This window comes from Rutidosis leptorrhynchoides, chromosome 2 (genome assembly GCF_046630445.1).
Source record: "Rutidosis leptorrhynchoides isolate AG116_Rl617_1_P2 chromosome 2, CSIRO_AGI_Rlap_v1, whole genome shotgun sequence".
Taxonomy (NCBI): domain Eukaryota; kingdom Viridiplantae; phylum Streptophyta; class Magnoliopsida; order Asterales; family Asteraceae; genus Rutidosis; species Rutidosis leptorrhynchoides.
Genome location: NC_092334.1, coordinates 534,170,245 through 534,242,333, shown reverse-complemented (window position 1 = coordinate 534,242,333; position 72,089 = coordinate 534,170,245). Strand labels below are relative to the sequence as shown.

General features: G+C 35.4%; 2 protein-coding genes across 2 annotated transcripts; one reads left to right on the top strand and one right to left on the bottom strand.

Annotated features, from left to right (window-relative positions):
• Positions 1-46,520: 46,520 nt before the first annotated feature.
• Positions 46,521-48,207, top strand: LOC139892976 (remorin-like). The gene is made up of 5 exons (XM_071876107.1): positions 46,521-46,772; positions 46,978-47,028; positions 47,311-47,398; positions 47,623-47,704; positions 47,800-48,207. The coding sequence occupies exons 1-5, from the start codon at positions 46,622-46,624 to the stop codon at positions 47,992-47,994; spliced, it is 567 nt and encodes a 188-aa protein (XP_071732208.1). The 5' UTR covers positions 46,521-46,621; the 3' UTR covers positions 47,995-48,207.
• A 1,224-nt stretch (positions 48,208-49,431) lies between these two features.
• LOC139892975 (transcription factor LAF1-like) lies at positions 49,432-50,815 on the bottom strand. Its single transcript, XM_071876106.1, has 3 exons — positions 50,680-50,815; positions 50,090-50,219; positions 49,432-49,984 (listed from the first exon to the last, which is right to left on the bottom strand). Exons 1-3 carry the CDS (start codon positions 50,813-50,815, stop codon positions 49,432-49,434), a joined length of 819 nt encoding a protein of 272 aa, XP_071732207.1.
• Positions 50,816-72,089: the final 21,274 nt, after the last annotated feature.

Below are 72,089 nucleotides of genomic sequence, written 5' to 3'. Positions count from 1 at the left end.
ACTGAAAAATATGTTCTACGTTGAGTTGTACCACTGGCATACTTCCCTGTAGCTTGGTAACTAATATTTACAGCGGTATTGTAAACGCGAATCCTGTTGATAGATCTATCGGGCCTGACAACCCCAACCGGACTGGACGACCAGTATTCAACGGTTGCACAGTACTTCGTTTTGTGACTACACTTGGTACGGTGTAGTAAGATTTCATATTAAAGGGAATATGCGACGTGAAAATGTTAAGTATGGTTACCGAGTGCTCAACCACTTAGAATACTTTTATTAAACTGTTTATATACGAAATCTTGTGGTCTATATATATATTGCTGCCGGCACTAAACCTATATCTCACCAACTTTATGTTGACCTTTTAAAACATGTCTATTCTCAGGAGATTACTAAAGCTTCCGCTGCATTATGTTGGATCTAAGCAGGATCTTGCGTACGCATGTTTGTGTCAAAAATAAAACTGCATATCCGAGATGTTGTACTGTAAAATATGCTAGAAACCGTGTTGTTATTATCATTTGTAAAGTTTGTAAGTCGAAGATTATCGCTAAACGATAATCATCTTTTTATTGTCTAAAGCTTGTAACAAAAATAACGGTTGTGGTTTGTAATGTATAATATATGCAGTTTCTTTTAAAAATGTCGCATATAGAGGTCAATACCTCGCAATGAAATCATACGTTATCTAACACGTTCTTATGGTTAAGGACGGGTTATGACATGTGGTATCAGAGCGGTGGTCTTAGCGAACCAGGTTTGCATTAGTGTGTCTAAACCGATAAGTCGTTAGGATACATTAGTAAGTCTGGACTTTGACCGGGTCTGATTTTAAAAAAAAAAAACCATTGCTTATCACTGTTGGTTAAAATTTATATGTAAATATTATGTAGTACTAATGGGTTAGTTGTTGTGTAATAGATGTCGGGCTCGAAACTTATTATCACATTCAGCGACTCCGAATCAGAACCTTCAGATTGTGTTTCAGTCATTAACATATCCGATGACGAAAGTGGTATTTTTGGGGAAGACTCACAATTTCCGGATGAACCAACTATAGAAATATCGGAAAGTGAACCCGAGGAGGAAAGTGAACCCGAAGAGGAAAGTGAACCCGAAGAAGAAAGTGAACCTGAGGAAGAAATACTAGAAATTACGAAAGAAAAATTCGATCAAGGAAAGAAACGAAAAGCGAATGAATTAGAAAATTCAAATCCCGAACTTAGTGAGAATGACGTAGCACCAATTCCACTCAACACTACCACCCCTATTCCCGCTATTCCTATTAGTGCTATCCCCGCATCTAGTTCTTCGGCTCCTCAGCCAAAACGTAGGGAGACAGCTAGGATTCGCGTTGGGGGATTCCCTGGACATAAATGTTTAGGGAAATAGACCAAACGATGCGCTGCCAAATTAAACCATGGAATCAAATAATGTTTTGTATAATATTATTAGTGTGGTTTGTTTAATGTTCGATGTAAGATAAGCATATGTAAAATAGCGAAGTATGAAATGCAATAATTTTCCATGGTTAAGTATTATTTAGATTGTAGTAATTGGTTCTGTACTAAGCTATTAAGTATGAACATTAACGGGTAGGTACTACCCTAGATATAATTATAAAACGCTAATAAGAAGAAAAGGCTTTTATAATAATACCTGGTTCATATTATTAACAAGCTATAATGTACTATAAATACATACTACATCTATAATAATCCATGTGAATAATTATTTTCTTTCATTAGGAAATGGCGCGATTGAACCGAATGACGGAACAAGAAGTCGAGAACTTCATCAACCAGCGAGTCAACGATAGAATGCTATGGGTCGAAGCTGCAAGAGCTACTGCAGTTAATCCAAATCCTCGTGTAGGATGCTCCTACAAGACGTTTCAAGCTTGCAAACCTTCATCATTCAGTGGAACGGAAGGACCTATCGGTTTAACCCGATGGATAGAAAAGATGGAGACGGTGTTCAAAATCAGCGGGTGTGATGAAAAAGACATGACCAAGTATGCATCGTGCACTTTACAAGATAGTGCACTCACATGGTGGAAGAATTATGTGAAGGCGGTAGGAGGAGATGTAGCTTATGATACTCCATGGGAAGAATTCAAAGCAATGATAATCACCGAGTATTGTCCAAGGAATGAGGTTATTAAGTTAGAAGATGAGTTACGAAGTTTGAAGGTGGTTGGTACTGAAATCACCAACTACAACCAGCGATTCATGGAATTAGTTTTACTATGTCCTGAATTGGTCCCAACCGAAGCACGGAAGATTGAAATGTACAAAGGTGGTTTGCCCAAAAAGGTCAAGGCAAACGTTACGGCGTCGAAACCTAAGACAATTCATGAAGCTATAACCATGGCGAACGAGCTAATGGATCAGGTCATTTTGGACAAGAAAGCATTCAATACTGAGGTGAAGGTATTGGGGAACAAGAAAAAGTGGAATGGAGGTTATGATCGAGGTAACCAACAACAACCTTATAAGAAACAAGAAACCACGAAAGGTGCGGGTAGCGGTTCAGGCTTTGGTTACAAAGGACAAAGTCCTTTATGCAACCGTTGTCACAAACATCATTTTGGTTACTGTAGTGTGTTGTGCACTAAATGCAATAGACAGGGACATCTTGCTGAAGATTGTAAGGCTCTCGTTACAAATGCAAATGGTAACAAGACTCCTGCCACCAACGCAAATAGAACTGCTTTGGCTAACATTACTTGTTTTGGGTGTGGAAAACAAGGTCACTATAAGAGCCAGTGCCCGAATCAGAATGGCGGACCTGCACGTGGAAGAGCGTTTGTTATTAATGCTAGAGAGGCACGAGAAGACCCGGAGCTTGTTACGGGTACGTTTACCATTAATAACTTATCAGCATCTATCTTATTTGATACTGGCGCCGATAGAAGTTACGTGTGTATAAATTTTTACACTAAATTGAATTGTTCATCATTACCTCTAGATGCTAAGTACTTGATTGAGTTAGCTAATGGTAAACTAATTAAAGCCGATAAAATTTGTCGTGATTGTGAAATAAATCTAGCCGGAGAAACGTTTAAAATCGACTTAATACCCGTAGAATTAGGAGGTTTTGATGTAATAGTCGGCATGGACTGGATGTCCAAAATAGGAGCGGAAGTTGTTTGTGCCAAGAAGGCAATTCGTATTCCTGGTAAGGATAAAATACCGGTGATGATTTATGGAGAGAAGGGTAATTCAAAGCTAAAACTCATTAGCTGTTTGAAAGCCAAGAAGTGTTTAGAAAAGGGATGTTACGCTATTTTAGCACATGTTAATAAAGTCGAAAAGAAAGAAAAGTGCATCAACGACGTGCCTGTGGCAAGAGATTTTCCTGAAGTTTTTCCGGAAGAATTGCCGGGATTACCTCCATTTAGATCGGTAGAATTTCAAATAGATTTAGTACCAGGAGCTGCACCAGTGGCTCGTGCTCCATATAGACTTGCACCGTCCGAGTTAAAAGAACTTCAAAGTCAGTTAAAAGAATTACTGGACCGTGGATTCATACGACCGAGTACTTCACCGTGGGGAGCTCCAATTTTGTTTGTTAAGAAGAAAGATGGATCTTTTAGGATGTGTATAGACTATCGTGAATTAAATAAGTTAACTATCAAGAATCGGTATCCACTACCGAGAATTGATGACTTATTTGATCAATTGCAAGGATCATGTATTTATTCAAAAATCGACTTAAGATCGGGCTATCATCAACTACGCGTCAAAGAAGAGGACATTCCGAAAACTGCTTTTCGGACACGTTATGGTCATTACGAATTTTTGGTCATGCCGTTTGGATTGACAAATGCGCCAGCTGTATTCATGGACCTCATGAATCGAGTTTGTAGTCCGTATTTAGATAAGTTTGTTATCGTTTTCATTGATGATATTCTTATCTATTCCAAGAGTGAGCAAGAGCATGAAGAGCATTTAAGGTTGATATTGGAGTTGTTAAGAAAAGAACAGCTATATGCTAAATTTTCTAAGTGTGCTTTTTGGTTGAAAGAAGTGCAATTTCTTAGCCACGTTGTTAATAGCGAAGGAATTCAGGTTGATCCAGCAAAAACTGAAGCTATTGAAAAATGGGAGACTCCTAAGACACCAACACAGATACGCCAATTTTTGGGTTTAGCCGGTTATTATAGAAGGTTTATTCAAGATTTTTCCCGAATAGCTAAGCCGTTGACAGCGTTAACGCAAAAAGGGAAGAAATACGAATGGACCTCGGAGCAGGAGAACGCATTTCAATTATTGAAGAAGAAGCTAACTACGGCGCCTATTTTATCGTTACCTGAAGGGAACGATGATTTTGAAATATATTGTGACGCTTCGCGACAAGGTTTTGGTTGTGTTCTTATGCAACGGAAGAAAGTTATTGCATTCGCATCCCGACAATTGAAGATTCACGAGCGAAATTATACGACGCATGATCTAGAATTGGGAGCAGTCGTGTTTGCATTGAAGATGTGGAGACACTACTTGTATGGGGTTAAATTCACTGTGTTTACTGATCATAAAAGCCTTCAACATATTTTTGATCAGAAACAATTAAACATGAGGCAACGTAGGTGGGTCGAGTTAATAAACGACTATGATTGTGAAATTCGTTATCATCCCGGGAAGGCGAACGTGGTGGCCGATGCACTAAGCAGAAAGGAACGAGAACCAATTCGAGTACGAGCGATGAACATAAAAATTCGCATGAATCTCAACTCACAAATCAAAGAAGTTCAACGAGAAGCACTTACTAAAGAAAATATAGGAAATGAAATAATGAATAAGTATGCGAAGCAACTCGTTATGCGGGAAGATGGAATTCGATATTTTGCAAATCGTATTTGGGTACCGAAGTTGGGTGGATTAAGGAAGTTGATATTGAACGAGGCACATAAGACAAGATACTCGATACATCCTGGAGTTGGAAAAATGTATCAAGATCTTAAGACACGTTATTGGTGGCCTAATTTAAAAACAGACGTTGCAACATATGTTGGGGAGTGTTTAACTTGTTCCAAGGTTAAAGCAGAACACCAAAAGCCGTCAGGGTTACTTCAACAACCAGAAATCCCAGAATGGAAATGGGACGGTATTACCATGGATTTCATCACGAAGTTACCAAAGACTGCCTGGGGATACGACACCATTTGGGTGATTGTTGATCGTCTCACCAAGTCTGCACATTTCTTGCCTATAAAGGAAACAGATAGAATGGAGAAACTATTACGATTGTATATAAAGGAAGTTGTTTCAAGGCATGGAATACCTATTTCCATTATATCCGATCGTGATAGTAGATTTACCTCAAAGTTTTGGCAATCACTACAGGAGGCACTAGGAACTCGGTTGGATATGAGTACCGCATATCATCCACAAACCGATGGGCAGAGTGAAAGAACAATTCAGACTCTTGAAGATATGCTCAGGGCATGTGTGATCGATTTTGGAAACGGATGGGATAAGTATCTACCGTTAGCAGAATTCTCGTATAATAATAGTTATCATGCGAGCATTGGAGCTGCACCATTCGAAGCATTGTATGGAAGGAAGTGTAGATCTCCTATCTGTTGGACTGAAGTAGGAGATCGGCATTTAACTGGTCCCGAGATCATACACGAAACGACCGAGAAGATAGTACAAATCAAGGAGAGATTGAAAACAGCCCGTAGTCGCCAAAAGAGCTACGCCGATGTCCGAAGGAAACCATTAGAGTTTCAGGTCGGGGACATGGTTATGCTAAAGGTGTCACCTTGGAAAGGTGTAATACGTTTCGGCAAAAGGGGTAAACTGAACCCAAGGTACGTAGGCCCGTTTAAGATCATCGAACGCATTGGACCGGTAGCTTATCGACTCGAGTTACCGCAACAACTCGCTGGAGTACATAATACCTTTCACGTCTCAAACCTTAAGAAGTGTCTTGCAAAGGAAGACCTTACCATTCCTCTCGAAGAAATCCATGTCGACGAGAAACTACAATTCGTCGAAGAACCAATCGAAATCATGGACCGTGAAGTTAAACAGCTCAAACAGAGCAATATACCGATTGTTAAGGTTCGTTGGAATGCTAGAAGAGGTCCCGAGTTTACTTGGGAACGAGAGGATCAGATGAAGCAAAAGTATCCACACTTGTTTCTTGATGACGCAAAATAGGTACAATTTTAAAATTTCGGGACGAAATTTATTTAACGGGGAGGTAATGTAACGACCCGCATTTTTTCGATCATACTATACTTATAAGATTAATATTTACATAAATTAAACCTTGCCAACATGATAAGCAATCCAAATTGTCGAGATTTATATTTCCGAAAAGAGTTTTACGCAACGTTTGACCGTCTAGTTTGACCAATGATATCACGAACTATACAATATATGATAATTATACGTTTGTGTATATAAATGTATATATACATATTTAACATGATTAATAAATGTTTTAATATCTCATTTTGTATTAATAACAACAAGTTATATGTGTATTTTGAAACTACTAACTTAAGTTTTCAAAACAATAACTATACGTAACGTTATTTGACATAAATACTTAAGACATATAATGTTTATACATATATCGTATAAGTAATGTATTTAATCACTTTTAAAGACTTAAATACATAAAACCATATAAGTGTATTCACAAAAGATAGCTATATTTGAATCCTCATTCCATTTTTCACAAAATTTCTATACGTATACCTAGAGTATTTATACTCGTATCATACCTAGCTTTTATACGTATTTACTAATAGTAAATACACATCAAAATCACCACCTAACCAGCCAATGTTCATGCCATTAGGGCTAGGTAATTGAATTTGGAAGCAATTAGGACTAGATACATAAAATGATCACTTGAAATTTTTGTCCATATACATCATGGAACACCTTTTTTTGTAGTATATATACAAGAGCATTTTGATTCATTTTTACTACCATTTTCTTATCAAAAACACACACTCTTTCTTACTCTCTAAACTCCATAACAATCCAGCAAATAACCAAGAAGATCTAGCCATAAAAACCATACTAAAACACCATAAGAAAACTCTTACAACAACACTTCAAGAAAACCTTCCAAGAACACCAACTTACTTTCAATCTTTCATCCACTTCTATCACCCTTTTGATTCTAGCTTCTTACTTCTCTTTTACAGCAACTTCATCCAAGGAACTTGAGGTAGAATCTATGTTCATAACCTTATTCGATTCATATATATATAGCTATCATATTTTGTGGTATACAAGTTTAACAACAAGAACATAGTTTGAATGTTTTCAAACTTGTTTGCAAACTAAATAGATCCTTCTAACTTAACTTTTAAAATACTTCAAGACCTGTAATATAACTTATGTATATGCTAATTTAACAAGGTAAAACTTGGTTTTTCAAAGTATAAGTATTTTTAGAAAAATGGTCATTAAATGATTTTGTTGTAACGAAAATGATTAACTTCATAAGTTTCACTAAAGTTTGACCTATGCCGTGTGATTTTGAATACAAACTAAGGTATTTACAGTTCATAGTCTTAAAGAGGGACTCGATCCAAGGAGATGGCAAGTTGAATCAACGAAAACGGACTTGTAACGAAGAAACTATGACCGAAACAAAATTGGTTATCCAAGGCTTAAATGACTTCGGGATTCATTGGAAAAATTTACATAAAATCACATACTTCTAAGATAACATGATATTTTATATATATGTACTTACAATTCAATTTTATATGGTTCAGGATCACCCGTAAACAACACGAGAAGATTAATCATAAGATCCCATGATTGTACGCAACACGTCATTTGACAACACCGGTACTTTATGTACGCAACACGTCATTTGACAACACCGGTACCATGGGTCAAGATTAATCTCGACCAACACATATACGATGGGGTTTTATTGATTTCGTTGGGGGTTTTATTTATTTCGTTGCGGGTATATTAAACATCTAAAAATGAACCATTAAAATTGAATTACTAACATCGGACTGCTAACTTCGGACTAAGGAAATATTCAAAGTATTAAAAGTATAACAAGTATATATTTATAACGTTTGTTTAAAAATGAAAACATATTGATATATTATATATGGATAGGTTCATGATATCAACCGGAAGACCGAGTCAAATTATTTATATCATCAAGACAAGAGTGAGTATATAGTCCCACTTTTAACTCTAAATATTTCGGGATGAGAATACATGTATTTTATGTTTTACGATATGGACACAAGTAACTGAAAAATATGTTCTACGTTGAGTTGTACCACTGGCATACTTCCCTGTAGCTTGGTAACTAATATTTACAGCGGTATTGTAAACGCGAATCCTGTTGATAGATCTATCGGGCCTGACAACCCCAACCGGACTGGACGACCAGTATTCAACGGTTGCACAGTACTTCGTTTTGTGACTACACTTGGTACGGTGTAGTAAGATTTCATATTAAAGGGAATATGCGACGTGAAAATGTTAAGTATGGTTACCGAGTGCTCAACCACTTAGAATACTTTTATTAAACTGTTTATATACGAAATCTTGTGGTCTATATATATATTGCTGCCGGCACTAAACCTATATCTCACCAACTTTATGTTGACCTTTTAAAACATGTCTATTCTCAGGAGATTACTAAAGCTTCCGCTGCATTATGTTGGATCTAAGCAGGATCTTGCGTACGCATGTTTGTGTCAAAAATAAAACTGCATATCCGAGATGTTGTACTGTAAAATATGCTAGAAACCGTGTTGTTATTATCATTTGTAAAGTTTGTAAGTCGAAGATTATCGCTAAACGATAATCATCTTTTTATTGTCTAAAGCTTGTAACAAAAATAACGGTTGTGGTTTGTAATGTATAATATATGCAGTTTCTTTTAAAAATGTCGCATATAGAGGTCAATACCTCGCAATGAAATCATACGTTATCTAACACGTTCTTATGGTTAAGGACGGGTTATGACAATTCAATTTTAAATGGTTGTTCGTGAATCGTCGAGACTGGTCAAAGGGTAATTGATTACATGAATATAGATTTCAAAACTTTCGAGACTCAACATTAAGATTTTTCTTATCGTGTCGGAATCATATAAAGATTAAAGTTTAAATTTGATCGGAAATTTCCGGGTCACTACATCTAAATTGATTTCGAAGATTTTAGATTTGTTAAAATATTTTTACATTCTTAAGTTTAAATATTAGTACTCCGTACATATAAATTGGAATAGAAAATAGATAAGTATTGAACCTTTTTGATCTGGTTTCAAACAGTTAATGAGTGAAATAATTAAATATATTTAATCTAAAAGTTTGGGATTTTTAGGAGCACTTTTATACGTTAACTGTTTAGCATTAGACACGATATAGTTATCCGTGATAAACTGTCGGTAGGAAGAAACAAATATTAGGCTGTTATACTGTTTTAATATTGAATTCACAACTCATGAAAGATTACTGTTTAATCACACGTTATTTATTTTATATTATAATTATCAACTTGCACATGATAGATATACAAGAGTACATGATGATTAACCTTTATGATAATTATTTTTTTTTATTTCTCTGCACCTACACTCCATCTAACATCACCAAAACCTCACTTGTTTGATATCTATATCTATAATCTGTTTCTACTTCTAAACGAAGAACAAACCCACAACATTGTCTTGTCCAATATCCATTTAACCATCATTATCTACCCTTGCTCCCTTCTGTTTCTCCTATTCGAACAACATCAACAACAACCATGAACTGCATCTAATACTACGCATAGTTTCTATTTTCTGTACCTATTCGTCCCACCACCACCAACAAAACCGGCAACCATCAAACATCTTAGAACCACCACCGTGAGCTTTCACCCCACTTTTCTTCTTCGTGACAACTACCTCACCACCATTGTAAACTGAACCAACACCCTCTAGCCACCCGTCAACCACCTTCCACAATCGAAACCCACCTCCGGTACTTTTTGTTTTTATGTTCCATTCGAAAACCACTCACAACACCAAAGAACCACCATTTTTGCTGCCATATTTGTGTGTTCTGTGTAGCTGTAGCAACTTTCTTTCCTATTTAACTTTAATCCGAACACCATACACAATCGCCATGTAACCATTACAAACCACCATTTGAAACCGCTATTTTTTTTTGTTTCCTTTTCATCATTTTATCGCCGAAACTGCTTCCATACATCCTATTTCTGTGTTATCAAAATTATAAACAACGATGATGATGCATCATGAATATGAAGTGAAGAAGAAGATGGTGAAACAATCAAATTTTTCTTTGTTTGTTCACTGTTACGACGAAGACGATGATTGAGAAGATGAGGAATAGTGTTGATGGTGTCATGATGATGATGATCGTGATGTTACGTAATTGTTTCTGTTTTCCTGTTATAATCGAAGGATACCTAAAACAAAAAAAAATAGAAACCCAGTTGTTGTTGTCATAATTTGTTGGATCCAAATTGAAGAAACCATTAATTAGTTACGGTTTTATAATATGGGGTGTGAAATAATCCAGAAAAGCTAAATTGGATCAATGGTTTGGATGGTGGTTGTTATACAGGAGGTCGCGGGTTCAACCCCCGGCCGTGGCAAATTGTTTTTAATTAACAACATATCTGTTTGGGCTGTGAGTCTATTTCTCTTGGGCTTATGAATGTTAGACTAAGTTATAACTGTTGGGCCGAGTTCTATAATTGCTGTTGGGCCGTAATTTTTCCATTGGGCCGTGCCCTTGGTTGGGCCGAATTAATTGAAGAAGAGGAAGAAGAATACAAACGATAAAGTGGGTTAAGTAGTTTTAGTCTTGATATCAAAACAGAAAAATGGGCAACAGCGTACTGGTTTGAATGTGTTCCGGGTGAGCGAGTGGTCTTGGGTTCGAGTCTTGTATGGATCATTCTTTTTAGAAAAGGCTTTTCAAAGTGTATAACCTTTTATCTTTGTGCTATTATTATTATTATTATTATTATTATTATTATTATTATTATTATTATTATTATTATTATTATTAATTATTGTTATTATGAATATAATTATAAATAAGATTTTTAGTATTATTAATGTTATTACCAATATTAATATTATCATTCAAAGTATAAATTTTTATCATTTTACTACTAGTATAAGTATTATTATGATTATTATGATTATTACTATTATTATGAAAATGATATAATTTATTATCATTATTAGTAAGGGTAACAATCTATTATAAGTAGTATTATCCCTATGTATTATTACTAATATTATTATTATTAAAAATGTTATCAAACCATTATCATAAGTATCATTAACAGTAAACTTAAAATTTTACAGTTATTTTTATAAATATCATTATTATTATCATTAATATAATTATTAACATTAATACCTTTACTAGTAATATTAGGTATTCTAATTATTATCATTCTTATTATTATTAGTATTAAGATTAACATCTGTATTGAAAAATTCATATATAACAAGATTGCCTTTTTAGTTAAAAACTAGCATTATTATTACTATCAAGTATTAGCTATATCATTATTATAAAAATAATATCGATTATGAAAATAAAAGTTTTAATAATGTTGTTAAGATTATATATATATAAAAATATATTTAAATTACAAAACTTAACTATATTAATATTTCTATATCTAAAATGAAAATATATAAATAAATAAAGAAACTTATACATTATTAAAATAACAAATACATCATCAATAATAATATATAGATTTATTCGACTACGAGTATATGTTTTAATATATATACAAATGATATAGGTTCGTGAATCCGAGGCTAACCCTGCATTGTTCAATATAGTCATATGTATTTTTACTACAAAATACAGTATGGTGAGTTTCATTTGCCTTTTTACCCTTTATATTTTTGGGCTGAGAATACATGCGCAATTTTTATAACTGTTTTACGAAATAGACACAAGTAATCGAAACTACATTCTATGGTTGAATTATTAAACCGAATATGCCCCTTTTTAGTCTGGTAATCTAAGAATTAGGGAACAGACACCCTAATTGACGCGAATCCTAAAGATAGATCTATCGGGCCCAACAAGCCCCATCCAAAGTACCGGATGCTTTAGTACTTCAAAATTTATATCATGTCCGAAGGAGGATCCCGGAATGATGGAGGATATTCTTATATGCATATTGTGAATGTCGGTTACAAGGTGTTCAATCCATATGAATGATTATTTTTGTCTCTATGCATGGGACGTATATTTATGAGAAATGAAAATCTTGTGGTCTATTAAAATGATGAAAATGTTTATTTATGTTAAACTAATGAACTCACCAACCTTTTGGTTGACACTTGAAAGTATGTTTATTCTCAGGTACGAAAGAAATCTTCCGCTGTGCATTTGCTCATTTTAGAAACATTACTTGGAGTCATTCATGGCATATTTCAAAAGACGTTGCATTCGAGTCGTCCAGTTCATCAAGATTTTTATTAAGTCAATTATAGTTAGATATATTCTGAAATGGTATGCATGCCGTCAATTTTCGTTGTAAAGAAAGATTGCCTTTTAAAATTGAATGCAATGTTTGTAAAATGTATCATATAGAGGTCAAATACCTCGCGATGTAATCAACTGTTGTGAATCGTTTATAATCGATATGGACTTCGTCCAGATGGATTAGGACGAGTCTTTACAAGGGCTTCCGTTGGTGGCTGTTGGAGGATGTGGTCAGGCTTGACAATTTGTTGATGGTTGTTGGCTGCTTTTATGGTTCTACGATTGCTACAGGCTGCTACTGGCGGGCTTGGCCTGCTGGTGGCGGTAGGTGGTGGTTGGAAGCTATTATTATAGCTAATGACTATTGACGATTGTTGGTGCATGATCGGTGTGATGACCCGGAAATTTCTGACCAAATTTAAACTTAATCTTTGTATGATTAACATTTTCGACACGATAAGCAAAGTCTGTAAAACTAAATCTCAAAATTTTTAAACTACTTTCATATATTCAAATACCTTTCGGTTGTTCTTGACGATTCGCGAACAATTATATGTATATAGATACATATATATATACTATAACTTGAAAACGTAACAATGTATTAATTGTTTGATACCGTACATTAAACTTATTGGTTTAAATATTTATTTGAATATATATGATAAGTTGGAATATTAATTATATGAATAACTTGTGACGTATATTTAAAACGTGTTTATGAATGTTGAATATATATTAACTTGGTCATAAAACGATTTGTTATTATATATATATTAACCAATAGCGAGACAATGATTTATAGAAGTAAATGACTAAAACACTCGAAAGTTTAAGATACACTTTGAATGATATAGTTTATTGATAATTTAAGACTATATTTTGACAAAGGTACGAGTCACAAAACGTAAATTGCGAGTTTTCTAAACGTACGAAAATGCGTTCGAGAAACCAGAACCGGGACATAAGTCGGGTGACAACGTACGAGTCATCGGAACGAAAATTACAAGTCAACTATGCACGAGAATATAATATAATATATAATTAATTAATATAAATTATATATATTATATATTAATAAATAAATATGTCGACAAACATGAAAACAAAAGTTTGTGAGCTGGATCAGAGGGCCATGCGATCGCATGGCCTTGAAGCATAAATCCCATGCGATCGCATGGGGTGCTTTTTCAGAAAAGGTTCTATAAATTGCACTATTTCAGTTCAATTACACACATATATTTATCTATACTTCGTTTCTAATTATTATTTATATTATTATTATTATTATTATTATTATTATTATTATTATTATTATTATTATTATTATTATTATTATTATTATTATTATTATTAAGATTAATATTATTATTATTAATCTCATTATTTTTATTAGTAGTATTATACATAAAATACTACGATGAGGTTATGAGTGTGTCACTTTCAAAATGGTTTTCAAGCGGGATAGAGCTAAGGAAATTATGGGTTATTGCCAAGGAGGTTATGGGTAATGTTCGGGGGTATATTTGTAAATCAAACCTAGTGTTTATCATCTCTGTTGCGTCTACGTACTTTCCTACAATATTGAATCTCAATATTGATACGTAAGCACTCATATTTTATCTTTTATATATTAATTGTGTATCCATCTCTAGTGCTCGAGTATATATATTTATACATGCTTGTATGCTAAATTTCGTCGTTAAACAGTTTATGATGAATCACAAATTAAATACATATATTACTGGTAAAAGGTATATGATATGCACGTTTTTGGAAAGCTGTCGAAAAATCAATGACTTTTCATTTAGATATCGAATAGTTTCGATGAATGGATTAAAAGATATGATCAACTGAATTATGATTAACGTTAATTGAAATTGCTTTTGAATCTACAATTAAGATTTAAACAACTTGTTTATGAGATTGATAAAATGGATTTTTGAATATTACCAACCAAGTAAATAACTCCTTATATAAGGTATGTCTCGTTTTGTTGAACTATTGTCAAAATTGACTTTTTGAAACGACTTTGGATAACTTTTGTATGTCAATCTCGAGCATTAGGATTGTGATACACTATGACCAGACCTAGCTTGATAGACATTTATTGACCAACATATGTTCACTAGGTTGAGATCTACGGTTATTTGGTAATCCGAGTTTCAGTCACATTTTGGTGAACGACTTTATATGCTGCTAAGGTGAGTTTCATTTGATCTCTTTTTAATTGCTTTTGCAATACATTTTTGGGCTGAGAATATATACACTTTAATTTAAACGCAATGGATACAAGTACATACTTAATACTACACTGAGTTTAAACCGAAAATCCCTTAGCTTTGGTAACTAGTAGCTGCCAGTACATAGGATATGGACTGGTGGGCGCGAATAACAGTATAACGTTAAAGCTTAGTTACCAGGGTGCTCTGTTATGTAGAATCTATTGATAAACGTTTCTGGATGAAACAACTGAAATCTTGTGATCCACTTTTATATACAGACTATACGAAACATTAAAACTATGAACTCACCAACCTTTGTGTTGACACTTTTTAGCATGTTTTATTCTCAGGTTCCTTAGAAGCCTTCCGCTGTTTGCTTATATATTAGAAAAGCTATGTGCATGGAGTCTTACATGACATATTTTCAAAGAAACGTTGCATTCACCAAATCATCACCATGTATCTTATTTTGACTGCATTGTCAACGGAAGTACTATTGTAAACTATTATTTACGGTGATTGTCTATATGTAGAAATCATCAGATGTCGAAAACCACTGATTTAAATATTCATTTATGGTGTGCCTTTTCAAAAGAATGCAATGTTTATAAAACGTATCATATAGAGGTCAAATACCTCGCAATGAAATCGATGAATGACGTGTTCGTCCATATGGATTTGGAGCGATCGTCACAGTTGGTATCAGAGCGTTGGACCTAGCGAACCAGGTCTTGCATGAGTGTGTCTAACTGATAGTTGTTAGGATGCATTAGTAAGTCTGGACTTCGACCGTGTCTGCATGTCAAAAGTTTTGCTTATCATTTTTTATCGGAAATTACCTGCTTATCATTCCTAGTCTAGACACGTTTTACTACATTGATTGCATGAATAGTGTATAGACAAAATTCATATCTTAGCGTATCTGTGTAACAACCCAACCCGATAACCGACCATAAACAGTCCCAAAAAAAAAATTAAAAGCTGCTGGACAAGGGAGTGCGCGGCGCGCATCCCCTGTAGTGCGCGGCGCGTACAGAGCACTCCAGCTTCTGTCCGAACTGTTTTTAACACACAAAAAGATGGACCACTTCCCGACATTTTTAGACCGAACGCTTTTCACAACAAACTTATATATGTAAAACTAACACGAATCAAACATAAAAATGACGTTTTACAAGCGGGGCCTACAGACCCAAAATACAAGTTTAATACAAGTTTAGAGTTTCGACCACCAAAAAGTTTAAGTTCCAAACTACACAATGAGCATGGCGTTTGGGATTAAACTACCCAACTACCGGTCAAACTCTAAGAGCTACTAAAGCCAAAAGCGTCCCCTAGCATCAAGCGGGATCTCTAGTCCAATACGATGCCCTTACCCTTGTCCAAAACCGAACCTATAAAATGGTAAACAACGAGAGGGTAAGCAAAGCTTAGTGAATACAATAATTATACGAATACATATATAATTATACCTACTTGCATACACTTACACAAACCGTAAACATGCTAGCAACACAATTAGCTTATCGTCACATTAACAAGCTATAATCTCCTATACCACAAGCTAGCAACAACCGCATAATAATATAACTCGAAATGATATAATATGCTTACAACACAAGTAACCATGGTTAACCAATAGTACAAGGGAACGGCGCTCGTGAAAATGCCATCGGTGTTCACAACATCCGTTAGGGCACTTAACACCTCGCACCACTAACCCCTAGGGTGGCACCTTAACACCTCGGTACATCACCCCGAGTGGCATCTTAACACCTTGATGCAACACTCATTATTTTACGGAGTGGTGTCTTAACACCTCGACACTACACTCCTAGGTGGCATCTTAACACCTCGATGCTACACCCGAGTGGCATCTTAACACCTCAATGCTACACCCTTCACGTGAAACGTGGTGTCTTAACACCTTGACACTACACCTTTCACGCTACAACAAATAGATACATTATATACATACGCATATAATTATTCCACTCACCTTAACAATTAGATGACGATTTCAACCTCCACAAGCTTCAAAGCAAAGTACCTAATTTAATAAGTACTTGATCAACACACAAGCTAAGTGGACTCAATACTAACACTTACATATGAGCATTTAATGACTTAATGTATTAAATCGCCCATTTATACCAAAACCGCCCAATTAAAGTCAAGACCACCACTAATCACTTAAAAGCTAGTGATTAAGGTCCAACAACACGAACTAATACATAATTAGGGTAATTCATACCCATCTTTCCAAACTAGGTCAATTTATTACCCAAATAACCATTTTAAGACAACACACCCATTTCGGGTCATCCACTAACTAACCAACACCCATTTACTAAATAACTAGGTGTGTTAGCAATTAACTCACCAATTAGGGTTCATAAACATCATTTAATACTTTGAAACCCTAGACTAGTCACCAATTAGTATTCAAGACTCAATTTTACCCAAGAACACCCAAAATCACCAATAATGGGTTTTGTGTTCATCATTTACTCAAACCCTAACCCTTACACTAAATCAAAGTAAGGAAAATAAAATTAGAACATACCACAACTACCACAACGAAGCTAGAGATAAGATGAACAACTTTAATGCTTGAACTTTAACCCAAAACAAGCTCCTTCCTCTTGGATTTAAGCTTTCTCTCTCAAAAATCACAATCTCTCTCTAGAATTAAAGTTAAAGTGATAAGGTTGTTGATAATGGAGTAATGGTGCTCCACAAACTGACCTATCTGTCTTTAACCCGTCCATAAGTGAATTTACCAAAATGCCCATCAAAATATCTGATTTAAAAAGCTGGAACCCGGCTACAGTAAGGGTGCGCGGCGCGCTCCCTTTAGTGTGCGCGGCGCGCACTAGGCTCAGCTCCCTCAGTGACTTCTGTTTAACTGCACAACATCACCCACACTCTATGTAACATATTTACACTGCTCTACAAACTGATTAGGGTCTTACAACTCTCCCCCACTTATTCGGAGCGCGTCCTCGCGATCCAAGCCGCATGACAAGAGGGAAGATAAACCAACACGAATTCTTCGGGCTCCCAAGTAAACTCGGAACCCTTACTACGACGCCATTGAACTTTAAAAGTCCTAACCTCTTTATGCCTCAACCTTTTGACCTTCTCATCGAGTATGGCAATCGGCTCCTCAATATACTCTAACTTATTGTTTAGCTCAATTTCGTCTAACGGCACCCATGATGAATCATCCGCAAGACACTTACGGAGATGGGAAACATGAAATGTATTATGAATCCCCGTAAGCTCTTCGGGTAATTCCAAACGATACGCGACTTCACCAACACGAGCTAAAACTTTAAAGGGACCAATAAACCGAGGAGCTAACTTTCCCCGTTTTCGAAATCGAATAATACCCTTCCATGGCAAAACCTTAAGCATCACCATATCGCCTTCTTGAAATTCGATCGTTCTTCTACGTTTGTTGGCATACGACTTTTGTCTATCTTGAGCCTTTCTCAAATGTTCCCGAATAATATCAATCTTGTTATTCGTCTCTAAAACCAAATCGGTACTCCCGATTTCTCTTTGACCCACTTCTCCCCAACAAATGGGAGTTCGACACCTCCGCCCGTAAAGCATCTCATAAGGTGGCATCCCGATACTAGTATGATAACTATTATTGTACGAGAATTCCACCAAAGGCAAATGCTCATCCCAACTACCACCGAAATCAATAATGCACGCTCGTAACATATCTTCCAAAGATTGATTCGTACGTTCGGTTTGACCGTCCGTTTGAGGATGATACGCCGTGCTCAACTTCAATTGTGTACCCATATCCTCATGAAACTTTTCCCAAAATCGAGATGTAAAACGGGTATCTCGATCCGAAATAATAGATATAGGAACCCCATGTCGAGCGACCACTTCCTTGATAAACAACTTAGCCAAGGTCTCCGACGATATCGCTTCTTTAATGGGAAGAAACAAAGCACTTTTCTTCAACCGGTCAACTATCACCCAAATCGTATCAAATTGGGTTCTCGCCGTTTTAGGTAACTTTGTAATGAAATCCATGGTAATGTGCTCCCATTTCTATTTCGGGATTTCTAACGGTTGCAACTTACCATACGGCTTTTGGTGTTCGGATTTTACTTGTAAACACGTGACACATTGCTCAACATACTTCACAATATCATGTTTCATGCCCGGCCACCAATAATCTTTCTTCAAGCCATGATACATTTTTGTCGCGCCCGGATGAATGGAATATTTTGACTTATGTGCTTTATCAAGTAGCACCCGTCGGTAATCACCCATCTTAGACACCCACACCCTTCCTTGAAAAGACAACAAACCACGCGGGCCCATAGTAATGAACTCCGATTAGCCCACGATTCGTTCCACATGCTTATTGTGAACGTAAGCCTCTATTTGAATCTCGCCAAGCTTCTCAAGAAAATCGTTGGAAATAATCAAACGTAACGACCCCACTTTTATCGCCGGATGTTGACTCTTTCGACTCAACGCATCCGCGACCACATTCGCCTTACCCGGATGATAAAGTATTTCTCAATCGTAGTCTTTCACCACATCCATCCACCTACGTTGGCGATAATTCAAATCTCGTTGATTAAAGAGATGTTTCAAACTCTTATGATCCGAATAAATCGTACACTTGACACCATACAAGTAATGGCGCCAAATTTTCAACGCATGCACTACCACCGCCAACTCAAGATCATGAGTCAGATACCTCGTTTCATGTTCCTTTAATTGTCGAGAGGCATAAGCGATGACTTTACCTCTTTGCATTAGAACACACCCGAGACCATTTAAGGAAGCATCACAATAAACCACCATGTCTTCAACACCTTCCGGTAACACTAACACCGGAGCTTGACACAACTTCTCTTTTAACAATTGAAAAGCAATTTCTTGCTCGTTCTCCCAAACAAACCTCGCATTCTTCCTTGTCAATTTCGTCAACAAAGAAGCGATCTTAGAAAAATCTTGGATAAACTGACGATAATAACTGGCCAATCCGAGAAAACTTCGGATTTCCGTAGGCGTAGTCGGTCGTCCCCAACTCTTCACCGTCTCGATCTTCCCCGGATCTACTTGAATACCGTTTTCGTTCACAATATGACCATGGAATTGAACTTCCCTTAGCCAAAATTCACATTTGGAGAACTTTGCATACAACTTCTCCTTTCGTAGCGTCTTCAATACTTCACGCAAATGATGTTCATGTTCGTTCATACTTTTCGAGTAGACTAGTATGTCATCAATGAACACTATTACCGACTTGTCCAACATAGGTTGGCACACTCGATTCATAAGATCCATGAATGCTGCCGGTGCATTCGTAAGACCGAAAGGCATCACAACAAACTCAAAATGCCCATAACGCGTTCGAAAGGCCGTTTTCTCAATGTCTTCCTCACGGACCCGCATTTGGTGATAGCCGGACCGTAGGTCGATCTTAGAGGAATACGTTGCACCTTGAAGTTGATCAAATAAATCGTCAATCCTAGGTAATGGATAACGATTCTTGATCGTCACTTTATTCAACTCACGGTAATCAATGCACATACGCATACTACCATCTTTCTTCTTCACAAATAACACCGGAGCGCCCCATGGCGAAGCACTCGGTCGAATAAAACCCTTCTCGAGCAACTCTTGGGTTTGATTTAACAAATCTTGCATTTCCGTTGGTGCTAAACGATAAGGAGTTTTAGCAATGGGAGTAGCTCCCGGAACCAACTCAATACGAAACTCAACTTGTCTTTCCGCCAGAACACCCGGTAATTCGTCCGGAAAAACGTCTTCGAATTCACTAACAACCTGAATTTCACGAATAGGTGGTGTCTCATTGCGAGTATCAACAACATGAGCAAGGAAAGCCATGCCACCGGTAACAACAAAACGACGTGCCCGTGCAAAAGTGCATATCGGCACCGGTCTCCTTCGCTTATCACCATGAATAATTAACTCTCCCCCACTTAGGGTCTTCACACGAATAAACTTATCATGGCATGCAATATCGGCTCTATAACGATCGAGCCAATCCATACCAACGACAATATCAAAGTCGCCCAAGGTCATTGGAATAAGATCAATTTTAAAGGTTTCGGCACCGAAAACAACATCACAATTTTCACACACATCAACCACTAGCACCGTCTTGCCGTCCGCTATTTCGACTTCTACCGGACGACTTAACTTAGCTAACGGTCTATCAAGGTTAGGCACAAATTTAAGAGACACAAATGACAAATTTGCGCCGCTATCAAATAGAATTCTTGCCGGATTAGAATTAACCACGAAAGTACCTGAGACGACTTCATTTGATTGCTTGGCTTCATCATTGGTCATCAAATAATTTCGACCCCTTGCCGTACCCGCCGCCTTCTCTAACCGCTTAACATTATCATTGCGCAAGTCGGGACACTCTGGCTTCTTATGCCCTTCTTTTCCGCAATTAAAACAAGTGATTTTGTTTCCGGAAAATGGTTTCGGACATTCACGAGCCATATGACCCGGTTGCCCACAATTGTAGTACGCATAAGAAAAACCACCGGTAGCACCCTTCTTCACGCTATTGAAACTTTCGGAACCCTTCTTATTCTTGTTCTTCTTATTTGAAGAGTTAGAGTAACTAAAACCTTCAAACTTTCTCTTTGAAAAAGTGAAATCACTCTTCCTTGGAACCTCCGGTTCAAAACCCCGAGCCAACTCGAATAGTTCTTCAAAAGTCTTAGCCATTCCCCGACTAATCTTACCCTTGTACTCATCATTCAAAGTACGGTAGAAATCTTTCATTAGCTTGTGATCGTCACCCACATATTCTGGACAAAAACGAGTTTTTGCCAAAAAGGTAGACTTGAGTGTGACCAAGTCCATTGAACCTTGTTGCAAATGGTGCAACTCGTCCCGGATTCTATCAAGATCGGAAGAAGTTCGGTATTCTTTGAAGAATTCCTTCTTAAACTCCTCCCATGTCAAGTTCATACATTGTTCTTCACCATATAAGTTGATCTTATCGTCCCACCACAACTTAGCTTCCTCCCGCAACATGCTTGAACCAAACCTTGTTTTCTTCTCAGGAGGGCATTCCGCGGTACGGAAAGCTCCCTCGATATCGGAGATCCAACATGTACTCTTCAAAGGATCTCGCACCCCATTAAACATCGGGGGTTGAGTGTCCTTGAAATTCTTATAATGGAAGTCCCGCCTTCCCTCACCTCCTTCACCGCGAGGATAAATGTTTCTAGCATCAAGGGCCTCTTCGATAGTGGCCTTCATTCGTTCATTTATCAAATCGGTCACTTGCCCATTGACCGAATCTTGAAAGACCTTTCGGACGTCCGTAAGAAAATCCGCTTTTAACTTTTTAAAGACGGCCTCAACCTTGGCCGAAAACTCGGCGTCCTCGCTTGTACTTTCGTTATCATGATCGGGACCGTTTCTCGTCTTCATTCTATAAAACGAAATATGTTAAACCACAAAAACGAAAGGACAATTACATGTGTATATACATATATGCCACACTACTCCATCTCGCTCAACAATCGTCGTACATTGCTTGTTTAACACGACTTGCGCCCGTAATAATGGTAGCTATTCATTACTACGCGAGCACATCGCATTAACTCGCTAGTACAACGCCTATCTCGCTTGATGCTTGCTAAACACAACACAAACAATTAGCACAAGGTTAATTCTCATAAACCAATGCACTAACAATTCCCGATTAGACCCAAAGTCCTACAAGTCCCGCATAAAGCGCTCACACAATAAGGTCTAAGTCTAGGCACCTATCTCAAGTCGCCTAAATCCCTTAGACCATGCTCTGATACCACTTGTAACAACCCAACCCGATAACCGACAATAAACAGTCCCAAAAAATAATAATTAAAAGCTGCTGGACAGGGGAGTGCGCGACGCGCATCCCTTGTAGTGCGCGGCGCGCACAGAGCACTCCAGCTTCTGTCCGAACTGTTTTTAACACACAAAAAGATGGACCACTTCCCGACATTTTTAGACCGAACGCTTTTCACAACAAACTTATATATGTAAAACTAACACGAATCAAACATAAAAATGAGGTTTTACAAGCGGGGCCCACACGACCCAAAATACAAGTTTAATACAAGTTTAGAGTTTCGACCACCAAAAAGTTTAAGTTCCAAACTACACAATGAGCATGGCGTTTGGGATTAAACTACCCAACTACTGGTCAAACTCCAAGAGCTACTAAAGCCAAAAGCGTCCCCTAGCATCAAGCGGGATCTCTAGTCCAATACGATGCCCTTACCCTTGTCCAAAACCGAACCTATAAAATGGTAAACAACGAGAGGGTAAGCAAAGCTTAGTGAATGCAATAATTATACGAATACATATATAATTATACCTACTTGCATACACTTACACAAACCGCAAACATGCTAGCAACACAATTAGCTTATCGTCACATTAACAAGCTATAATCTCCTATACCACAAGCTAGCAACAACCGCATAATAATATAACTCGAAATGATATAATATGCTTACAACACAAGTAACCATGGTTAACCAATAGTACAAGGGAACGACGCTCGCGAAAACGCCATCGGTGTTCACAACATCCGTTAGGGCACTTAACACCTCGCACCACTAACCCCTAGGGTGGCACCTTAACACCTCGGCACATCACACCGAGTGGCATCTTAACACCTCGATGCAACACTCATTATTTTACGGAGTGGTGTCTTAACACCTCGACACTACACTCCTAGGTGGCATCTTAACACCTCGATGCTACACCCGAGTGGCATCTTAACACCTCGATGCTACACCCTTCACGTGAAACGTGGTGTCTTAACACCTCGACACTACACCTTTCACGCTACAACAAATAGATACATTATATACATACGCATATAATTATTCCACTCACCTTAACAATTAGATGACGATTTCAACCTCCACAAGCTTCAAAGCAAAGTACCTAATATAATAAGTACTTGATCAACACACAAGCTAAGTGGACTCAATACTAACACTTACACATGAGCATTTAATGACTTAATGTATTAAATCGCCCATTTATACCAAAACCGCCCAATTAAAGTCAAGACCACCACTAATCACTTAAAAGCTAGTGATTAAGGTCCAACAACACGAACTAATACATAATTAGGGTAATTCATACCCATCTTTCCAAACTAGGTCAATTTATTACCCAAATAACCATTTTAAGACAACACACCCATTTCGGGTCATCCACTAACTAACCAACACCCATTTACTAAATAACTAGGTGTGTTAGCAATTAACTCACCAATTAGGGTTCATAAACATCATTTAATACTTTGAAACCCTACACTAGTCACCAATTAGTATTCAAGACTCAATTTTACCCAAGAACACCCAAAATCACCAATAATGGGTTTTGTGTTCATCATTTACTCAAACCCTAACCCTTACACTAAATCAAAGTAAGGAAAATAAAATTAGAACATACCACAACTACCACAACGAAGCTAGAGATAAGATGAACGACTTTAATGCTTGAACTTTAACCCAAAACAAGCTCCTTCCTCTTGGATTTAAGCTTTCTCTCTCAAAAATCACAATCTCTCTCTAGAATTAAAGTTAAAGTGATAAGGTTGTTGATAATGGAGTAATTGAAAGGACTCGTTCATATACATTATAAACGATTCACAATAGTTGATTACATCGCGAGGTATTTTGACCTCTATATGATACATTTTACAAACATTGCATTCGTTTTTAAAAGACAAACTTTCTTTACAACGAAAGTTGACGGCATGCACACCATTTCATAATACATCCAACTATAATTGACATAATAATAATCTTGATAAACTCAATGACTCGAATGCAACGTCTTTCAAAATACACCATGAATGACTCCAAGTAATATCCTTAAAATGAGCTAATGCACAGCGGAAGATTTCTTTAATACCTGAGAATAAACATGCTTTAAAGTGTCAACCAAAAGGTTGGTGAGTTCATAGGTTTATCATAACAATCATTTCAATATATTAATAGACCACAAGATTTCTGTTTATAAATATATGTACACTCGCAAGTGTATAAAACCGTTCTGCTTATGTTGAGGCCTCAGTAACCAACCTTAACAATAATATAATATAAGTCATCTTCGCAAAGATGGATATGTACACTCGCAAGTGTATAAATAATCCTCGAAGTACTAAACATCCGCCCACTAGCTCTTATGTCTAGTGCAGCCTACAGGATGGGGGTGTTAAGCCCGATAGATCTATCTTTAGGATTCGCGCTCACATGCTCTTATAACATGTAACTAAATTACCTAGCACATCAATCCGCAGAATTATCATTTTTGATCACTTGTCTCTATTTCGTAAAACATTTATAAAAGCAGCGCATGTATTCTCAGCCCAAAAATATATATTTCAAAAACAATTAAAAAGGGAGCAAATGAAACTCACCATACTGTATTTCGTAGTAAAAATACATATAACGTCATTTAACAAGTGCAAGGTTGGCCTCGGATTCACGAACGTATCAATATTGAGATTTAATATTGCAGGAAAATACGTAGACGCAACGGAGATGATAAACACTAGATTGACCTCACGAGCATACCCATGAACCATACCCATCACCTCCATAGCTATAACCCATAATTTCCTTAGCTTCGACTCATTCAAAAAACTATTTTGAAATCACTCGGACATCACTCCGTCGTAATATTTTATGTATACTAATAATATCTTGAAATAATACAGAGCAAATATATATATATATATATATATATATATATATATATATATATATATATATATATATATATATATATATATATATATATATATATATATATATATATATATATATGTAAATCGATTGAGAGAGTTTAGAGAAATATATTTTCAAGTTTCTATGAAATAATGAAACCTATTGAATTCTATTTATAATAGATTTTTGAATTATTAAAATGAATTATTAAAGTATGAATTATTAAAGTGAATTATTAAAGTATGAATTATTAAAGTGAATTATTAAAGTATGAATTATTAAAGTGAATTATTAAAGTATGAATTATTAAAGTGAATTATTAAAGTAAGAATTATTAAAGTGAATTATTAAAGTTAAAGTAAAGTAAAAGTAAAGTAAAGGTAAAGTTAAAGTATAGTAAAAGTATAAAAACTATGTATGTATAATACGCGTATAAATATATATAATATTAATTTAAATTATTATATATATTTATTGAAATAAAATATAAATATCATTATATTTATTATACTGGTTAAGTAATGAGTTGTCAAAAGTGATTCTAGATATTTATAAAAGTTATATATATTTTAATAATAAAGTTCTTTTTAAACTGAAAACGTTTTTGTACGTTTGAAAATAGATTAATAGAATATTATGGAAACCAATTCTCCACTAACTTTTGTCTAACTTTCGTAAATGACACTTTTTGTTTTTATTTATAAATAGCTTTACAAATTATTCCGAATATCGTTAAAAGGAATAGATTTTCTCAATCATAGTGGACCTCTCAACAGAGACTTGTAATCATAATTCAATGTTTCTGATAATTCAAGCATTTAATATATTTTTTTTTTAATTTCGTCGATAATCATATTGAAACAAATACGTTCATGTAAAGCATTATACGTTTAAATACTTTTTTGACATTTTCAATTTATAATATATACACATATACATACATATTCATATATGTTCATTTAATGGTTCGTGAATCATTGGAATTTGGTCGAGGTTTAAATGAATGTATAAACATAGTTTAAAATCCTTGAGATTTAACTTAGCAAACATTGCTTATCGTGTCAGAATAATATAAAGATAAAGTTTAAATTTAGTCGGAAATTTCTGGGTCGTCACAGTACCTACCCGTTAAAGAAATTTCGTCCCCGAAATTTAATAGAGGTCGTCATGACTAACAATGAGAATGTTATTATGACGATTATAAAGTTTTATCATGTCTAAGAAGTATGGATAAAATAATTCGATTACTCGAAGCGTATGAGGGAAGTTATCGTAAATAAAGGAAATAAGATTATAGTGATTCGTCATATCTTTTGACGTCATCACAATTGATCTCCGAATTTAAAGAAAATCTTTGTAATCCATGTTGGATTTGATGCTTCGGTGATTAAGGAGATTATGATTCTCTTCGAATTAATACGATAATCCATCTTGATTTCTCTGTCGGGTATTTCACTATAAATCCACCTCCTTCGTTTCCTTACAACTCACACCTTCTATTCTTTCTCCCTCAACTCATATTTTAAAGTATTTGTCAATATGCTTCATCCAGTACTGATTCTCGATATACTCCTCACTTTCATATCTGTCATTCTTCTTTTTCATCTGCCTCCGGAAGAATGTATTTACTTCTACTATACTCTTGGTTTTATAGTGTTTTTAGTTATCCCGTGTCTTTATATTGCTATATGCATTGATATATACGGTTTGTGATTTCTGGATTGTTGTTGGGTTTTATATCTTCCCTTATATTTCAAAGTCCTTGCTTCTTCTATAATCATTGTCATCCACAGTTAATGCTCTCTTCTATTTGCTATGATTTATACTCCCATTTCTAGTTCGGAGCTTTGTCCTTTCGTTTCTTCTTCTTGCGATTAAGCACCGCTTGTAATGGTCCAGAATTCGCAGATATAAATTTCAGAATGAACATTGTTAATGTTCTAGGAAGGAAATTGTAATGACACGATCTTGATTTGTTAATTTACCAAAATACCCTGAAAAGACCGAATCATTAAGAAAATATATTCTTGATATTTTTAGAGATTAAATAGAATACAAGAGTCGTGTAACATAGCACATGATGACGTTATGATCTGTGAATCATCATGTTCCATTTAGAAACTCAGCATGAATTACTGTAATATAATCACGTTGATCAAGTGTCATTATATTATACTAACTCATGCTTCAGCTCCCAACATTTCTTCAAGAATATTCCTATTTTAAACTCGAATGTTTCAGAATTTAGAAACTAAAATAGTTTTTTATATGATATAATACAGATAGCGCGAAGAGGTAAATGATTTCAGATAAGAATAATTATAAAAATATCTTCAGAAGTATGGATGATATTTATAATGAAAGATACGATGATATCTTAGAATGTCTAATATCAGAGGATGATGAAGGATATTGTCCGCACGGGTTTAGAGTTAGGAGCAAGGTATTCGTTAATGACTTCAGCAAGTAATGAATCATTTGGATCCTTTGAAGGCAGGTTCAGCCTTTATGATTTGTCCACAGCCTCCTTCATACTTTGCTCAATCCGTTTTCCAGTTCTAAAGCTTCTCTTTTTCTGAGCTTTGCCAATATACTATCCTTTATAATCCAACTTTTTACTGTTAAGGTCGTTTACAGTTTTTGTTGCTTCATCAGCATTTTTCAAAATTTCGAGAACTGGTTCGCAGTTTAGGGTGTTTTTCAGAAATTTCTCATTCAAAGAATGTAAGTCTTGGAGGTAGACGTTGTGTGTATATGTAATTGTTGATGTAGACATGCTGCGAGGTTTCAAAATACTGATTGCTGATTCTCAATAATTGGTATGGCAATTCTTGTTATAAGGTACGAATAAATATATGATAGGGTTTCGATAATTATAATGATTTTTTTTTTTTGGAAAGTCAAAGATCAGTGAAGTTGTTGGTAAGTTTATTGCTAATGTGGTGAATATAAACGATTCCCCGGTAACGTTGGCGAAAGGGCAACGTATCTATCGAGGTTATAATAAGACTAGTCCGACTGAAAAGTCGAAGTTGACTTGCTGGAGCTGTGACAAAACTGTCTACTTTGAAAAAGAATTGAAAAGTCATTTTAGCTAATAAATGCCAAAGGGTCTGACACGGATACGCGTTGAACTATAACTTTGGCTTCGAGAGCTTTTTTTGGTACATAAATGTGGGTAATATGTGGTTGGATCATCATCTCGATTGTTCATTGTTTGAAGTGTCTTCAAAAACTTCGGAGAGTTTGAACACAGTTTGTAATCGTTAATATACATACGATGTTCTAACACAGTTTTGAAGTCAAAGTATAGCTTTGAAAGATGTAGGAATCTAAGAGTGATGATACTAGTTATATTTCAAATTGAATTATGCGATTTCAAAATCAGAATATGTAATTGAATTTGAATGAGTATGATTGTTTTGATTTATATGAAAGAATGGATATTGTTGTGAAAGTGGGGAGTATAGTTGATGATTGCTGAATCAGTTTCGAAAAATGAAATATATTAATTGTGAATTTATATATCTCTCGGGTATTACCTACCCGTTAAAAAAAATTTCACAATTAATATTTTGTACAAAAGAAGTTTATTACAGTCTTTATGAAAATATATATGTGCATATTTTCTTCATATGTAACATGGATTTAATGAGTTAATATTAAATTAAACTCATTTGATTTACGGTTGAAACTAGAACTGAATAATCCCTAAAGACTTTAGAAATTACATAACTTTTACGGAGTATTTATTCAATAAAATTGAAATTATGAATTAATACTTCGTTATTTGTTGGTGTTTGTAACCCTTGCACCATATTCTCTAAAGCCACTACTCGAGCGCGAAGCGCGTTGACTTCTTCTATTACACCGGGGTGATTGTCGGTTCGGACGAGCGGATAAATAAAATCTAGAATTTGATGTAGTATATAATCGTGACGAGATACTCTGGAAATGAGAGAGAAAATGGTGTTTCGGACCGGTTCGCCAGTAAGTGCTTCAGGTTCATCACCAAGAGGGCAATGTGGTGGATGGAAGGGATCACCTTCTTCTTGTCTCCAATTATTGAGGAGGCTACGAACCTATCCCCAATTCATCCAGAATAGATGATGGCTAATTGGTTGATCCATTCCGGTCACACTGCTTTCGGAGCTTGAGTGGGATTCCATATCGGAATTCGAGGGACTTGAACTAATGACGAATTCCATTTCGTTCGATTGAATAAAGGATTTTTCGATATGAAATGATTTTTCGGCTATCGGGTGGTATTCTAATTACATAGAATATCTATATATATAGCGCAAAAGATTTCGTAGATTACGGAGGAATTTACGGAATATGTCAGGCAAAATTTACAGTAACAGATACGTTAAGATATGAATTAGCAGATACGCTAAGATATGAATTTTGTCTATACACTATTCATGCAATCAATGCAATAAGATGTGTCTAGACTAAGAATGATAAGCAAGTAATTTCTGACAAGAATGATGAGCAAAACTTTTGACATGCAGACACGGTCGAAGTCCAGACTCACTAATGCATCCTAACGACTATCAGTTAGACACACTAATGCAGACCTGGTTCGCTAAGACCACCGCTCTGATACCAACTGAAAGGACTCATTCATATACATTATAAACGATTCACAATAGTTGATTACATCGCGAGGTATTTTGACCTCTATATGATACATTTTACAAACATTGCATTCGTTTTTAAAAGACAAACTTTCTTTACAACGAAAGTTGACGGCATGCACACCATTTCATAATACATCCAACTATAATTGACATAATAATAATCTTGATGAACTCAATGACTCGAATGCAACGTCTTTCAAAATACACCATGAATGACTCCAAGTAATATCCTTAAAATGAGCTAATGCACAGCGGAAGATTTCTTTAATACCTGAGAATAAACATGCTTTAAAGTGTCAACCAAAAGGTTGGTGAGTTCATAGGTTTATCATAACAATCATTTCAATATATTAATAGACCACAAGATTTCCGTTTATAAATATATGTACACTCGCAAGTGTATAAAACCGTTCTGCTTATGTTGAGGCCTCAGTAACCAACCTTAACAATAATATAATATAAGTCATCTTCGCAAAGATGGATATGTACACTCGCAAGTGTATAAATAATCCTCGAAGTACTAAACATCTGCCCACTAGCTCTTATGTCTAGTGCAGCCTACAGGATGGGGGTGTTAAGCCCGATAGATCTATCTTTAGGATTCGCGCTCACATGCTCTTATAACATGTAACTAAATTACCTAGCACATCAATCCGCAGAATTATCATTTTTGATCACTTGTCTCTATTTCGTAAAACATTTATAAAAGCAGCGCATGTATTCTCAGCCCAAAAATATATATTTCAAAAACAATTAAAAAGGGAGCAAATGAAACTCACCATACTGTATTTCGTAGTAAAAATACATATAACGTCATTTAACAAGTGCAAGGTTGGCCTCGGATTCACGAACGTATCAATATTGAGATTTAATATTGCAGGAAAGTACGTAGACGCAACGGAGATGATAAACACTAGATTGACCTCACGAGCATACCCATGAACCATACCCATCACCTCCATAGCTATAACCCATAATTTCCTTAGCTTCGACTCATTCAAAAAACTATTTTGAAATCACTCGGACATCACTCCGTCGTAATATTTTATGTATACTAATAATATCTTGAAATAATACAGAGCAAATATAAATATATATATATATATATATATATATATATATATATATATATATATATATATATATATATATATATATATATATATATATATATATATATATATATATATATATATATATATATATATGTAAATCGATTGAGAGAGTTTAGAGAAATATATTTTCAAGTTTCTATGAAATAATGAAACCTATTGAATTCTATTTATAATAGATTTTTGAATTATTAAAGTGAATTATTAAATTATGAATTATTAAAGTGAATTATTAAAGTATGAATTATTAAAGTGAATTATTAAAGTATGAATTATTAAAGTGAATTATTAAAGTATGAATTATTAAAGTGAATTATTAAAGTAAGAATTATTAAAGTGAATTATTAAAGTTAAAGTAAAGTAAAAGTAAAGTAAAGGTAAAGTTAAAGTATAGTAAAAGTATAAAAACTATGTATGTATAATACGCGTATAAATATATATAATATTAATTTAAATTTTTATATATATTTAATGAAATAAAATATAAATATCATTATATTTATTATACTGGTTAAGTAATGAGTTGTCAAAAGTGATTCTAGATATTTATAAAAGTTATATATATTTTAATAATAAAGTTCTTTTTAAACTGAAAACGTTTTTGTACGTTTGAAAATAGATTAATAGAATATTATGGAAACCAATTCTCCACTAACTTTTGTCTAACTTTCGTAAATGACACTTTTTGTTTTTATTTATAAATAGCTTTACAAATTATTCCGAATATCGTTAAAAGGAATAGATTTTCTCAATCATAGTGGACCTCTCAACAGAGACTTGTAATCATAATTCAATTTTTCTGATAATTCAAGCATTTAATATATATTTTTTTAATTTCGTCGATAATCATATTGAAACAAATACGTTCATGTAAAGCATTATACGTTTAAATACTTTTTTGACATTTTCAATTTATAATATATACACATATACATACATATTCATATATGTTCATTTAATGGTTCGTGAATCATTGGAATTTGGTCGAGGTTTAAATGAATGTATAAACATAGTTTAAAATCCTTGAGATTTAACTAAACAAACATTGCTTATCGTGTCAGAATAATATAAAGATAAAGTTTAAATTTAGTCGGAAATTTCTGGGTCGTCACAGTAATGGTGCTCCACAAAATAACCTATCTGTCTTTAACCCGTCCATAAGTGAATTTACCAAAATGCCCATCAAAATATCTTATTTAAAAAGCTGGATCCCGGCTACAGTAAGGGTGCGCGGCGCGCTCCCTTTAGTGTGCGCAGCGCGCACTAGGCTCAGCTCACTCAGTGACTTCTGTTTAACTGCACAACATCACCCACACTCTATGTAACATATTTACACTGCTGTACAAACTGATTAGGGTCTTACAATCTGTTACTGTAAACTTTTCCTGACATCTTTCGAAAATTTCTCCGTGATTTATGGAATTTGGTATTATATATACATATGTAAATTATGTATTGAAGAATACCAAACTAAATTCTATAATCTAATTCATATCAAAAATCATCTCCCTAATTATACAAGATGGATCCCGTATCTAGTTCAAATTCCATAAACTCTGACAGCTATTCCGATATGGATATTCACCTGAATTCCGAAGATAGTGTAACCGGAATGGATCAACCAATTAGCCATCATCTATTCTGGATGAATTGGGTATGGGTTCGTAGCCTACTTAATTATTGGAGACAAGAAGAAGGCGATCCCTTCCATCCACCACATTGCCCTCTTGGCGAAGAACCTGAAGCACTTACCGGCGAACCTGTTCGTAATACCATTTTCTCTCTCATCTCCAGAATATCTCGTCATGATCATATACTCTCTCAAATTCTGGATCTTATTCATCCGCTCGTCCGAACCGCCAATCATCCCAGTGTAGTAGAAGAAGTCAACGAGCTTCGCGCTCGGGTAGTGGCTTTGGAGAATATGGTGCAAAGGTTACAAGCACCAGCAGAATCACTGGCATCAACAGTACCACCGACAACAACACCAACAGTACCATTACCACCACCAACAACATCTGCACCGCAAGCCTCAACATCACAACATGTACCTCGAACATCAATGTCATACGCACCATAGATACCAAGGAGTACCAACAACAATAACCGATGAAGTATTGATTCATAACTTCATTGGAGAAATATTCTGTGGCGATTATGTAATCTCTAAAGTCTTAGAGATAATCTATTCCAGCCGTAATCGTAAATCAGATGAGTGGACCGAAATGATAGAAGGAAGAGTAGAAACCCTGACCGGAATGGTGCACGATTTACAAGCTAGACTTGTTTTACCAGCAGCATCAACAGTATCGTCAGTATCACCAACACCGGCAAAACCTGTAGCACTACAAGTTCCGCCAATTTCATAATCACCAACATCATCACAAATCAACAACGCGTATATTATATCAACGAGTTATGAAGTATTAACTCATTTTCCCTGAAGAAATTATATGTATATTTTATATATATATATATATATATGTGAAATTTGAAAACAAAATAAATCTTTTCGTACTAAGCTATTACATGTGAATCATAACTGGTAGGTACTACTCGGTTAGTTCATGTTACTAATATGCTATACATCCTTCGTTAATGACTTAACAATCGTTAACTACAATCTCTGTTTCAACTCAATGAATTCCATTTCCTAATAAACCAAGTGTATTATTCAATTACATAATTGATTTTACATTTTTCATTTTCGATGTACTCGAAACTTTCTAGAAAACATCATCTGTGCCTTGTAAGGTTCACAAAAATTCCACGAGCATCAACATCCTTCACTGAGGAATATCAATAAGAATAAATAATGAAGAATTGATTTCATTAGTGAAATACTCCGCGAAGATTAGGTAATCTCTAATGTTTTGGAGATTATTCATTTCTAATTCAAGCCAAAAATCAAATGAGCTTAATATGATATTAACTCATTAAATCTGTATTACATCTGAAGAAAATATACATATAGATATTTTCATAAAGACTGTAACAAAAATTCTTTGTACAAAGTATTAATTGTGAATTTTTTTTTAACCGGTAGGTAATACCCGGTAAATATTTAAGTTTGCAACTAATATGTTACACTGTACATTCTTCAACTTTGATTCAAAAATTATTAACAATACTCACAATGATATACAATCATTTTCATACAAATTCAATTACATATTCTGATATTGACAGATCAGAATCCAAGTCATAACTCTGAACCGGTGACATCATTCTTAGATCTCTACATCTTTCAAAGCTATACTTTGACTTCAAATCTGTGCAAGATCCATTAGCATTGTTTTTACCGAAAATAACCTTGCAATTTCTTTTCAAAGTATACATTATTATCAACCGTTCAACCAGTCAACGACGACCTTTCAGACTTGTAATTTGGCATATACGTTTTTTTTGTTACTGGAGAACCTTTCATGTTCCACCACATTAACAGTAAATGTACCAGCAAATTCATTAATCTGTGACTTAAAGTCTCTCCGAAAAACCATTATAATTGTTCATTGAAACCCTATCATGTACTCATCCACATCTTGTAACGGTAATTGCCATACCAACTACTGGGAATTAGCAATCAGTATTTCGAATTTCGCAGCAATTCTACGCCAACAGTTATATATATACATATAATGTCTATCTCCTAGACTTATTTACTTCGAAGGTGAAGTTTCTGAAAAACACCCAAACTGCGAAACTAGTTCTTCGAATTTTAGAAAAATGCCGATGAAGCAGCAAAAACTGTAAACGACCTTAACAGTCAAAAGTTTGATGATAAAGAATAGTATGGTGGTAAAGCTGAGAAAAAGAGAAGGTTTGGAACTGGAAAACGGATTGAGCAGACCATGAAGGAGGCTGTGGACAAATCACAAAGACTAAACCTGCCTTCAAAGAATACAAATGATTCAGTATCTGCTGAAGCCATTAACGAATACCTTGCTCCTGACTCAAAATCTGTTACGAACAAATCTTCTTCATCATCCTTCGATATTAGAAATTCTAAGATATTATCATATCTTTCATAATAAATATCTTCGATATTTCTGAAGATATCTTCATAACTATTATCATCCGAAATTATTTATCTCTTCACGCTATCTGTGTTACATCATAAAAGAAACTATTTTTGTTTCTAATTTCTGAAAATTTGGAAAAATGGATGTTTTTGAAGTAGTGTTGGGAATTGAAGCATGAGTTAGTATAATATAATGACACTTGATCAACGTGATTATATTACAGTAAGTCATGCTGAGTTTCTAATGGAACGTGATAAAAGTTCACAGATCCCACCCTCATCATGAACCATGTTACATAACTCTTTCATTCTATTTAACCTCTAAACATATCAAGAAAATATTTTTCTTGATGATTCGGTCTTTTTCGAGGTATTCTGGTAATTTGACAAGTCAGATTGTGCCATTATCATTTCTTTCTTAGAATATTAATTATGTTCATTCCGAAATTCATACCTACGAATTCTGGACCATTTTTCGCTTGACTTAAAGTCGGGAAGAGAAAACGAAAGCATGAAGCTCCGAAATATAATGGAAAATATAAAGCCCGAAAACAACCCCGAAATTTCAAACCGTGTATATCAATGCGTATAGCAATATAAAGACACGGGAGAATGAAAAACAATATAACCCCAAGGTAATAGTAGAAGAAAATAACTTCCTCTGGTGGTAGATGAAAAAGAAGAATGACAGATATAAAAGTTAGGAGTATATCAAGAATCAGAACTGGATGAAGCATTTCACAATCTTTTGGAAGTATGAAATGAGGAAGAAGATTATAGGAGTGGTGAAAATAATGAAACGGAAGTGGTTAATTTATAGCAAAATATCAGGCATAGCAATCGAGGCAGATTACGCATTTAAAGGAAATCTTAATTTCCTTAAATTTCGAAGAATCAAATCTTATTTAGATTATGAAGATTTTCTATTCCTTAAATTCCGAAAATCAATCGTAACTACGTTAAAATTTAAGACGAATCTCTATTCTTTCATTTCACTCTTTTACGATAACTTCTCTCATACGCTTCGAATAATCGGATTGTTTTATCCATATTATTCAACGGTGATAAAAATCTATTTATCAACACATATACGTCATGAAAATATTTTTATTGTTAGTCATGACGACCTCACTCAAATTTGGGGCGAAATTTCTTTAACGGGTAGGTACTGTGATGACCCGGAAATTTCTGACCAAATTTAAACTTAATCTTTGTATGATTAACATTTCCGACATGATAAGCAAAGTCTGTAAAACTAAATCTCAAAATTTTTAAACTACTTTCATATATTCAAATACCTTTCGGTTGTTCTTGACGATTCGCGAACAATTATATGTATATAGATACATATATATATACTATAACTTGAAAACGTAACAATGTATTAATTGTTTGATACCGTACATTAAACTTATTGGTTTAAATATTTATTTGAATATATATGATAAGTTGGAATATTAATTATATGAATAACTTGCGACGTATATTTAAAACGTGTTTATGAATGTTGAATATATATTAACTTGGTATAAAACGATTTGTTATTATATATATATTAACAAATAGCGAGACAATGATTTATAGAAGTAAATGACTAAAACACTCGAAAGTTTAAGATACACTTTGAATGATATAGTTTATTGATAATTTAAGACTATATTTTGACAAAGGTACGAGTCACAAAACGTAAATTGCGAGTTTTCTAAACGTACGAAAATGCGTTCGAGAATCTGGAACCGGGACATAAGTCGGGTGACAACGTACGAGTCATCGGAACAAAAATTACAAGTCAACTATGCACGAGAATATAATATAATATATAATTAATTAATATAAATTATATATATTATATATTAATAAATAAATATGTCGACAAACAAGAAAACAAAAGTTTGCGAGCTGGATCAGAGGGCCATGCGATCGCATGGCCTTGAAGCATAAATCCGATGCGATCGCATGGGGTGCTTTTTCAGAAAAGGTTCTATAAATTGCACTATTTCAGTTCAATTACACACATATATTTATCTATACTTCGTTTATAATTATTATTTATATTATTATTATTATTATTATTATTATTACTATTATTATTATTATTATTATTATAATTATAATTATTAAGATTAATATTATTATTATTAATCTTATTATTTTTATTAGTAGTATTATACATAAAATACTACGATGAGGTTATGAGTGTCACTTTCAAAATGGTTTTCAAGCGGGATAGAGCTAAGGAAATTATGGGTTATTGCCAAGGAGGTTATGGGTAATGTTCGGGGGGTATATTTGTAAATCAAACCTAGTATTTATCATCTTCGTTGCGTCTACGTACTTTCCTACAATATTGAATCTCAATATTGATACGTAAGCACTCATATTTTATCTTTTATATATTAATTGTGTATCCATGTCTAGTGCTCGAGTATATATATTTATACATGCTTGTATGCTAAATTTCGTCGTTAAACAGTTTATGATGAATCACGAATTAAATACATATATTACTGGTAAAAGGTATATGATATGCATGTTTTTGGAAAGCTGGCGAAAAATCAATGACTTTTCATTTAGATATCGAATAGTTTCGATGAACGGATTAAAAGATATGATCAACTGAATTATGATTAACGTTAATTGAAATTTCTTTTGAATCTACAATTAAGATTTAAACAACTTGTTTACGAGATTGATAAAATGGATTTTTGAATATTACCAACCAAGTAAATAACTCCTTATATAAGGTATGTCTCGTTTTGTTGAACTATTGTCAAAATTGACTTTTTGAAACGAATTTGGATAACTTTTGTATGTCAATCTTGAGCATTAGGATTGTGATACACTATGACCAGACCTAGCTTGATATACATTTATTGACCAACATATGTTCTCTAGGTTGAGATCTACGGTTATTTGGTAATCTGAGTTTCAGTCACATTTTGGTGAACAACTTTATATGCTGCTAAGGTGAGTTTCATATGATCCCTTTTTAATTGCTTTTGCAATACATTTTTGGGCTGAGAATACATGCACTTTAATTTAAACGCAATGGATACAAGTACATACTTAACTCTACACTGAGTTTAAACCGAAAATCCCTTAGCTTTGGTAACTAGTAGCTGCCAGTACATAGGATATGGACTGGTGGGCGCGAATAACAGTATATGGATCCTTAGAGCTTGACATCCCCGTCCGATCTAGAACGCTAGCCTTTTAACGGACGTGTGTTATTTGAGTTTAGGACACGTTGGTTTGCGTGTATTAAAACGAATGGGGTATTTATCATTATAACGTTAAAGCTTAGTTACCAGGGTGCTCTGTTATGTAGAATCTATTGATAAACGTTTCTGGATGAAACAACTGAAATCTTGTGATCCACTTTTATATACAGACTATACGAAACATTAAAACTATGAACTCACCAACCTTTGTGTTGACACTTTTTAGCATGTTTTATTCTCAGGTTCCCTAGAAGCCTTCCGCTGTTTGCTTATATATTAGACAAGCTATGTGCATGGAGTCTTACATGACATATTTTCAAGGAAACGTTGCATTCACCAAATCATCACCATGTATCTTATTTTGACTGCATTGTCAATGGAAGTACTATTGTAAACTATTATTTACGGTGATTGTCTATATGTAGAAATTATCAGATGTCGAAAACCTCTGATTTAAATATTCATTTATGGTGTACCTTTTCAAAAGAATGCAATGTTTATAAAACGTATCATATAGAGGTCAAATACCTCGCAATGAAATCGATGAATGACGTGTTCGTCCATATGGATTTGGAGCGATCGTCACAGTCGGTGCCGGAGATGTGTTTGTTTCAGAAAATTCAGAAAATTTGGCAATTATGGACGTGATCTCTTTATGGCTAGGCTCTGCGGATGATTCTGGTTGGTTGTTGCACTGTTGCTCGCGTTCATTCCATTTTTCCGGTCATTGTGTCTGTTTAGGTGGGCGCGATGTTGTTGCCGACGTTGCTGACTTGTTTGGCTTTGAAAAATAGGTCTTGGGATTAGTGTTCTTGGGTTGCCCAGTGGGCGTGGTTGAAGTGCGATTCTCGATGTGTGTTAGAAGCGGAGTTTTGGGTTTGGGGTCCTGTGTATGTATTTGTATGTTTAGATCAGATAGTGTTTGTGTTAGAAGTGGTGTTTGTTTTTCGCTCTCTAACGTGGTTGGTCTCGTTTCAATTGTACGAGTTTGTATGCAGTTCATCAGAACTGTTATAAGGGTGTAATTATGGATCATTTGATCTTTATATATATATATATATATATATATATATATATATATATATATATATATATATATATATATATATATATATATATATACACTACTATTTTGCCACACACAAAAAATGAGCCTTGACCAATAAATATATATATTGTTATAATTCAGTAGGCTTATAACTACCTTTAGTGGTTTGATTCTTGATGTTATAATTCAGTAGGCTTATAACTACCTTTAGTGGTTTGATTCTTGATTAAGAATGCTAATAATGAAGTGTAAGAACAAAGATGATAATGGAGAGAAAGAAAGAAACACTTTGTAAGTGTGAGAAAATGGTGCAAGTTTAATGCTTGCATTCATGGCTATTTATAGCAAAAATATCACAAGTTTAGGTAATACAATAATATTACTTTTGTGTATCAATAATTGACTATCCATTTATATATATATATATATATATTTATATATTATAACACTCCCCCTTGGATAGCAATTTTATTTGTTGAAGATCAACTGTAAGTTACTGCCTCGTTAAAAACCTTGCTAAAGAAAACCCAGTGGGAAAAAAACTTTAGCTAAGGGAAAAAGAGTGCAGCATGGAGTTGACTCCCCCTCAAGTAGACATCGCTTCAGTTGTTACATCTTTTGAACATGTCTCATGCCAATGTTATGAACGTGTGTTCTGAAAACAGCAGTTGGAAGTGCTTTCGTGAAAAGATCAGCAGAGTTTTTGCTGGATTGAACATATCTCATTTCAATCTCGTTGTCCTTAATGAGATTTTGAGTGTATGAGAAGAATCTAGGAGGTATGTGTTTGGTTCGGTCACTTTTGATATACCCTTCTTTTATCTGTGCTATGCAAGCTGCATTATCTTCATAGATAATTGTTGGACTTTTATCGCGTTCTAGTCCACAAGAATCAGTAATGATTTGTGTCATTGATCTCAACCAAAAACATTCCCGAGGAGCTTCATGTAATGCAATCACTTCGGCATGATTTGATGATGTAGCAACAAGTGTTTGTTTTTGAGAACGCCATGATATTGCGGTACCTCCATTTAGGAATACATATCCAGTTTGAGATTTAGCTTTATGTGGATCAGATAAATAACCTGCATCAGCATAACCAACCAAATCTTGTTTTGATTCGTTAGAATAAAATAATCCTAAATCAGTAGTTCCTCGAAGGTATCGAAATATGTGTTTGATCCCATTCCAGTGTCTTTTGGTAGGAGCAGAGCTAAACCTTGCCAACAAATTAACTGCAAAAGAAATGTCAGATCTTGTACAATTTGTAAGATACATAAGAGCTCCAATTGCACTAAGATATGGTACTTCTGGTCCAAGAATATTTTCATGATCTTCACATGGACGAAATGGATCAGTTTCAACATTGAGTGATCTAACAACCATATGAGTACTTAATGGTTTTGCCTTGTCCATATTGAAATGTTTCAGATATGTTGTTTGATGTACAAGTAAACCATTATGCATATGCTCAATTTGTAAACCAAGGCAATACTTGGTTTTTCCGAGATCTTTCATTTCAAATTCTTTCTTTAGAAGTTGAATGGCTTCATGGATCTCTTTATTTGTACCTATGATGTTTAGATCATCAACATAAACAGCTATGATCACATATCCGGATGTTGTTTTCTTAATGAAAACACGAGGACAAGTAAGGTTATTTGTATACCCTTTGCTTATCAAGTAATCACTTAATCGGTTATACCACATACGTCCCGATTGTTTTAACCCATATAAAGATCTTTGTAATTTAATCGAATACATTTCTTTGGGTTTTGCATTTGATGCTTCTGGTACCTTAAATCCTTCAGGTATCTTCATATATATATCACTATCAAGTGATCCATATAGATAAGCAGTCACAACATCCATGAGATGCATTTCTAAATTTTTAGAAACTGCCAGGCTGATTAAGTATCTAAAAGTAATTGCATCCATAACAGGGGAATAAGTTTCTTCATAATCAATTCCCGGTCTTTGAGAAAAACCTTGAGCTACAAGTCTAGCTTTATACCTTGTAACTTCATTTTTCTCATTTCTTTTTCGGACAAAAATCCATCTGTATCCTACAGGTTTCACATCTTTAGGAGTGAGAATGATGGATTCGAAAACTTTTCTTTTATTGAGTGATTCTAATTCAGCTCGTATTGCTTCTTTCCATTGAGCCCAATCATGTCTATTTTTACATTCAACCATAGATGTTGGTTCTGGATCATCATCATTATTCATGATGTCATATGCAACATTAAATGAAAATTTCTCATCAAGATTTTTCATTTCATTTCGGTTCCATAATATTTTTGAATGTGCATAATTGATTGCAATTTCTGTATTGACATCATCAATCTCCTCTGCAGTAGGAGTACTGATTTGTGGTTCTTCTTGAACACTTTCTTTTACCTTATTATCAGCTGATTTTCTTTTTCGAGGATTTTTATATTTGGAACCAACTGGTCTCCCACGTTTCAGACGTGGCATAGATTCTTGAGTGACTACATTATCAGTTTTCCGATTTGGAATCTCAACTCGAGCTGGAGTATTAACTGCTGGTATATATGATTTAGTCACCCTTTTTGTATATGTGAATGCATCAGGCAATTGATTTGCAAGTTCATGTATATGCATTATCTTTTGAACTTCTATCTCGCATTCTTTTGTGCGAGGATCAAGATACTCTAATTGAGGTTCACACCATGAAACATCATTTTCTTTATTTTTTATTTCTCCCCCTAATCTAGGAAACAATGTTTCATTAAAATGACAATCAGCAAAACGTGTTGTAAAAACATCACCTGTCATAGGTTCAATATACCTTATGATTGAAGATGTTTCATATCCAACATATATTCCCAACCTCCTTTGAAGACCCATTTTTGTACGTTGTGGTGGCGCAATTGGAACATATACTGCACAACCAAATGTTCTAAGGTGAGAAATATTTGGCTCTTGACCAAAAGCAAGTTGTAGGGGGGAATATTTATGACTTGCACTTGGTCTGATGCGAATCAATGCAGCAGCATGTAAAATTGCATGACCCCATATAGATACAGGGAGTTTTGTTCTCATTATCAATGGTCTAGCGATTAACTGTAAACATTTAATCAGTGACTCTGCTAAACCATTTTGTGTATGCACATGAGCAACAGAATGTTCAACAACAATTCCTATAGACATGCAATAGTCATTAAATGCTTGAGATGTAAACTCACCAGCATTATCAAGTCTCACCTTTTTAATGATGTAATCAGGAAAATGTGCTCTCAATTTAATAATTTCGGAAAGAAATTTTGCAAATGCCACATTACGGCTTGATAATAGACAAACATGAGACCATCTACTAGATGCGTCTATTAGGACCATGAAATATCTAAATGGTCCACATGGTGGATGAATTGGTCCACAAATATCACCTTGAATTCTTTCAAGAAACATTGGTGATTCTTTCTCAACCTTAAGTGGTGAGGGTCTAGTTATCAATTTTCCAAGAGAGCAAGATATACATGGAACCACTGTATTATGAAGGATTTTTCTATCCTTCAGTGGATGTCCATGTGTACATTCAATAATTCTTTTCATCATTGTTGATCCTGAATGGCCCAATCTGTTATGCCATAAATTAAATACACCAGGATCAATATACTTTTCTTTAATCACCATATGTGCTTCTGGTACATTTATATGTGTATAATGTAATCCAGAATTAAGTCTTGGCAGTTTTTCAATCACGTGATTCTTGTTAGTGATACTTAAATATTTCTCATTTTCTTCCGTTACTGACTGATAATCATATCCATTAAGGTATATGTCAGAAAAACTCAATAAATTTCTGCTTGACTTAGGAGAGAATAAGGCATTATTAATTAAAAATGTTGTACCGTTTGGTAATATGAATTTTGCCTTTCCTATCCCTTCTATCAAGTTAGCAGCACCTGATATTGTATGTATAGTTCCTTCCGTTGGTTTCAAATCAATGAAATATTTTTCAGATTTAAGTATAGTGTGTGTAGTACCACTATCTGCTATACAGAGATCTCCACTACTTGATTGATGTTGTGTTCCAGCAGAATTCATATTAAACTTCATGTATAAGAAACAAACAGTAAGTATATAAATGTTACACAAAATGTTTATTACACACAAATAGATAAAACTGAAACATTTGACATACATAGAATTGAAACATCAAACATAGAACTGGAACATTTGATAAAACATATAGAACTGAAACATTTGAGAAAACATGATGACAAAGGTTAAATCGTTTTATTTATAAAAGAAACATATTAATTTAATTCAAGAAATCTTCATATAAATCAGATGGTTGCTCAGTGACTGTTGGATCAATATTATCCACAAAATTTACTCCATTTTCTTTACCTTTCAGCGAATCCTGATACATCTTAACAAGATGTTTAGATGTTCGGCAAGTATTAGCCCAGTAGCCCATTCTACCACATCTGTAACAAGATTCTTCAGAATTTTTAGAAGAATTTTCTTCAACATCTTGTTTAGTGGGCTTGTTTTGTGGTTGATATTTATATTTTCGTGGATTATTATTTCTTTGACCACCACGGCCACGACCACGGCCACGTCCACGCCCATTCCCATTACCATAAGGATGATTTCTACCATAGTTATGGCTTTTGGCATGATGATGGCGATGGTTATTATAACCACGACCTTGCCCGCGTCCTTGTCCCTGTTTATAATTATTTGCAGTATTAGCTTCAGGGATTGCAAGTGTACCAGTAGGACGGGATTGCTGATTTTTCATTAATAGCTCATCATTTTGCTCTGCAACCAAGAGATATGAATTAAGTTCAGGATATGTATTGAACTTTAGCATTCTCAAATTTCTTTGCACTGTGATGTTGGCAGCATTCATTGTGGAGAAAGTTTTCTCCAACATGTCTGCATCACTTATTTCATGTCCACAGAATTTAGGTTGTGAGACTGTATTATACAGAGCTGAGCTGTATTCATTTACTTTCTTAAAGTCTTGGAACCTTAATGTTCTCCATTGATCCATAGCAGCTGGAAGTAAAATTTCTCTTTGATTATTGAATCTGCTTTTGAGACCTTCCCATAAAATATGGGGATCTTCTACAGTCACATAATTATTTTGTAAGCATTCATCAATATGTTGATGAATAAAGCAACATGCCGTTACTTGTTCTTTTTCAGAACAAATGTTGTTTTCATTTATGGTTTCAAGAATGCCCATTGATTTTAGATGCATTTTTACTTTTATAACCCATGGCATGTAGTTGTTTCTCGTTGATTATAAAGGAGTAAATTTAAGCTTTTCCAGATTCGACATTTTCTATTATCAAAAATTAAAACAAACAACATGATAAATTAGAGTCAATTTATATTCATAAGTATATAAACATTAAACATAAATTTAATATAACATAAATGATAAGTAGGCGACATTGTCGACCATATGTAAGCAATCATAAATAAATGTTATATAACATAAATGATAATTAGGTGACAGTGTCGACCATATAAATGTTAGATAATAGAAATATAAATGTTAGTAACATAAATGATAATTAGGCGACAGTGTCGACCATATATTATTCAGGTGGTATAACCGACCAAATATCATTTAGGGGGAGAGCCAACCATAATTAGTATTAAGATTATCGTGCTGATAACGTGTTATAATTCAGTAGGCTTATAACTACCTTTAGTGGTTTGATTCTTGATGTTATAATTCAGTAGGCTTATAACTACCTTTAGTGGTTTGATTCTTGATTAAGAATGCTAATAATGAAGTGTAAGAACAAAGATGATAATGGAGAGAAAGAAAGAAACACTTTGTAAGTGTGAGAAAATGGTGCAAGTTTAATGCTTGCATTCATGACTATTTATAGCAAAAATATCACAAGTTTAGGTAATACAATAATATTACTTTTGTGTATCAATAATTGACTATCCATTTATATATATATTTATATATTATAACATATATATATATATTTTTTTTCCACTCGTTTTCTCCATGCTTTCATGCTTGACTTACCGATTCGACCACATATTTTTCATTGGAACTTAGAATATTTACCGTCCAAAATTTATGCCAAATTTTTTATATTATAGTTTGTCACCGAAGTTACCAAAAATAAAAATATACTCGTTATGTTGACAAAAAAACCATACAGAACCTATACATATATATATGTAAAATCTATACGTATATATTAAATTAAAATAATAATTAATTATAATTTATAATTTAATATATACGTGGTCGGGAATATAGAAATTTTTGGTGGGACGAGAATATAAAGAAGATGGCCTTATAACGGGTTTTGTTTCGAAGTTTTAATTTGAAGGGAAATGAAATAAGTGGAGGGAATATAAAGAGGACGGGTGTTCATGAATTTTATGTTGGATAAAAGGAAAAATAATTAAATGTATTATTTACTACTCCATCCGTACCACATTAATAGTTCAGTATTTTATTTTGGAATGTCGCAAATTAATAATCTACTTCCATAAATTAGAAAAGAATAAGAAACATAAGTACTATTATGCCTTTAATGTATTTGGATAGGATGAAAGGACAAAGAAAAAATAAGGGTAAAACTGGAAAGTAAACCGAAAGTACATTATTTTTATGAAATTTCTTTAAACTGTGTGTTTTTTGTCTGTGCACTATTAATATGAGACGAAGGAAGTATAACTTTCCTTGAATCCTTTCAATGCTTCCTCTCAAATAGGAAGAATCCTTTTGAGTCCTTTCATTTAATTTCTTTCTTTCTTTCTTTCTTTCTTTCTTTCACAATTGATTATTTATTTTTGTTTTTTCTTAAAAAAACATCTGTTAAAATGAAAGAGATGGGGCGTAGGTGGGAGGATGCCAAGTCATAAAATTGATCAAATTGGGCAATCGACAAGGGTAGTAAAAGTAGTTTACTACTGTAAGTTTTGATATATCTATATCTATCAAAATCATTTTCTAAAAATATCAACTCCCAATCGATAACTATCATATACACACAGCACACTTTCTTTCAAAAAATAATAATATCTTCATTCTCAAACATCAATCTTCCCACTTTTGATATGGCTGCTGAAGAACCCAAGAACATACAAGTCGAACCACCACCACCTGCTACCGTCGCCGAGGTGGAGGAAAAGGCAATCGTCCCGGTTGAACCTTCGCCCACCGAAGAACCACACGCTGATGATTCCAAAGCACTCGCAATCGTTGAAAGTACTCAACTCTTTTCATGATCCTAACTTAATTTAAATCAATTTAGCTTCTTTCTTTTTTTGTTACGAGATTTCTCTAATGTGTTTAATTATATCAGTTTCTGGAAAAAAATAAATAAATTGAAATAAAAAGGATTCAATTTCTAGTGTTACTTTTGTGTTCGCCCAGACCATTATTGCCTTCTAAGTGTTTGCTAATATGGCAGAACCAACTGAACCTTGTGAAGATAAACCTGCAGAGGGTTCTGTTAACAGAGGTACCGAGTTATTAATTATGGGGTGATGATATGTACACACCCTTTTTTGTTATATATATACGATCAATGCTTTACAGTGTTATACAGTACAACGCTGTAAAGCATGTTGGTTGTGTATATAACAAAAAAAAAGTTGCGTACATATCACTTCCCATTAATATTAGTACTACTATTTATACATTTTTTTTTTTCTATTTTTATGATTTTAGTTTTATATTCTGAAAAATAAAAATGTTATCTACTAAAGATTTATTATTCTTTATTTTATTTTTTTGCTTTCAGATGCTGTTCTTGCCAGAGTTTCAACAGAAAAGAAAGATGCACTAATTAGAGCTTGGGAAGAAAATGAGAAGTCTAAAGCAGAGAACAAGTAAGAACACTATTTCCTAGTGTTTGGTTTTCTACTACCTACTAAATATATAAATATAAAAATATATGGTAATATGGGTATTATTTATTCATATGTGTGTTCAAATTTCTTAACATTATAAAGCTTGGCAGTTTGGTAAATGCTGTTACTGGTTTTATGGTTAGGAAGTTGTGATCGTCTTCGCAAAGTTAATAATTTTGAATAGAATTTGTTATCTTGAATAGAACTGAGCAGAAGCTAGCTGCAATTGGAGCTTGGGAGAACTGCAAAAAAGCAGACATTGAGGCTGAACTTAAGAACATTGAGGTCAACTTTCTTAATTTGCATATTTCTCTCTAGTTAGATGCTTGAAATCTTATTAACTACAGTATTAAATTTAATTAAAAAATGGCCACTTGCAGGAGGATTTGGAGAAGAAAAAGGCGAAATATATCGAGAAATTGAAGAACAAAATTACTCTTCTTCACAAAACAGCAGAAGAGAAAAGGGCAATGACTGAAGCCAAACTCGGTGAAGATCTTTTGAAAGCAGAAGAAGTGGCGGCCAAGTGTCGAGCTACTGGATCTATCCCAAAGAAGGGATGGTTTTCGAGCTAGACGTTGATTGTTGAACGGAATAAGTGTATCATTTTTCAATTGTAAATGTAAATGTGATTTCTTGGGGGGGTTTGTAGATGTGTGATGTGTTTTTTTTATGTTTTAAAATATTTGTTTAAAGCTTCATTATTAGGTGTCCGCAGTAATGCAATTATGTGTCTAGAAACCATTTGTAAGAAACAAATTTAAATATAATATTTATGTTTCTGCTCATTTGTTAACGAACATATGATATGTGTAATGAAATCTATAGAGTTTTCAAGTCCTATTTGGTGAATGTTTATGTGCTAAAAAAACCTACATATACATGAAAGTAGTCAATAGCACCAAACCCTCAGGTCACAAATTACAAACACATAGCACGAATAACATTTAAAAGGCCGATTAGGGATGTGCATGGTTCGGCCCAAACAGAGTAAATCAACCACACTAGCGCGTTGTCAAGTGATCAGATTAAGCTCAAAAACTTGACCCACAAATCTTATATCCTTTCTAAACCACTCAAAGTGAACCAAGAGGAAGTAGGGCCCGAAAGGACAACAAATTCTCAAAATGTCCCCTTCAAAACCCAAACAACACATGTAAATTTGTCACATATAGCCATAGGAACTGGTGGTCATAAACATTAGATCGACGCCTTTGGGCATTTATTGCCTGATACGCTTGGTTATTTGCTTTATCTCTTTGACTATTTGGGGGTGTTTTTAACGTATATGTTCTCGATATTTAAAAAAAAGGGCTTAACAACGGATCGTATCAACAAGCCATAATCTCTAATGATTTTATATGTTATTTTCATGGATTCCACACGGTTCAAAATGCAGATGCATGTAAGGAACTTACAAAATTTAAGAAAATGAAACTGAAATACAATTCTGAAAACTGAAATGCAAAACTGAAAAACTGAAATGTATAACTGAAACAAGAAAATGAAGAATGCACCACGAAACCAAAAATGAATTGAATATCGCGAAACTGAAAATGAGTCTCGATCCAACCCGACCCAATATCTAAGATTTAAAATGGGTTTAGACCCAACCAGACCCAATCCAACCCGGGTCTTGACCCTACCCGTGCGACCCATTTTATAGCCGACCCGTTTCGAACCAAACCTATTTGATCATTGACCTTACCTGACCAGACCCGTTTGCCAGGTATAAGCAAGATTCATTCAACTAGCAGCACAAATCATTCTCCCAGTCCACCTCTTAGCTTTACCATAAGCATCATCAAGTCAAAAGCATAATAAATATGGAAAGACAAATACTTTAAATTATCAATTGATAAAACTCCATGGATGTTATATATACATAACAGTTTTATGCATAAACTGGTAAACATGTACAACATTCACAATCTTTTAATCTACAATGTAACATTGGTGGCATTCACATTACTGAATTAGTTCATTTTTACTCTCCCATGTTCAAACAATCCTTAAATATACAATAAATCCTCTATATTGAAGTCTCCAACACTAAAGTTGAAAATTTGATCAAATTTCATTGGGGTATAAAACAAATCTTCATTAGAATAATTGCTTAAACAATCAACATTCTCACTGCTGGCTGTAGATACTTCATTTGATATCATCCCACTTACAGGGGCATCTTGGTAATTTGACACATTACTTATACCATCCTTGCACACAAAACTCTCATGCCCATGAAATTCTTCTAGGCTAAGCCAATCTGCAAACAAAATCTTGGGTAATTTGTTGGTTTGAGCGTGTGGGCCCGGTTGATTCGTGACACTAGATAAATTGTTTGTGAAGTCTGATAAATCGAAACTTGTGTTTCGTGTAATCGAGTTCATGTATGATAATGATGATGATGATTCTGTACATCCTGTGTTGGAGTTGGTATATTCTGGTTTAATTTTCGCTTCAACGTTTTCTGATTTCGATACTTGTTTTTTAAGGTAAGAATGCCAGTGATTCTTTATCTCGTTATCTGTCCGACCGGGCAAATGTTGCGATATTAAAGACCACCTGATCAAAATAATTACCAAAATAAATATTTTATAGCGAAAGTGATTGAATTGCAAATGAAATAAATAAATAAATAAATAAATAAATAAAAAGATTGGTGCTTACTTGTTGCCTAAAAGGCCATGAAGGGCAAGAATGGTTTCTTCTTCTTGCATTGAAAATGCACCTTTTTTTAATCCAGGCCTGAGATAATTAATCCACCTTAATCTGCAACTTTTTCCATTTCTTTGCAGACCTAGTTTTGGAATTAAGAATACGTGAACGGAAACTGAAATCGAACAGTAAGCAAATTGTCTATATATTTGTTCTATGTTCACTAATTTTCATTTTAAGTATCCTTATTAGGTGGTACCATCATATTTAGATGGGTGATGATCCATAAATATATACGAATATTTTAATGTTGTAGTGTACAACGCTCTAAAACAGTGGTGTACCAGAAAATTTGGGTGATCACTCCCCTATTTAGATAACACACAAAGTTGTTGAAGTTGTGATGTCTCCTTTAGGGGAGGTCAGAAGTTCGACCCCCGTTGGCTACATATTAAAAAAAAAAAAACACACACAAAGTTGTCATTTCGACAGTCTAACTGTCATAACTGTTTTCTGAATTTCTACACTAAGATGGATTCTTTATATTGTCGTCTGTAGACCAGTTGAAGAATGATTACACAGAGCGACGAAAAAAAAAATACCTGCATTGATTGGGACGACACTCCAGGAACCATGACCATAGTTGACCACATAATCTCTTAGTTTTTGGTCTTCATCGGGTGACCATAAACCTCTCTTTTGTTTTGTCTTCGGTTTTTCTGATTGTTTGCACTTCATGTTTCACAAAATATATTTGTCGTTAATCGTTATGTTTAGAAAATGAAAGGAGAATTCGATTTTGGATATATGAAATTATGAGCAACTGACTGTAGATGATTTATCATTTAAATAGAACTTTATTTAAGCCAGTCTATGTACGATATGCAAATATTTTAAGTTCTTGTACCCAACACCACCAAAATTAAAAAAACGAATCATACGAAAAATCAAACTGATTATATAAATTAATCTCCACCTAAGTTATACTTTTCGGAGACATACATATACTGCAAATGGGTCCTTTATTGAAATTATTAATTCTGATGGTTTTAAAAAGATCGAATTTATGACGATAACATTGCAATTTTTGAAATCTGATATGAACATCACCAAACAGTTGACCATAAATTGGTTAATGACCATATGTAGTGATGAATTTTGTACATTAATTTCCGTTGAAGGTTGAGATTCTTACTTAATTAAGTTCGTTTAAAAGATTTACGAATATAAATATATCATAGACGAAAATTAGATCTATTGAAGGTTGCCATCCATATCCATATAAATAGAATTACAAGACGTGTATGAAAAATATACTTGGTTTATGACCAAATATTTTCATGAACTTTCGATACCTATTTAGTTTGAAATGTAATTTTATGCCCGAGAGAGGAAGAAAGAAGTGTGATATTACATATTTTGCGAGCTGTTATCATTTTAGTCAAATCTATTTAATATGATGTTTAATTTAGTTGATTTAAAAGTCCAAAAACTTGTAGCTTCTACAAATTTCAAATTTGTTGAGCGACCACAAACCCTCCCTGCCCTCATAAAGTTCAGTTCTTGACCATATGCATCTTCTAAGTTAATTACTTAAAAAAATCTTATACTGATTTGCATTTGGTGTGTTCAGATTACGAGAAGTTGCCAACACGAAACTTAACAGAATATAAATATTATCAATGAAGCTTTGCTTACGAGTATTTTATTATAACAACAAATGAGATCTACTTGACTATTACGGAGTAGTATATAAAACCATACATTGATATGCATTTGGTGAATCTGGATTAGGAGAATATGCCAGTACAAACTTTAATTCTGCAAGAAACAAAATTAGAGAAGCTAGATATATAGTTTAATATATCAACAAACATCTGACTATCGTTAACAATTATTTCATTTGTTCCGCTTGACATTATGATAATCTGTCAACATGATATTCGTGGTCGAAAGTCCAAGAAAATTCTTGAGAATCAAACGTGATTTGTATACTTTAACGATAATGATTAAAAACTTTATTTGAATATTAAGTTTTATAACTTAAGTAAATAAATAAATGGAATCAAGTTTGTTGATAAAGACTGCGAGATTGACAGCATACAATTCTAATCAATCACTTTCGCGTCTGAAACGGTTGTTTTCAAAAAATCAAAAGAAAGAGAAATCTTGGTATTATTCGAAAGTTATGTCCTTTATTGCAATTTAATTAATTGCAATAGATTATAATCATAAGCATATCCGCATCCATGGATTTCACGCATGCATATGCGGTATTACGTATTTGATCCTGTAAAGTCAATGCGCAGTCAATGTGGTATCATTGACTGAGCGCTTGAACTCGCGTATCATTTGGTCCGCGGTGTGTGGATGGTGTGCGCGTCTAATCACATGTCGGTTATTAATTCCTTGTTGGCCAAGGATATATTATCTTTTCCACAATTGTATCCGAGATCCGGATAAGTTAGTTATGGAAATGATTATGATAATCTTAGATAATTCTAGAATGTAGGTAAATACGAAACCCTAAAACCTCATTAAGGAACAACACATTACGTAGATCACACTTTGTCGTTGTCAACAGTCGAGTTACGTAACATTGTTCGTTCATTACATCTTCAAGGTTAACAGGTTAGTCTAACTCGACGATAACGTACAACCTTCTTGGGGCCATCGATCGACGAACGTCATTGATATCGGCCAAAAAGTCACGTTTTTACCCCCGATATTGAGCCCTAAAACCCATAAAGTTCTAAACTTGTAAGACCCGAATATTTATTGTACGAAAGTGTAATTATGCTACATAGAGTGCAGGAAGCATTGTGTAATTAAATGAAGGTCAGAATCTGCCCAGACATGGGTGCGCGCCGCGCACCATAAGGTGTGCGCGCCGCGCACTTGGCCTGCGACAGAATTCTGTCTTTTTCTATTTTAAGTTTAATGAAGGGCTTTTTGGTCTTTTCATTTGAGGCCGGATCTCAGGCCTTATCAGCTGGTTTGGATCCACTCTTGGATCATTTTCACATCCATTCATCACTCTCAAGTATCTTAGAGAGAGAGGGAGAATTCTAGTGAGAGAATTGGGGTTTTGGAGAGGAAGGAGCTTGAATTGATCAAAGTCTCGGGTTTTAAAGTTGTTCACCTCGTTCCTAGCTTCGTTTTGGTTGTTGTGGTAAGTTCTAACTCCGAATTTCATTGTTTGATTTTGATATTCAAGTTAGGGTTTGAACTTAAATTGTTGATAAACCCATTTAAACTCATGAAGTGAGTTTAGTGTTGCTTGTAATCGGGTTTATTGTTATTATTGGTGGATTTTGGGTTGGTGAACAAATTAGTTATGATTAGGACTTGTAATTGGGTTTAATCACTAGGTTTAGTGATTATGGAAGTATTGGAACCCTTTTTGTGTGTTTGAAAGACTAATTTTGGAATTGAGTCAAAATTAGGGTTTTTGGGTGATTTTGAGATTGATAAGTGTTTAACACTTAAGATTGGGTTCATTGGCATATTAGAACCATGTTCACTTGTGATTAGTGATTATTGGTTAGTTTGGACGCGTTTTGTGTTTATGAGTGCAATTGGTCGAATTTGCACTAAGTGTCGAAATTGAGTTGGTTGTAAATCCACTCTAAGTGTGTTGTTGTAATTGTGATAAAGAAATAGGTACTTTCCATTGACGAGTTGCGGATTACTTGGAAGCATTCATCAAGACGACAAGGTGAGTGCTAATATCCTATGTGCATATGTATGTGTAGGATGGGTGCGGGTCGGGCGAAGAGGTTCTCGGTTATAGAGCTCACTTCACATATAGGTGGATCTTTATGGACTTGTGTAATAGGTCCAATTGGCACGGTTGTGCGTTTTGGTTGACCACCATTGGCGAGTTGCACACTTGTGTTTACGATATCACATGGATTGTGATTTGGAGTTATAACCCCGACGGCATGGGTTATGGAGTGGGAAATGAATATCGGTTTGCTCCTATTCATAATATTTTGGGTAGTAAATCTCGGGTAGTGCGGATTCATGATGACTTGGGGTTGTTCGGTCATCTTGTGATGAGGTAGTGAATCTCGGGTTGTGCGAATTCACTAAGGCTCGGGTAGTTCGGCCAACATCGGTTGTTGAATTGGTGAAGAAGTGAATATCGGGTTATGCGAATTCACTAAGGCTCAGGTTGTTCGGCCAATCTTCATTATGGTGTTTGGTATTCGGTAATGGGTTAAAGGGTTAACCTTATTCGTTTATATATTATTATATATATATTGATGTATTGTTGTGATGTAGCTAACCCTCCGGGTGTAGCTATTTGGCGTTGTTCACATCGTCGTTGGTGAACTTATGTTTGTTGTTGTATCTTTAGCTCGTTGCTTAGTGATCGTACGGTATGCTTACACTAGCTTGCCTTTATGCTTGGATGCTCCGGTATGCGGTATTTGATTATTTGTGTGGCGTGTCCATTTTATGCATATATATGTATGTAGTATATTTTCACTCACTAAGCGTTAGCTTACCCTCTCGTTATTTACATTTTTATAGATTGCATGGATGCGGTGGCTCGGGTAAGCGGGAACTAGTGGACTCGCATAGTTGCTTTAGAAGATCTTGCTTTTGGATTGATTAGGATTGGGTAGCGTATCCCCAATCGCCATGCTCGGTCTTTATTTTGTGTTAAAAATCATGTGGTCGAAAACTTGTAGTTTGTACGAAAGTCGTAAAATGGCCGATGTGGGCCCGGTCTCGTAAAACTCATTTTATTATTGGAACGTGTTAGTTTTAACTAATATAAATTGTTGTGAAGAGCGTTTGGTCTAAAAGTGTCGGGAAGCAAGAGATCTTTTTGCGAAAATTGGAAAAAGTGGACAGCGGGCTGTAAGGCCCTGTGCGCGCCGCGCACCCCATCTGGACAGCTCAGTTTTAATTTTTTTATGCTGCGTTTTTGGTCGGTTAACGGGTTGGGTTGTTACAAGTGGTATCAGAACATGGTCTAAGGGATTTAGGTGACTTGAGATAGGTGCCTAGACTTCGACTTTTGTGTGTGCTTATTTGTTACGGGACTTGTAGGATTACGGGTCGGAATAGGTTATAGTTAGTGCCTTGTTGTAGGTGGACTAACGTCGATATTGGTAATGCGGATATTATTAATATATTAATTGTGTTGTGATAATAATTCTCGCGTATGTGTATATCGCGTAGAATTTTGTTTGTGTTTGTTTATATCATCGAGCGAGGCGGTCATTGTACTAACAAGTTGATACGGCGTGTGTGCGTAATAAGGACTTGCAAACCTTATTACGGGTGCAAATCGTGTCAAACAAGTGATGTACGATGGGTGTTGAGCAAGATGAGGCGGTGTTGTGCCTATGGTTTTATATGTTCGTGGACTAATCGTTTTGCATTCTTTAGAATGGAGACGCGAAATGAGATCGAGACGAATGACGAGGAGTTTAATACTAGAGTTACGGCCGCCGTTGCGGAGCAAATGGGTGCGTTGGAAGAAAGAATGGATAGGAGGTATTCCGAATTTTGGAGTAGTAGTGAAATGGAGCGTTGTCTTAAGAGCTTCATGAGGACTAAACCTCCGATGTACGATGAGAAACCGGATCCCTCGGTAAGCACCACTTGGATCTCGGATGTCGAAGGGTGTTTACGCACGATTGAATGTCCTCCCGAGAAGAGGACAAGACTCGCTACTAGTTTGTTGCGGGGTAGAGCAAAGGATTGGTTGGATGGTAAGATTGATCTTGTCGGTGGTGAACTGTTTATGGCGTTATCATGGGACGAGTTTAAGAGGGAATTCTTCAAGGAGTTCCGGACTTCAGCCGATTTGTCGGAAATGCTGAATGAGTTGCGAAATTTGCAACAAGGGTCGATGGACTTGAATACTCTAAAGACGACCTTTATGTCGAAGGCTCGTTTTTGCCCGGAGTATATTGGGAATGATCGGATGTTGATGGAAGATTTCTATCGGACTTTGAATGATGATTTGCAGGGCAAAATTAGCATTGGCCAAGTGAACTCGTTTGCGGAGTTATTTAACATGGCTAGGGGTTTCGAATCACATTCGCGATCGAAAGCTAGGGAGCTTTTAAGTAAAAGAAGGGTTGATTCGTATGGTGCTCCAAGTAAGAAAACTAAGGGCGCAAGTGCGAGTATGGGTAATGTGGAGAAAGGTTCGACGAGTTCTCGTGCGCCTAGATGTCTCAATTGTGGTGTTAGGGGCCACAAGTTGTGGGAATGCACAATGCTGAAGAGTGATGACGGAATGTGCTACTATTGTCATAAAGAGGGACATCGCAAGCCGGATTGTCCCGAGTTGGCGGCGGCGAATGCCGCAAGGAGACGTTGAGGTACGTTTCATTTTAATAAATATGCCCTTTGAATATTTATTTATGTGTCGATGCATTCAGGTTTGTGGGTTGCATAGTGTTTTTCATGTTATTATTATGGGTGACGTTCCTAATGGAAGTACCCTATGGTGACGTTTTGATTATTGGGCGAAGGGCGTAAGACTTGGTATAACCAAGCATTCCTTAGTATTGAGAAATGTTCTACCAAGCCTTGGGAATGAGCTTTGGTGTTCGGATGTAGAGCGTGTTCGCTCTCGTGTTGAAATTGATGAACCGTGAGGTTCGTCGGGTGGTTGAAACCTTTGAGATCGAGTGTTTTGGATCTCGGTGTATTGTTGGTAAAGGAGTCTACGTGACGCGACATTAGGTGCCTTTTTTATACCTACTAGCGTGGTGTTCGACTCCGATTATGTTGTGGTTACATTGTACTTAAGGTACCGAAGTGAAACCCTTGGGTACATGAGTGACTAGGTGGAAGTTGACAAACTATAGCAATTGGATGATTGCGAGAGTAAAGTTTGTGTAGTTTGTGATGAACTTTTCGTTCGAAGTGTTTAAGGATTGGTTAAAATCCTTCGTGTGCTCAAGGTTGGAGCAAGATTTGGTGATGGGTCGTGTGAACCCAAATTGTGGGTAAAGTCTACCTTTGGTAGCATTGTACGGTTGTACGAGTTGTGGATATGGAACGTAGTTCCAAGTGGGGGAGTTACACTCCCGCACGAGGAGACCTTAGGCTGAGAATTCGGATAATGCTTATGGTAGATCCAAAACTTGTGTTAGGACCTAGTTTTGGTCGATTTGTGGTAGAGTACAATTTCGGTTAAATTTTAGTTATGATTTTGGATTTGAATTATCACCGAGGTGGTAATTTGGTAAATCTCGTTGAGAGATGATGGACATGTCGGGCGAGCAAGGTGAAATTCCTCGGGTAAGGGATGTGCGTGGTGGATTCTCTTGTAGAGAATTATTGTTTTGTGCCTATGTTCGGTATAGGTGGTTCTCGCTCGATTGTGTGGATGGTTAGTGGTATCCGTTAGGGTCCACTATAGTGTAGTAGAGCGCAATGTTGCACTACTCGTTGTTTGAGGCCAAAAGTGCGTATGAGATTGGTGAAGCATGACCTTCGGGGTCCGCTGACTTCATCATGGTATTGTTGATTGGTGGAGCATGACCTTCGGGGTCCGCTGACTTCATCATGGGTTTAGTGTTATATCGGTATGGTATAACGTTATCGGAATGGGAGTACCATTCACGTGTTGTGTTGTGGGACGTGAATATCGGGTTGTTCGTATTCACAATAATTCGGGTAGTACGATTTTCCCTGTTGGTTGGACTCATAGTTTGAGGTAGTGAATGTCGGGTAGTTCGGATTCACTAAGGCTCGGGTTGTACGACCATCCTCGGTTATACTATGTGGCGGAGGTAGTGAATATCGGTTTGCGCATATTCACAATGACTCGGGTTGTGCGGTCATTTCGTTGTGGGAAATATGGATTGGGTTGGTGAATTTCGGGTTGTGCGAATTCACTAAGGTTCGGGTTGTTTCGACCATCCTCCATATGTGTTTAGGCTCGGGTTGTTTCGGCCATGTTGTGTGAACTATTGGTTGTTTATACACCAATGGTGGGGTCGTGAGGACCATGTCGTGTGATTAGTGATGCGATAGCCGTGTTTCGCTCACATGTTGTTACAGGTGTGACAATAGTCGATTTTGTACACCTTGGGAATTGCGTTGCCAGAGTCGTTTCGGGCGCTATCAGTTTTAGTCGTTGTTATGATGTTACGGTAGTTGCATATTGGTCGTGTTGCGCACTACAAGGGATGTTTCGTGATTGGTGTTATCCTTAAGGTTTCGTTTGGTTCGGTCTTCATCGTTTCGGGTTGTTGACCTTAGTTTGAGACTTGGTTGCTTTTAGCATTGTACTCGGTAAGGGTACGCTAAGAGATTGAAATATCGATAAGAGATTTGTTGAGTTTTCCCGATGTGAGGGAATGAGCAAGTTTTAGTGCTCGAATTGTGGATTTGATAAATCGAGGGTGACGATTTCGTTGTTAAAGATGATTCATTGGGAAGAATTGTCGAGGAAAGTCGGTTTGGGACTTATGTTGAGGACCGTGGAGTGTAGCTCCGTTTGGTTAAGTGACGAGGATCACGAGGACGTGATCGATTCTAAGTGGGGGAAGCATTGTGTAATTATGTACGAAAGTGTAATTATGCTACATAGAGTGCAGGAAGCATTGTGTAATTAAATGAAGGTCAGAATCTGTCCAGACATGGGTGCGCGCCGCGCACTTGGCCTGCGACAGAATTATGTCTTTTTCTATTTTAAGTTTAATGAAGGGCTTTTTGGTCTTTTCACTTGAGGCCGGATCTCAGGCCTTATCAGCTGGTTTGGATCCACTTTTGGATCATTTTCACATCCATTCATCACTCTCAAGTATCTTAGAGAGAGAGAGAGGGAGAATTCTAGTGAGAGAATTGGGGTTTTGGAGAGGAAGGAGCTTGAATTGATCAAAGTCTCGGGTTTTAAAGTTGTTCACCTCGTTCCTAGCTTCATTTTGGTTGTTGTGGTAAGTTCTAACTCCGAATTTCATTGTTTGATTTTGATATTCAAGTTAGGGTTTGAACTTAAATTGTTGATAAACCCATTTAAACTCATGAAGTGAGTTTAGTGTTGCTTGTAATCGGGTTTATTGTTATTATTGGTGGATTTTAGGTTGGTGAACAAATTATTTATGATTAGGACTTGTAATTGGGTTTATTCACTAGGTTTAGTGATTATGGAAGTATTGGAACCCTTTTTGTGTGTTTGAAAGACTAATTTTGGAATTGAGTCAAAATTAGGGTTTTTGGGTGATTTTGAGATTGATAAGTGTTTAACACTTAAGATTGGGTTCATTGGCATATTAGAACCATGTTCACTTGTGATTAGTGATTATTGGTTAGTTTGGACGCGTTTTGTGTTTATGAGTGCAATTGGTCGAATTTGCACTAAGTGTCGAAATTGAGTTGGTTGTAAATGCACTCTAAATGTGTTGTTGTAATTGTGATAAAGGAATAGGTACTTTCCATTGACGAGTTGCGGATTACTTGGAAGCATTCATCAAGACGACAAGGTGAGTGTTAATATCCTATGTGCATATGTATGTGTAGGATGGGTGCGGGTTGGGTGAAGTGGTTCTCGGTTATAGAGCTCACTTCACATATAGGTGGATCTTTATGGACTTGTGTAATAGGTCCAATTGGCACGGTTGTGCATTTTGGTTGACCACCGTTGGCGAGTTGCACACTTGTGTGTACGATATCACATGGATTGTGATTTGGAGTTATAACCCCGACGGCGTGGGTTATGAAGTGGGAAATGAATATCGGTTTGCTCGTATTCATAATATTTTGGGTAGTGAATCTCGGGTAGTGCAGATTCATGATGACTCGGGTTGTTCGATCATCTTGTGATGAGGTAGTGAATCGCGGGTTGTGCGAATTCACTAAGGCTCGGGTAGTTCGGCCAACCTCGGTTGTTGAATTGGTGAAGAAGTGAATATCGGGTTGTGCGAATTCACTAAGGCTCGGGTTGTTCGGCCAATCTTCATTGTCGTGTTTGGTATTCGGTAATGGGTTAAGGGGTTAACCTTATTCATTTATATATTATTTTATATATATATATATATATATATATATATATATATATATATATATATATATATATATATATATATATATATATATATATATATATATATATATATATTGATGTATTGTTGTGATGTAGCTAACCCTCCGGGTGTAGCTATTTGGCGTTGTTCACATCGTCGTTGGTGAACTTATGTTTGTTGTTGTATCTTTAGCTCGTTGCTTAGTGATCTTACGGTATGCTTAGACTAGCTTGCCTTTATGCTTGGATGCTCCGGTATGCGGTATTTGATTATTTGTGTGGCGTGTCCATTTTATGCATATATATGTATGTAGTATATTTTCACTCACTAAGCGTTAGCTTACCCTCTCGTTATTTACATTTTTATAGATTGCATGGATGCGGTGGCTCGGGTAAGCGGGAACTAGTGGACTCGGATAGTTGCTTTAGAAGATCTTGCTTTTGGATTGATTAGGATTGGGTAGCGTATCCCCAATCGCCATGATCGGTCTTTATTTTGTGTTAAAAATCATGTGGTCGAAAACTTGTAGTTTGTACGAAAGTCGTAAAACGGCCGATGTGGGCCCGGTCTCGTAAAACTCATTTTATTATTGGAACATGTTAGTTTTAACTAATATAAATTGTTGTGAAGAGCGTTTGGTCTAAAAGTGTCGGGAAGCAAGAGATCTTTTTGCGAAAATTGGAAAAAGTGGACAGCGGGCTGTCAGGCCCTGTGCGCGCCGCGCGCCGCGCACCCCATCTGGACAGCTCAGTTTTAATTTTTTTTTTATGCTGCGTTTTTGGTCGGTTAACGGGTTGGGTTGTTACAAAACTTTATTGTAAAAATAATCGCTTTGTCGGTTGATTTTGTAGATTAAGTAATTACAAAGGTGATGCAAGAAGAATTAAGTAAAACGGAGCTAAAACGAAGAATTTAGAGCGATAACGGTGAAGGACAAGAAAACAAGTTACGATCCAGGAAATCAGGCTGACCAGGCAAGCCAAACGGCCTGCCAAACGGCTTGCCTGGCTCAAAAATGGCCTGCCAAATGGCTTCAGCAAACGGGCCTTGCAAACGGGAAGGCCTGGCAAACAGCTTGCCAAACGGCCTACCAAACGGCCTGCCAGCCGTTTGCAGGCAGAATTCAAGTCTATTTATAGGGCCTTCTCCATCCATTTCAAGACACAATCAATTTACAATTCATTTTATATTTTCAAGTTTTAGGTTAGTTTTTAGTAGTAGCTCGCTTAGCTTTTATTTTCCGGAGGATATCCCGGCGAGTCCCTGCGATCTCGGGCAGATTTCTTCGGCCTTTTCAGGTTTTTATCCGAAACGCTTGTCTTTTGTATTAAACATGTATTATTACCTTTTATATTTAATAATGCGTTCTGATATTACCATGATAGCTTAATTAATCTGTATGTTGCCATGATAGAAGTTTGGGTTAGCGTAATTATGTTAAAGTAGTACGGTTATCGTTGTTATACTGAACTAGGAAGTCTGATAGATTAGTATGCTAGCATCTTAAGGATTGACCAACCTAGGTTGTGATCAGGACTTGTCCACCTATATGAACTTAGCTACTTCATAGGATTAAGACCCCTGGTTATACTTTATCTGAAGATTCTATGAACTCGGTATGGCTGGAGTTCCCGACAGGCATTTAATGCGCTTTTAGGACACGGAACCTAGGAATTGAGACATGAATGACCTAGTATGCCTATTGACTATTCCGAAGAGACCTCTTAGGAGCTGTTAAGATCTAGCTAGTGCCCTGACTGTATGACCCAAACCTATTGCATGTTCTTGTTTGATTGTTGCTTTAGGATTAAGCCATATCAACGGTTGAGGTACCTGTTAGGTTTCTTTCTGCTTTACTATCAGTATATTAACTTTAATGCTGTGTAATGTTTGTCTTGGTTTGATCTCATTAGTATGATGAAATGGTTGTAGTTTTCATTCAAGGTTTTGTCAACTTAATCCGACGGACTCCTTCCATTTGTGATCAGTGTTCAATCAACACGGCACGTTGTTATTCAGTTAACCAAACTGATAAGGAGGATTAGGATTAGAACTCAACTCACTAATAAACCTAGTGCTTTACAAAGATAACCTCCAAGGTATAGTCACGCTTCAGTTATACAACCACGTGACATACTTCCCACTACTCAACGAGAACTCTGAGAGTTTAGAGATAAGTAGGTCTGTGTAATTGGCTCATCCAACCAGATCTACACCATTTCAATCACAAGCTTCAATATCAACGTAATTACCTTTCCCTAGCCCAAACTAATATCTTGGTTAACATTTCCTTGATCTGCATACTCCGGACATCCTCCCACTTTATTTACTTTTCTGCAATTAGGGCTTTCGCTTAAACCAACTACTATCCTTTATCCAGGTAATTTAAATAAAAGACAATTATCCACTTGATCTTCAATTCGTTAAACCATTCAAAAGCACGACCCTAGGTTAACTTACACCTTCTACATTTGAAAGGTAAAGTAAATTTAGGCCCCACATAATATAAATTAAACGAACACCTCTGTATGTTAAACCGAATCTGACATCCTGCGACCTAACGACACCGCACGATAAAAACCGTCCGTTTTGGCTATATCATAAGTAGGTAGTAATCTTTTTTGGCGCCGCTGCTGGGGAATCGAATATTTTGGTTGAGAAAGATTTTAAGCAGACAAAAGTATTGTTTGGTGGTGTCTAAGAAAGACATTTATACAAGGACTTGGTTATTGGATTTTCCGAACAGTCTCCAATTATATTGGAACCAAAAGGATCATGCCTCTCCGTAGTCGGCCTGGCCACCTAGATACCTAGTAATCTGTAAGAAATCCTATCAATTAGAATATCGATAAGGTTAGCGACCAAATTTTAAGAATAATTGTTTTTATTAAATTATCGATTCTTTTAGTCAATTAACATTTTCTAAAAGTTACTTTTAAGTCTTTTTAAACAGAAAAATCAAAAAAATGGAACAACAAAACACCCTTGCTTCTATGTAAAAACCATGCTTAGAAGAAAGAGGAGGACCAATCACCTTAGGAACCGAGGGAACTCTTGAAATCAGTTCATATATGATCAAGCTGGTCAGTATGATCTGTAAATTTCAAGGATTATCGACTGACGATCCAAACTTTCACTTAAACAAATTTATCAGTCTGGTTGACTTTTTTAAGAAGGAAGTAAACGAGAAAAACCTTTTGAAACTTCATCTTTTCCAATATTCTCTGTCTTCACACGCTTTAGCATGGTTTGATGGTCTTAACCCGAATTCAATACACTCATGGGAAGAATTAGCCACTACGTTTTTGAACAAATTTTATCCACCTTCCCTGCAAACCTGTTTAAAGAATGACATCACCAACTTTTCTCAAAAAGAAAACGAGTCATTGTGTCTAGCATGGAATAGAGTAAAAGTGATGCTTAAAAGATGTCCGAATCACTCGTTCAGTTGGGCAGATATAATCTGCATGCTTTACAATGGTTTGACCAAGGATGATAAGTCTCTCCTAGACATGGCCTCGTAAGGCATTTTCATGTCACGAACAGCAGATGAAGCATGGGATCTTTTGGATACAATAGCTGCACAGTAGGAGGATTGGAACAATGAAACTGCTGAGAAGGATGATGTCTTTGCTCATACGGTACAAATGCTGGAAACCAGGTTACAAGATCTCACCCTCACTCTTCAAAGTTTATCAATTCCTAAAAGTACCGATGCTACTAGAACCAATCTAAGGTATCCTTACCCTAGATGGGCATACAAACAGCAAAATAGCTCGGACTTTAATATACTCCTCCCACTACACCAACCTGCTACCCTCTCTAAAGAAACTTTAGTGGAATTTATGAAAAAGCAATACACGATAAACCTTCAAGTCATAGAATGCCAGAACAAATTTGATACCTTGATACAGACTTTTGAAGAATTAATCATCAATTTTCAGCTTATACTTAAACGTTTAACCGCTAAAGTTGAAATAGAGAGTAGTGAGCTTGATACCCTAGTAGTAACTAGAGGTGGGAAGGAAACAACTGTAAATATACCCATACAAGATTTTTTTCGAGAAGGAACCTGTGCCAATTGACCCAGTTGTCAATCCACCAGAACCTATCTCTCCTAAGGCCCTGGAAATCATTCCACACACCCGTATACCTTTCCCAGGTAGGCTTAGGAAGGAAAAACAAGAAGCGCAATTCGCTAAGTATTGGGATATTATTAAGAATTTACATTTGAATGTGCGACTAGTAGATGCTTTAGTAGAAATGCCAAACTGCGCTAAAATTTTCAAATAACTGCTTTCAAACAAAGAGAGATTAAGAGAGATAGTTAGCTTGCCCTTAAGTAAAGAATGCTCATTAGTGTTACAACATGGTATTCCCCCTAAGTTACGAGATACAGGAAGATTTACAGTGCCTTGCTACCTACAAAATGTCCAGATTAGTAATGCTTTAGCAGACTTATGAGCCAGTGTAAACCTAATGCCCTATTCGTTATTTAAAAAGCTAGGATTAAAAGACTTAAGACCAACCAGAATGACTATCCAAATCGCGGACAGATCAGTTAAGATTCCTTGAGGAATAGCTGAGGATGTCCTAGTCATAGTGGATAAGTTCGCATTTCCCGTCGATTTCGTCATTATGGATATTGAGGAAGACACGAAGGTTCCCCTCATTCTTGGCAGACCATTCCTAAATACTGCCAAGGCCGTAATCGATATTCACGACAAATCATTGAAACTAAGAGTTGGAAGTGAATAAGTCACATTTAATGTCGACCGACTCATGAGCCACCCCCGCGAAGAAGATATCAATCTCTCTGATTCTTTTCAAGAACTCATCAATGAATACTTGGAAGAAACCATGGCTATATGTAGTCGAGATCAAATTTCTAAGGATCTGTTTTTTACACCTCCTGAAGGAAATCTTGACACTCATTTAGCCGTAGATCTTGGTCGATATAAATCTCCCCTCTCTGAAAGTAACTTTCTCGGCAAAACTATTCAAATAGCACCACTAGGTCAAGTCATTCCCCTACCTCTGTTAAGGAGAAGACCGAATGAACAATCAGACTTCATTCCGGTATTTCAGGAACCCCATTCAGAAGAATACTGTGTGGGAAATCCTATCTTCGAAACTAAAGAAGACGTTTCGGAAGAAGAAGATTTAAGAAGGACAATTTCCAGAACCAAAGAACAGATAGCATCAGTTGTAGTGACCCGAACTTTTCCATGTTTATATATATTAATTGAGATTGATGTTTACATGATTAAATGTTTCCAACATGTTAAGCAATCAAACTTGTTAAGACTTGATTAATTGAAATAGGTTTCATATAGACAATTGACCACCCAAGTTGACCGGTGATTCACGAACGTTAAAACTTGTAAAAAAAAACTATATGATGACATATATATGGTTATATATATAGTTAACATGATATTATGATAAGTAAACATATCATTAATTATATTAACAATGAACTACATATGTAAAAACAAGACTACTAACTTAATGATTTTGAAACGAGACATATATGTAACGTTTATCGTTGTAACGACATTTAATGTATATATATCATATTAAGAGATATTCGTACATCATAATATCATGATAATATAATAATTTAAAATCTCTTTTGATATTATAAACATTGGGTTAACAACATTTAACAAGATCGTTAACCTAAAGGTTTCAAAACAACACTTACATGTAACGACTAACGATGACTTAACGACTCAGTTAAAATGTATATACATGTAGTGTTTTAATATGTATTTATACACTTTTGAAAGACTTCAATACACTTATCAAAATACTTCTACTTAACAAAAATGCTTACAATTACATTCTCGTTCAGTTTCATCAACAATTCTACTCGTATGCACCCGTATTCGTACTCGTACAATACACAGCTTTTAGATGTATGTACTATTGGTATATACACTCCAATGATCAGCTCTTAGCAGCCCATGTGAGTCACCTAACACATGTGGGAACCATCATTTGGCAACTAGTATGAAATATCTCATAAGATTACAAAAATATGAGTAATCATTCATGACTTATTTACATGAAAACAAAATTACATATCCTTTATATCTAATCCATACACCAACGACCAAAAACACCTACAAACACTTTCATTCTTCAATTTTCTTCATCTAATTGAACTCTCTCAAGTTCTATCTTCAAGTTCTAAGTGTTCTTCATAAATTCCAAAAGTTCTAGTTTCATAAAATCAAGAATACTTTCAAGTTTGCTAGCTCACTTCCAATCTTGTAAGGTGATCATCCAACCTCAAGAAATCTTTGTTTCTTACAGTAGGTTATCATTCTAATACAAGGTAATAATCATATTCAAACTTTGGTTCAATTTCTATAACTATAACAATCTTATTTCAAGTGATGATCTTACTTGAACTTGTTTTCGTGTCATGATTTTGCTTCAAGAACTTTGAGCCATCCAAGGATCCATTGAAGCTAGATCCATTTTTCTCTTTTCCAGTAGGTTCATCCAAGGAACTTAAGGTAGTAATGATGTTCATAACATCATTCGATTCATACATATAAAGCTATCTTATTCGAAGGTTTAAACTTGTAATCACTAGAACATAGTTTAGTTAATTCTAAACTTGTTCGCAAACAAAAGTTAATCCTTCTAACTTGACCTTTAAAATCAACTAAACACATGTTCTATATCTATATGATATGCTAACTTAATGATTTAAAACCTGGAAACACGAAAAACACCGTAAAACCGGATTTACGCCGTCGTAGTAACACCGCGGGCTGTTTTGGGTTAGCTAATTAAAAACTATGATAAACTTTGATTTAAAAGTTGTTATTCTGAGAAAATGATTTTTATTATGAACATGAAACTATATCCAAAAATTATGGTTAAACTCAAAGTGGAAGTATGTTTTCTAAAATGGTCATCTAGACGTCGTTCTTTCGACTGAAATGACTACCTTTACAAAAACGACTTGTAACTCATTTTTCCGACTAGAAACCTATACTTTTTTTGTTTAGATTCATAAAATAGAGTTCAATATGAAACCATAGCAATTTGATTCAATCAAAACGGATTTAAAATGAAGAAGTTATGGGTAAAACAAGATTGGATAATTTTTCTCATTTTAGCTACGTGAAAATTGGTAACAAATCTATTCCAACCATAACTTAATCAACTTGTATTATATATTATGTAATCTTGAGATACCATAGATACGTATACAATGTTTCGACCTATCATGTCGACACATCTATATATATTTCGGAACAACCATAGACACTCTATATGTGAATGTTGGAGTTAGCTATACAGGGTTGAGGTTGATTCCAAAATATATATAGTTTGAGTTGTGATCAATACTGAGATACGTATACACTGGGTCGTGGATTGATTCAAGATAATATTTATCGATTTATTTCTGTACATCTAACTGTGGACAACTAGTTGTAGGTTACTAACGAGGACAGCTGACTTAATAAACTTAAAACATCAAAATATATTAAAAGTGTTGTAAATATATTTTGAACATACTTTGATATATATGTATATATTGTTATAGGTTCGTGAATCAACCAGTGGCCAAGTCTTACTTCCCGACGAAGTAAAAAATCTGTGAAAGTGAGTTATAGTCCCACTTTTAAAATCTAATATTTTTGGGATGAGAATACATGCAGGTTTTATAAATGATTTACAAAATAGACACAAGTACGTGAAACTACATTCTATGGTTGAATTATCGAAATCGAATATGCCCCTTTTTATTAAGTCTGGTAATCTAAGAATTAGGGAACAGACACCCTAATTGACGCGAATCCTAAAGATAGATCTATTGGGCCTAACAAACCCCATCCAAAGTACCGGATGCTTTAGTACTTCGAAATTTATATCATATCCGAAGGGTGTCCAGGAATGATGGGGATATTCTTATATATGCATCTTGTTATTGTCGGTTACCAGGTGTTCACCATATGAATGATTTTTATCTCTATGTATGGGATGTGTATTGAAATATGAAATCTTGTGGTCTATTGTTACGATTTGATATATATAGGTTAAACCTATAACTCACCAACATTTTTGTTGACGTTTTAAGCATGTTTATTCTCAGGTGATTATTAAGAGCTTCCGCTGTCGCATACTTAAATAAGGACAAGATTTGGAGTCCATGCTTGTATGATATTGTGTAAAAACTGCATTCAAGAAACTTATTTTGTTGTAACATATTTGTATTGTAAACCATTATGTAATGGTCGTGTGTAAACAGGATATTTTAGATTATCATTATTTGATAATCTACGTAAAGCTTTTTAAACCTTTATTGATGAAATAAAGGTTATGGTTTGTTTAAAAATGAATGCAGTCTTTGAAAAACGTCTCATATAGAGGTCAAAACCTCGCAACGAAATCAATTAATATGGAACGTTTTTAATCAATAAGAACGGGACATTTCAGTTGGTATCCGAGCGTTGGTCTTAGAGAACCAGAAAATTTGCATTAGTGTGTCTTATCGAGTTTGTTAGGATGCATTAGTGAGTCTGGACTTCGACCGTGTTTTCTTTAAAAATGATTGCTTAACATTTTTTGTTGGAAACTATATATTTTTAACATATGAATATTATGTGATATATTAATCTCTTAACGTGTTTGATATTATGTGATAGATGTCTAACTCTAGAACAAGTCCCATTGACTCACCTAATAATAATGAAGAGTCAAATGTAAATTGGAATGATTTGTGGACTGATTCACAAGTTCCCGAAGAGGAACCGGAAGAAGAGTCGGAACCGGAAGAAGAATCGGAACCGGAAGAAGAATCGGAACCGGATGAAGAAATAGAACCGGTGGGGGAAATAATAAAACGGTTAAGTAAAAGAAAATCCTCAACCAACCGACCAAAGTTAATTATGGTCAATGGTGTTTCCGCCAAGGAAGCAAAATATTGGGAGGATTACCAATTCTCCGATGAATCGGATTCCGACGAGAATTCCGATGATGTTATAGAAATTACCCCAACTGAATTTAAAAAGGCAAAAGAAAATAATAAGGGAAAGGGCATAAAAATAGAGAAATCTAATTCCAACCCCGATGAACTTTATATGTATCGTCAACCCCCGAAGTCCTTAAGTTGTAACAATGACCCGGGAACCTCTAAACCACCAGGTTTTTCTAAACCAATGTGGACAACGACGGCTCATATTAGGGGAACATCATATATCCCTAGAAACTTGGCAAAACGAACCAAAACCGAAGAAGAAGAAACGAGCGAGTCGGAATAAGATAGTTGTATTCGTGTGGTGTAATATATGGAATATAGTGTTCTTATGCTTTATGATATATGTAAAAATTGCTTGTATTAATAAGTATTTTTTTTATGAATCTAACTCTTGTCTATTTTACAGTTTAAAAACACAAAATGGATAGACAACCCAATATTTTAAGAGACCTACCCGGAGACATGATTGATGAAATCTTGTCTAGAGTCGGCCAGAATTCTTCAGCACAACTATTTAAGGCGAGATCAGTTTGTAAGACATTCGAAGAACGTTCCAAGAATGTCTTGGTTTATAAGAGACTTTCATTTGAAAGATGGGGGATATCACATTGGGAAACCCATAAGTTACGATGTGTTTACTTTGACGCATATATTGCGGGGAACCCAAATGCTATTTTACGCAACGGGTTAAGAAATTATTTTGACTCAATATATCCGAATATTGGACTTCGTGATTTAGAAAAAGCGGCTAACATGCAACATAAAGAAGCATGTTATGCTTACGGATTAGTAATGTTCGCTTCTCACCAAAGTGAGAACAAGAACATCGGGCTACAACTATTAAACAAAACGTTTCCACAAGTGACGGAGTCGGTAATTGGGGTAAGAAATGAGGTTTTTAGATTATTACGGGACTGTTGGACATTACGTAACCCTCGTCCCTTTGATGACGTTACAACACGCTGTCTTATCAACGGCCATAACGGTTATGTTGCACAAGACCAAGGATGGGAAGTAGTCCTAGTAAAACCAGAATGCATGACTTGTTTCTGGACGTATGAATTACGTGTCTTTATTGCCTTTGCTGAACGACTTGTGTACTAGCTAGAATTGTCTTCACAACTATCTTGTATCAAAGTTATTGTGTGCTATATTTCATGCTTTATGTAAAATAAGCGGTATTGTAAGTTTGTAAAATATTGTATAAAAGTTTGAACGCGAAATATTATTATAATCAGTTTTTCATATAGAATTGTAGTAGTTGAATTGTATATTAGCTACTAAGTATGAACTTAACGGGTAGGTACTACCCGAATTTAAACTTATAAAACGCTAATATGAAGAAAAAGCTTTTATAAATGAGTTCATATTATGCTACGAAATACTATTAACTACTCTTAATATTCTGTATGATTAACTTGTTCCATTTAACTATTTTGAAGGAAATGGCACCGACTACTCGACACACCGTGAATATGAATGAAGAGGAATTCCGTACTTTTCTAGCTTCAAACATAGCCGCAGTACAGGCTGCGCTACATACCAACAATAACCTTGGATCTAGCAGTACAGGAAATCGTGTAGGATGCACCTACAAAGAATTCACTGCCTGCAAACCTTTGGAATTTGATGGAACCGAAGGACCGATCGGATTGAAACGGTGGACCGAGAAGGTTGAATCGGTGTTTGCCATAAGTAAGTGTACTGAAGAGGACAAAGTGAAGTACGCTACGCATACCTTCACAGGTTCTGCGTTAACATGGTGGAATACCTATCTAGAGCAAGTGGGACAAGATGATGCGTACGCACTACCGTGGTCAGCATTCAAGCACTTGATGAACGAGAAGTACCGTCCCAGAACCGAGGTCAATAAGCTCAAGACAGAACTTAGAGGGTTACGAACCCAAGGATTTGATATTACCACGTACGAAAGACGATTCACAGAATTGTGCCTATTGTGTCCGGGAGCATTCGAAGATGAGGAAGAGAAGATCGACGCGTTTGTGAAAGGATTACCGGAAAGAATCCAAGAAGATATAAGTTCACACGAGCCCGCCTCCATACAACAGGCATGTAGAATGGCTCACAAACTAGTGAACCAGATTGAAGAAAGGATTAAAGAACAGACTGCTGAAGAGGCCAATGTGAAGCAAGTCAAAAGAAAGTGGGAGGAAAACGGTGATAAGAATCACCAATACAACAACAACAGCAATTACAACAATAATCGCAACAATTATCCCAACAATCGCAACATCAATCGCAACTACAACAAACGGCCCAACAACAACAACAACAACAACAACAGCAACTACAACAATCATCCCAACAACAATAATAATCGCAACAACAACAACAACAATCAGAAGCAACTATGCCAAAGGTGTGAAAAGAATCACTCGGGGTTCTGCACCAAATTTTGCAACAAGTGTAAAAGAAATGGTCATAGCGCGGCGAAGTGTGAGGTCTACGGACCAGGGGTTAATAGAACGAAAGGAACAAATGGTGTCGGAACGAGTAATGGCGGAGCAAGTAGTGTCGGAGCAAGTTATGCCAATGTAGTTTGTTATAAATGTGGAAAACCAGGCCACATTATTAGAAATTGCCCGAACCAGGAGAACACGAATGGACAAGGCCGTGGAAGAGTTTTCAATATTAATGCGATAGAGGCACAGGAAGACCCGGAGCTTGTTACGGGTACGTTTCTTATTGACAATAAATCTGCTTACGTTTTATTTGATTCGGGTGCGGATAGAAGCTATATGAGTAGAGATTTTTGTGCTAAATTAAGTTGTCCATTGACGCCTTTGGATAGTAAATTTTTACTCGAATTAGCAAATGGTAAATTAATTTCAGCAGATAATATATGTCGGAATCGAGAAATTAAACTGGTTAGCGAAACATTTAAGATTGATTTGATACCAGTAGAGTTAGGGAGTTTTGATGTGATAATCGGTATGGACTGGTTGAAAGAAGTGAAAGCGGAGATCGTTTGTTACAAAAA

What these genes read in the sequence shown, in the direction of transcription:
- LOC139892976 (XM_071876107.1), top strand. Translation starts at nt 46,622, where the DNA reads ATGGCTGCTGAAGAACCCAAGAACATACAAGTCGAACCACCACCACCT. An exon ending in AGCACTCGCAATCGTTGAAA is followed by an intron (nt 46,773 to 46,977) that starts GTACTCAACTCT and finishes CTAATATGGCAG; the next exon opens with AACCAACTGAACCTTGTGAA. An exon ending in AGAGGGTTCTGTTAACAGAG is followed by an intron (nt 47,029 to 47,310) that starts GTACCGAGTTAT and finishes TTTTGCTTTCAG; the next exon opens with ATGCTGTTCTTGCCAGAGTT.
- LOC139892975 (XM_071876106.1), bottom strand. Translation starts at nt 50,815, where the DNA reads ATGAAGTGCAAACAATCAGAAAAACCGAAGACAAAACAAAAGAGAGGT. An exon ending in TGTCGTCCCAATCAATGCAG is followed by an intron (nt 50,220 to 50,679) that starts GTATTTTTTTTT and finishes TTCCAAAACTAG; the next exon opens with GTCTGCAAAGAAATGGAAAA. An exon ending in CATGGCCTTTTAGGCAACAA is followed by an intron (nt 49,985 to 50,089) that starts GTAAGCACCAAT and finishes TATTTTGATCAG; the next exon opens with GTGGTCTTTAATATCGCAAC.